Consider the following 54857-nt stretch of genomic DNA (forward strand, 5'->3'; position numbering starts at 1 on the left):
TCATGGCTTCACAGGTGAATTCTACCGGATAATTAGAGTGTAAATATTCTATTTAAGTAGAATAGAATATTCTAGTCTTCTCAAACTATTCCAAATAATAGAAACGGAAAGAAAACTTCCAAACTCATTCTATAAGGTCAATATGACCATGGTTCCAAACCAGATTAAACCCCACTATAAATGAGACTTACAGGCCATTAGCCCTAATGAGCATGGATGCAACAATTCTCAAGAAAATACTTTCCAATCGAATCCAACAATAAATTAAAATATCACTTACCATGATAGGGTGGGATTTACTCCTTGGCTGTAAGGGTGGTTCAATATTCACAAATAAATCACTGTAATACATCACAGTAATAAGAGAAAGGATAACAACTAGATGACCCTCTCAATCGAGGCAAAAATAATAATAACTTTTGACCAAGTAAAACATCCTTTATTGATAAAAACCCTCAACAAGGGATAGAGGAAACATACCTTGACACCATACAGTCCATATATGAAAACCCCACAGCTAATATCCTCACTGGGAAAACAAATTTCCTCTAATATCACGAACACAAGAAGAATGCCCACTCTCATAATTCTACATAACATATTCCTGGAAGCTTTATCCACACAAACAGACAACAAAAAGAAACAAGGACATTCAAATTGGAAAGAAAGAAGTCAAACTTCCACTCTTCACAGATGACATGACACTCTACATAGAAAACCCAAGACTCCACCAAAACATTGCAAGAACTGATACACCAATTCAGCAAAGTCACAAGATAAAAATCAACATACAGAATTCTATTGCATTTCTATACAGCAATCATGAAGAAACAGAAAGACAAATAAAAAAAAAAAGAAATCCATCCTGTTTAATATTGTACGAAAAATAATAGGATACCTAAAGAGTTAAAAGATCTATACTCTGAAAACTATATAACATGATGAATGAAACTGAGGATGACAGAAAGAAATGGAAACACAATGTTAAAGATTGAAGGAGCAAATATTATTGATATGCCTATGCTACACAAAGAAACAGGAGACTTCGTGATTCAAGACTTCATGCTATATTACAAAGCTGTAGTCATCAAGACAGTATGCTATAAGCACAAAAGAGACACACAGGTCAATAGAACAGAAAGGTAAACCCAGATATGGACTGACAAATGTATGGTCACCTCATCTTGGCTGAAACAGGAAAGAGTATGTAATGGAAAAAAGACAATTTTGTCAAAAAATGGTGCTGGGCACACCAGACCAGAAGATGCAGAAGAATGAAACTGATTCACTTTCTTATCCCATACACAAAAATAAATTCAAAATGGGTGAAAGACCTAAATGTGAGACAAGAGACCATCAAAATCCTAGAGGAGAACTCAGGCAGCAAATTCTTTGACACTGGACATCGCCACTTCTTGCTAGACGCATCTCAGAAGGCAAAGGAAACAATAGCAAACATTAAAAACTGGGGCTCCATCAAAATAAAAAGCTTCTGCGCTAAAGAAACAAACAGCTATACTAAAAGGCAACCTACAAAATTGAAAAAGGTATTTGCAAATGACAAATCCCATAAAGGCTTACTATCCAAAATCTATAAATAATGTATCAAACTCAACACCAAAAATACAACTAATCCAGTGAAGAAATGGGCAGAAGACATGACTAGACACTTTTCCAAACAAAGCATCCAGATGGCTAACCGACACACAAAAAGATGCTCAACATCACTCATCATCAGGGAAATACAAATGAAAACTACAATGAGAAACAACCTCAAACTGTCAGAAAGTCTAAAACTAACAACTAGGAAACAAGACATATTGATGAGGCTGCAGAGAAAAGAAAACACTTTTATACTCTTGGTGAAAATGCATAGTGTGGCCATTCCAGAAAACAGTTCAAAATCTTAAAAATGAAACGACCTTACACTCCAGCAATTGATCTATGAGGTATTCACCCAAAGAATACAAAAATTCTGATTTGAGGAGGTACATGCGCCCCAATGTTTACAGCAGCATTACCAATGACAGCCAAAGTGAGGAAAGAGACCAAAAGTCCACCGAGTGATGAATGTGCTATATGTATAGACTAGAATATTACTCAGTCATAAATAAGAATGAAATCTTGCCATTTGCAAAGATGTTGATGTAGCTAGATGGTATCATGCTAAGTGAAGTAAGTCAGTCAAAGAAAGACAAACATCATATGATTTCCTCATATGGGGATTTTAAGAAACACAACAGAGGAACATAGGCGAAGGGGAAAAAGAGCAAGAAAAACATAAAAGACTCTAATGTTAGAGAACAAACTAAGGGTTGCTAGAGGCCAGGTGTGTGGGGGATGGGATAATGGGTGAGGGGGTTTAAGTAGGCCATGCGTTGTGATGGGTACTGGGTGTTAATGTAAGTGATGAATCAGTAAATTCTGCTAATGAAATTAATATCACCCAATATGTTAACTAACCAAAATTTAAACACAAATTTAATAATTAAAGTAGTAAAAAAAAAAAAAAGGAAGGGAGAAATGTTGTCACAAATTTTCATGAACATGGAATCTAAGGTAGTGAGTCTAACTCCCTGAATTTACCCATTTTATCTCTAACTGGTCGTGGACATTAATTAACATATGCATGAATTTTCACAGCAGTGCCAGGCAGGCTGGAACTCAAACCACAGCAACCCTTCCCAAATCCTATGTGCCCATATCTCATGGGCCGCTTGTCCAGACACCTGCACAAGAACCCAAGTTGGGCTTCAGCAGGGACCCACATCTGCCGAACTGGAAAGTCTGGAGAGATGACCCTTCCTGCTAGCCTGTAGGTTTCTTTCCCCAACCTTGTGTCTCAGCTCCCTTGTCTTCCTTTGCCTTCTCTTTTAAAAAGGACCATGTCCCCTGTTAGTGGTGTATGAAAGTGAGGGGCTATCTTTTCTATAAACATTCAATATGACAGATCACCTACATGGGAACCAAACAACAACAACAATAACAACAAAAAACCCAGCAATATGGTTCAGCCTGTCTTACACTCCTATCACCGAATGTGGCAGAGTACAAATCAACCTAAATATGCACTTAGTGAGACACTGTACAGCATGTTGGAAAAGCATTAGGGGATGAGAAGGCTGGAAGAATTCCACAAATGCAGATATGAGCTCCCCTTTGAAGGAGAAAGAAAAATTATACCCCCAAATATGCAAGAGTAAAATAATTTTAGGAAATAGTTTCAGGAAATGATATAACATTGCAGTGTGTTCTATTCATGAAGTGTCTGACAGTGACAATGCATAATATGAATTTTCAGGGTTTTACATAGAATTGTGAAGGGAAAATCCTGTGTCAAGAACTAGGTTGTGTGCACAGAGCTCAATGGCTCCTGAGACATAGAGAAAGCCCAACACCTGGAAAGGTAAACGCGTTTTTTGACCCCAGGAGCACATCTATCATATGTGATGAGCAATCTGTCCAAAGAGACACACACAGAATCTCTTATGAAATTTTAAGTTCAATTACAGCATGACAACAGAATTGACCATATATTTATAAAAAAAAAAAAACATGCCAAGAAACTCAGTTACTGGAGTCCATAAACTTAAACAACAAAACACTAAGTCACCAGAGACCAATTAGGGAACGATTCAACATTTAGAGAAACCAGAAAAAAAAGACTTTTATTTACATTGTAAATCAGGAAATAAGTCGGGTGCCTGGGTGATTCAGTCGCTGTAAGCATCTACTTCAGCTCAGGTCGTGATGTCACAGTTCAAGAGTTTGAGCATCCTGTCAGGCTCTCTGCTGACAGCTCAGAGCCTGGGGCCTGCTTCAGATTCTGTGTCTCCCCTCTCTATGCCTCTCCACCACTCACCTTCTGTCTCTCTCTCAAGTATAAACATTACAAAATAGATATTAGTCACAATTAATCATCATGAAAACCAAAATTAAAGCTCAGAACACAAGACCCATAAGAAGAAATGGTATAACTACATTTTGTGAAAATCAGATGGTTTTTTTCTGCCAATGAGGAAATAGCAGTAAGACAAGTTACATAGGAAGAGACAATATTCACAAATTGCATAACCACCAAGGACCTGCATCCTGAATATGCTAAGAACGCTCAAAAGTCAATAGGAAGAAAGGAAACAACACTCTATAAAACAAGCACAGCCTTGCGTAGTAAACATCCCATCCTAGAGGTTGTAGACACATTAGTAAGGACAGGAAAAGACTCTTCACACCATCGATTGGCAAGGAAATTCAAATCAAGAATGCAATAGATGCTTTATGCACACATCCTGAGGGCTCAGGTATGAAGGGAACACTGGCAACACCATCCAGGTGAGCATCCAGCACACTGGGGGCCTCAAACATTGCAGGTAGGAATTAAAAATGAACACCAGATCTGGAAAATCATTGGCTGTTACTCATGAAATTATACATGGATGACTTAACATGTAACCTGGAAATACCACTCCCGAGAATTTTCTCCAGAATGAAATCCCATGCTCTGAAAATAAATGGTGTGTAAATATGTATAGCATCTTTCTTAGCGTTAGAAGCTAAGAATAAGTCAAAAGTCTTTCTCAATATAAAGGAATAAACCAAGTATAAAACTTCCATCAGTGGGATCCTTTTCCACAGAAATGTGACACTATTGATGCAGACCTGAAACTAGGATAACCTCAAAGACATGATGTGAGGGAATGAAAGTAGTCTCAAAGACTACAGAGGTGGTGTGGCCTGAGACATTCACACAGCCAGCCTAGATGTGACAGCCTAGGTGACAGTGTTTGGTTAGACTTTATCACTTTCTGACCCACCCCCACATGATAAGTTCCTCTGCTGCATGTTAAATGTTGTCCTATGTTCAACAATGCTCTGATGTGTGGAGTCCCCACAGACTGAACCCCACAACCTCGGACTCCACTGAATGGAGAGTTGCTGAGAACAGAATCTGAAATGTGTTCTGACAGCAGCTGTTCCCTCCACTGTCCCTGGCTCTTGCTCTCTCCTGCTGGTGAGGAGGAGTAGGTTAGGAATCCTCCACTGAAGCCATTTACTCCTGCACCTGCCTCTCCCACAACATGAGGCCCAGACCTTCCTCACACTCAGCTGGAAATGAACTCAGTTTTACCAGAACAGATTTTCACCTTGGTTTAGTGGATTGCTCCAGGTACCCCCTGCCCTGAGCAAAACTCTGAAGCTGCAGGTGGGGAAAAAATGAGGGATCAGTTTAGGGGTGGGTGGCACCTTCATTTCCTTGTGGCTTGCTTGTCCTGGTGGCATGAGACTCCTGCCATATAAGTCAGGTCTGGGGCGACCAGGCTCCCAGCATCCCTAGTGGACTGTGCCCAGGGCAAAGCCTCCATCCTGGAAGTGGGGCTGCATACAATGAGTCCCACATCTCGGGGGCACCTGCAGGGGCTTGGCGTCAACAGCAAACAGCTTGGGGTCACTGCCATTCTGTCCCTCTGGAAAAGAGTCCTCTGAACAGGAGCTGGGCATCGGGAACCCTGTGTATTGGCTACAACAATCTGGCGTGGAGGTTGCAGCCAGACTCAGTGGCACACGCCTATAGTCCCAGGTACTTGCACTGGATTCTCCATTTGCTGAGGTGGGGTGGGGAAGGAAAGGAACATACCTTAGCTCAAAAGTCTAGCTGTTCCTTTTGTCAGTATATTTTTTGGAATAAATGATTCCTAGTGGGCTGTATGCCAACAAGGCCATTTGTAGACACTTAAAATACATTGATTTTTTTTTACTCAAATTCAAGTTAGTTAACATGCAATGCAATATTAGATTCATGTGTAACATATGGTGATTCAAAATTCCCATACAACACCCAGTGCTCATTATGAGTGCACCCCTTCATCCCCATCACCTACTTCCCCAAACCCTCCATTCACCTTCCCTCTGGTAACCATCAGTTTGTTCTCTATACTTAAGAATACAATTGGTGTGCTTACATGCTCCATGGGTTAAGGCCATGACTCTTGATTTGGGCACATGTCTTGAACTCATGGTTCCTGAGATCGAGCCACACATTGGTTCCTGTACTGACACCACAGAAAATGTTTGGGATTCTCCTTCCCTTTCCTCTGCCCCTCCTCCCATTTTCTCTCAGAAAAAAAAACATTGTTAAAATGTTTATACTACCCAAAGCAATCTAGACATTCAATGCAAGTAATTCAAAGCAAATATCCCTCTCAAACAATCCCAGAATTTTTCAAAGAGCTAGAACCAATAATTCTAAAATTATAATGGTTGAGGCCCCTGGGTGGCTCAGTTGGTTAGGTGTCTGACTTCGGCTCAGGTCATGATCTCACAGTCCTTGAGTTCGAGCTCCACATTGGGCTCTGTGCTGAAAGCTCAGAGCTTGAAGCCTGCTTCAAATTCTGTGTCTCCCTCTCTCTCTCTGCCTCTCCAATGCTCATGCACTCTCTCTCTTTCTCAAAAATAAATAAAAACATTTCAAAAATAAAATTATCATGGAACCACAAAAGACCCTGAATCCACAAAGCAATCCCAAAAAAGAAAAAAAAACTGGAGGCATCACAATTCTGGATTTCAAGCTATATTACAATGCTATAGTCAGCAAGACAGTATAATACCTGCATAAAAATACACACATAGATTAACGTAACAGATTGTAAAATCCAGAAACCGACCCATAACTATATGGTCAACTAATCTTCGACAAAGCAGGAAACAGTATCAAATGGAAAAATGAGAGTCCCTTCAACAAATGGTGTTGAGAAAACTGGACAGCAACATGGAACTGTAATGAAACTGGACCGCTTTGTACAATATACACAAAAATAAATTCAAAATGGATGAAAGACCTAAATGTGAGACAGGAAACCATAAAAATCCTAGAGGAGGACACAGGCACCAAAGTCTTTGACCTTGGCCAGAGCAACTTCTTACTAAACATTGTCCCCAGAGGCACGGGAAACAACAGCAAAAAGGAACTATTGGGATCTCATCAAGATAAACAGGGTCTACACAGCAAGGAAACAATCAACAAAACTAAAGGCAACTTACAAATGGGGGAAGATATTTGAAAATGACATATCAGATAAAGAGTTAGTATTCAAAATATATAAAGAACTATTCAAACTCAACACTCAAAAAAAATCCATCATGGATAAAGAAGATGTGGTATATAAATACAATGGAGTATGACTCAGCAATCAAAATGAATGAAATCGTGCCATTTGCAACTCTGTGGATGGAACGGGAGAGTATCATGCTAAGTGAAATGAGTCAGTCAGAGAAAGACAAAATCATATGACTTTACTCACATAAGGTCTTTAAGAGACAAAACAGATGTACATAAGGGAAGGAAAACAAAAATAATATAAAAACAGGGAGGGGGACAAATCAGAAGAGACTCATAAATATGGAGAACAAATTGAGGGTTGCTGGAGAGGTTGTGGGAGGAGGAATGGGCTAAATGGGTAAGGGGCACTAAGGAATCAACTCCTGAAATCATTGTTGCACTATTTGCTAACTAATTTGGATATAAATTTTAAAAAATAAAAAAACAAACATGTTAATGAAAAAAAAAAAAAAAGAAAATTACCTCCAGATGATCATGTCCACTATGAAAGCCGACATCTGACAGCATATTGAACAGAAAAATACGAAAACCATTCCTTCTACATCAAGATCAGACAATGATGATCACCCGCAACATAAGTATTCAACATGATAACGTGAAGAATAAACATGCTGCCTCTAACCATATCAACGTGTCACATTGCTGATTTGGATGAAAGTCACGTGAGAAACAGCCAGTCCAAGGACACTCAGACCATCCTTTGTCCCTTGACAGCACGAAACAAATCTCCCCTGGGAAAACTGTTTTCCCTGTTCCAGGAGGGAAGAACTACCCTTAGCACCAGAATAAGGAACACAGGGACAAGAAGGCTGTGAAAACAAACCTAGTTACTTGTTGACTAATTAAATACCCCCAAACCCACACCTTTGCCTTAACTCTTGCCAAATCGAATGTTTTGTTGTCTGAAAGTCACAAGTGCCACCTGCTTTGTACATTCTCTGGGTGTCATATCATTAGGAAGGCCATGCACTTGCAAAATGAAATTTATACTCCCCTTTAGATCAGTCTTATGTCAATTGAATCCTTCCACCAGGTGAAACCCCAGAAGAAGGGAAAAGCATTCTTCTCCTACAATTGGAAGAAGTACTCACAAACTTTGGCAATAAAAAGAAATAAAAGACATTTAAAACAGTGAGAAGGAAGAAAAATTACCTGTTTGCAGATGACAGATGTTATGATCTTAAACATAACAAAAGCCTAGAGATACCACAAAAAATATTAGAACCAGTTTTTAAAACCACTTTTCCCCCAGGAAAAGTGCAGGATACATAATGAACAAAAATAAATAAATAAATAAATAAATAAACAAACAAACAAACAATAAACCACCCGTGATTCTACACACCAGCGTGGAAATATATGCAAAACAAATAACAAAACTGTAGAAATGAAAATTTCACAGAAAAAAGTATTTGGGATTAATATCAAAAAGGATGTAAAATAATTGTAGAGCGAAAATGACCAATGTTGATGAAAGACATGTAAAACTGCACACATGCCTGCAAATATACCTGTGCTCACCAATTAAAATTATTCATATTTTCACAGCACCATCCACACAAACTAATGTAGAAATGCATCCCCAACCCTGTTGTTCACTTTTAAAGAATCAAATCTAAGTCTGAATCTTGATATATATGTCAGAGGACATGCAAATAGTGCCCTCTCTGTAGCCCTCTGTAGTGCCCTCTGCCGCCTGCAGCTGGGAGAGGAGCCCCAGCCCCAGGAGTCCCAGGTGTTCCCATTCTGTGATCAGCACAGAACACAGACACCTCACCATGGAGTTTGTGCTTGGCTGGATTTTCCTCATTGTTTTTTTGAAAGGTAATTCATGGTGAATTAGAGACACTGAGTATGTTAATGGGCATGAGTGAGAACCAGTGGATGTGTGACAGTTTCCTGACCAAGATGTCTTGTGTCTGCAGGTGTCCAGTGTGACGTGCAGCTGGCGGAGTCTGGAAGAGACCTGGTGAAGACTGGGGGGTCCCTGATACTCACCTGTGTAGCCTCTGGATTCACTTTCAGTAGCAACAGCAAGGACTGACTCTGCCAGGCTCCAGGGAAGGGGCTACAGTGGGTCGCTTATATTAGATATGATGGAAGGAGCACAAGCTACACAGACTCCGTGAAGGGCCGATTCACCATCTCCAGAGACAATGCCAAGGACACGCTATATCTGCAGATGAACAACCTGAGGGTCGAGGACACGGCCACATATTACTGTGCAAGAGACACAGAGAGGGGACCCCAATGGAAGCCCAGGCACAAACCTCCCTGAAGGAGGGGATCAGCACAACCAGGGGGGCACACACTATGCACAATTCTGGTTTGTGTTTCCAGAGGCAGGTGCAGATGGAGGTTACAGGCAGGTTTCCTGTCAGGGTCAGGGGCTTCCTCTCCACACAGCAGTTTCCCCAGGGAGGCTCTCTGGGCACAGGATTCTGTGCTTACCAATTAACTGTCTAAATTAGATACTTGTTGTCATAGGAAAACTACACTAACGTGCACAAAAGACACAGTTCTTTGTATTGCTTACTCCTGTCCCTCAATATGAGTGAATTACAGATATCCTGAGGCACAACAGCTGAACATTTACAGGAGTCCCAGATGCACTCCCAGTGCAGCCAGGACCACAGGATCCCACAGCTCCTCCTGATCCTCACCCAGCCATTGTCCCAATAAAACAACATGACACTTCCCTCCTGGCTGTTGCTACTCAGGACTTTAAATGAGCTACAGCTTTATTCAATTCCTCTAAAGAAGAGATAATTCATCTCCATGTATTAGGATTCTCCCGAGGCACAGGGCCCAAAGCACATTGGTTTACATGACTGAATACATTGATAAGCCCCACTTTCCACTCTCACATGCCGGAGACCCAGGAAAACCAGAGGTGTAATTCTCATCTAATTCTGGACTACTCTCTAGTCTCACAACGTGGAAAGCTGATGATGTAACTCTCAGAACAAGGGCCAGAGGAGACCACTGTTCCAGTTCAAACAAGCACATGGGAAGTAAAAATGAGGGAATTCTTCCTCCCTCTGCATCAGATTTTCTTCAGAACCTTAATAGAGTGGGTGATGCCGAGGCAGACAGAAACCATGGATGGAAATGCCAGTCTCTTCTGGAATAGTTAACAGACATCCACAGAAACAGTGGGGAAACTGGGCGCCCATGATGCAGTCAAGATGACACATAAAGGTAATCATGACAAGTCAACCTTCTGTAAACTCAGAGCTGAAAGACTGAAGGTTTAGAAGTCCATGCCATCACTGGGGTGGAACCTGGTGGGCATAGCAGTGCTCCTGGGGAGAAGCAGCCCCGTGGCCCATAGGGAGTGCTACAGTTTGAGGATCCCTGAGTCATATCGGGTGAGACAGTTACCTTCTTGGAGTGCATTTTCATGGGGCAGGAGAGCTGACAGGCACCGTTGCACTGCCCTGGTCATTAGCATAGGAGCCTCTGCTGAGAGCAGCTAAATGGACGCTGCTTCTTGTTGTTCTTCACCATGAACTCCAAGCCCTAGTGTTCATGCAACTGCCCTTCTGGGATAACCAGCTCCAACCACAGCATAGCGAGATGCTCTCCCAGAGGATCAGTGAGATCACTGTCATACTGAGTTCATACAATTTGGTGTATTCAAACCCAGCTAGAGCTCCTGAGATAAAACATAAGAGCCCTGAGATGCCAGGAGGGCCAATGGTTTCGACACAGACAGGATGAAGGCAGGGTTGTGAGGGAAGCCTGGGATCCACAAGCACAGATTGTTTTCTCTGTGTGAGGGCTTCCTGCGCAGGGTAGGCGTGAACTCCAACTCCAGGGACTAGAGAGGGAGCTGATGCCAATACGTCCTCCCACCAATCAGCATGGACAGAATTCAGTGAACAGCACAGCACCTCCCAGTAGAATCTAAGCCACTGACACCAAGCTATACCCCCCTTGCCTTCCTTAGGTGCTTCCTTACTAGGGAGAGAGTGCCTGGAACCCAGACCAGCATTGCGTCCCTCCTTCCAAACACCACCATATACCCGCACAGGCACCAAGCCTACTGACCATATAGTGAGGTATAGCTTCACCTATAGGGGAGATAGAATTAGCCTCTTTTAATAAACAGACCAAAATCACCTAGATAAAACTCATAACACTATGGACAAAGTTGAAAACCTCCCCACTGGAGGCAAGGAGAAACTCTGCAGACGACTGACCTGAGGGACAGAGCAGTCAATACACGACAGCACAGTGCACATGGCACATGTAAGAAATTCTTCCAGAAATATCAAGTTCTCAACAGTATGTAACACTTCTCAATAAAGACACTACTCTAGAAACAGAAAACATAAGATTTTCCTACAAACTTAAGAAAGCAGAGACATAGACATGCACATAGATGGAGGAATTCATTCTAAAAGAGAAAACGATAAAAGGACATTTCCAGGGATACAATTAAAACATATATAAATAATATGCCTCAAACAGAATTTAAAATCTATCATAAGGAAACAGAAATTTTAAAAACTATCATAAGGATACTAGCTGTGTTTGAGGAAAGCCTAGAAGACATGAGGATACCCTGACTGCAGATAGAAAAGACCTAAAACACAGTCAGGCTGAAATTCTTTTAATGCTGTAACTGAGATGTGAAACTGATTGGATATAATGAACTCAAGTCAGAGAGAATCAAATGATTGAGTAAGTGACTAGAAGATAAAATTATGTGAGTAATGAAGCAGGAAACAAGAGGAAAATTAACATATTGAATCACAAACATATACTTAAGGAACTCAGCAACTCCATAAAGTGTAATAAAATTGTTTTCAAAGAAGTCCCAGAAGAAAAGAGGGAGAAAAAAGGGGAGAAGTTTTATCTGAGTGCATTAGAGTGGAAAATTTCCACTAAATGGTGAAGGAATCAGACGTCTACATCTATGAGTCACAGAGAACTCCCATTAAAAAATGTCAGGCCAACTCTGAGACATAAGATAGTAAAATTCACAAATTACACAGATAAAAAAAATCCTATAAGCATGAAGACAGAAGAGTTCACTAAAGAATATGGGAAGATAAAAAAAGATTATGGCAGAACTGTCCACAGAAAACTGCAGGCAAGAAGGGAGTGGCATGATATCCTCAAATGCTCAAATGAAAATTAGGCAGTCACTGGGGGACAAGACAAGATGGCGGAACAGCATGGAAGATTTTGTGTCTTGCGTCCATGAAATACAGCCAGACCAACACTAAACCATCCTACACACCTAGAAAACTGATTGAGGATTAACACAACAATCTGCACAACCTGAACCACAGAATTCAGCAAATACGTGGCATGAAGAGGTGGCCTTGGGGAGCGAGAAGCCATGGCAAGGGAGGTGTTTTTGCGGGCGGAGAGAGGACAGAGACTGGGGAGTGGGGGAGAATACAGTAAAAGCACCCCTCCCCAAAAGCAGCTGGAGAGAAAGTGGAAAATTGGAAACAGCCACAGGGACTAAACTAAAAAGGGAGAAAGGAGAAAGGAGAAAGGAGAGGATTTAAATTCCATTAAGACTAAACAAGGGGAGCGCAAAGGCTGCAACTCCGCAGCTCGATACCTGGCGGTGCTCTGTTGGGAAAGGTGAATCCCCAGGAACAGAGTGGGGTCTGGGAGGTTCTTGGGCCACATGGGGAAAAGTGGTTCCACTGCTGATAGGACATTCTGTAGAGATTGTTGAAGCCACCTGGTCCCAGAAGACCCAAGAAAATGGCCACATTTGCTGGTGCTGGAACAAGGTCGTTTAGGGTGAAGCCTGCTGCCAGATGTGTATTGTGATTTTCCATAATTCCTGAAACGCTGCTGCTACACTCTCTCATGAACTTTTTTTGGGGCAGGCTGGCACCTGCCAACGGTCTCAGGGCACCGGCAACAGCAGGGTCCAGCAAGCGTTCCTGGGTGCAGCTGATATTCGGCCATTGCTCATTCAGCCATTGCTCAGTGAGACCCTCCCACAGAGGGGCAGGATGTAAAGGACTGGGGAAAACAGTCGCATCTGAGACAAAACTTGGGAGAGAGGTGCAGCCTGGGGCCTGGACACGGAGAGTGAAGGAGCGGGGAGTGGACAAGAGCTGAAGACAGAGGATGGATGCGTGATTGCTGATCTGGGAGAACAGACTGGGCAGTTTGGTGGCGCCATTTTCACCTCTCCTGCGCATGTGCATTAGCACCTACAAGCACTGCAAAAATCCAACCCATGAGGCTAGCACCGCCATCTACTGGATAGCAGAGCCATTACACTGAGCCCTGACCAACTGGGCCAACTTGGCTCTTCAGGAATACAAGTCTCACTGTGGGCTTAGTTCATGGACTCTAAAGAGCTACATAGACTGACATCTAGGGGATAATGAACTAATTTCAGTCCTACTTTAATCTGTTAGCAGGTTCATCTAGTCAAGTTTCTTTCTTTTTTTTCTTTTTCTCTTTTACACTTCTTTTTTTCTTCAATGAAGAAAAAGAAAAAATTCATTTTTATTATCAATTTTTATTAAAAACGTTTTTCTTTAATTTTTATTACTATATTTTTTTTACATTTGTGCATTTTTTCCAATTCTATTTTACTTCCATCATTTCATTTTAGTCTACTTCAGTGTATTCCCCTTTTCAAATTTCCAAAGTTTCCTTTTTATTTTTTTCTTTTTCTTTTCTTCTCTTCTTAGTTTCTGTTTTCTTGAATGCAGAAAGAGAAAAACTTCATTTTACTTTCAATTTCTATTAAAATATTTTTATTTAATAGTTTACTATATTGTTTGCTTTCATGTAAATTTCTTCCAATTCTATTTTACTTCCATCAATTTGTTTTAGTCTACTACAGTGTGTTCACTTTCTTGAAATTTCAAATGATTTCCTATTTTTTCTTTTTTTCTCTTTTTTCTCTTTTTTTGTTTTTTTCTATTTTCGTGAATACAGAAAATGAAAAAATATCACATTTATTTTAAATTTTTATTGAAAATATTTTTCTTTATTTTTTCTACTATATTCTTTAATTTTGTGTATATTTTTTCAAACTCAATTTTACCCCATCATCTCATTTCAGTCTACTTCAGTGAATTCATTTTTTCAAATTATCAAATGATGTCCTTTTTTTTCTCCCCCTCACCTTTTTTTCTCTAATTTGTCAAACCACTTTCAACACACAGACCGAAACACACCTAGAGTCTAGCATCATCTATTCGATTTGTGTGTGTGTGTGTGTGTGTGTGTTTAATTTTTAATTTTAATAGTTTTGTAATTTTATCTTTTTTCAATTTTGCGACCTCATTAATTCCTTTTCTCTCTTCAAAATGACAAAACAAAGGGATTCACCCCAAAAGAAAGACCACGAAGAAACGACAGCCAGGGATTTAACCAACACAGGTACAAGCAAGATGTCTGAACCAGAATTTAGAATCACGTTAATAAGAATACGGGCTGGAGTCAAAAATAGATTAAAATCCCTTTCTGCAGAGATAAAACAAAAATAAAAAATAGCCAGAATTAAATTAAAAATGGTATAACTGACCTGAAATCATGGATGGATGCAGCCACAGCAAAGGTGGATGAGGCAAAACAGAGAATCAGCAATATGGAGGACAAACTTATGGAGAATAATGAAGCAGAAAAAAAGAGGAGATTAAGGCAAAAGAGCATGATTTAAGAATTAGAGAAATCAGTGACTCATTAAAAAGGAACAACATGAGAATCATAGGGGGCCCAGAAGTGGAAGAGAGAAATAGGGGTAGAAGTGTTATGTGAGCAAATCATAGTGGAAAACTTTCCTAACCTGGGCAAAGACACAGACATAAAAATCCATGAAGCACAGAGGACCCCCATTAGATTAAACAAAAACAGATGATCAACAAGGAATATCATAATCAAATTGACAAAGTACTCAGGCAAGGAGAGAATCATAAAACCAACAGGGAAACAAAGTCCCTAACCTGCAAGAGAGACAGATCAGATTTGCAGAAGGCCCATCCACAGAAAGTTGGTAAGCCAGAAATGAGTGGCGGTGTATATTCACTGTGCTGAATCAGAAAAATATGCAGCCAAGAACTCTGTATCCAGCAAGGCTGTCATTCAAAATAGAAGGAGAGATAAAAAGATCCCCATACAAACAAAAATTAAAGGAGATTGTGAGCACTAAACCAGCCCTGCAAGAAATTTTAAGGGCGACTCTCTGAGAGGAGAAAAGATGTAAATATATCTATGTAAATAAATAAATACCAAAAGCAACAAAGATTAGAAAGACCAGAGAATACCACCAGAAACTCCAAGTCTACAAGCAGCATAATGGCAATAAACTCATATGTTTCAGTATTCACTCTAAGCGTCAATGGATTCAATGCTCCCATCAAAATACATAGGGTAATGGAATGGATAAGAAAACAAGATCCATCTATATGCTTTTCACAAGAGACCCACTTTAGACCTAGAGACACCTCCAGATTGAAAATAAGGAGATGGAGAACCATCTATCATGCTAATGGTTAACAAAAGAAAGCCAGAGTAGCCATAAATACCAGACAATCTAGATTTTAAAATAAAGACTATATCAAGAGATGCAGAAGGACATTATACCATTCATAATCAAGGGGCCTATCCACCAAGAAGACCTAACAATTGTAAACATTTATGCGCCAATTGTGAGAGCACCCAAATATAGAAATCAATCACAAACATAAATAAACTCATCGATAAGAATACCATAATAGTAGGAGACTTCAACACCCCACTCACAGCAATGGACAGATCATCTAATCAAAAAATCAACAAGAAAACAATAGCGTTGAATGATAACCTGTCCAGATGGACTTAACAGATATATTGAGAACATTTCATCCTAAAGCAACAGAATATGCATTCTTCTCCAGTGCACATGAAACGTTCTCCAGAATAGACCATATCCTGGGGCACAAATCAGCCTAAGTAAGTACAAAAATATAGAGATCATACCATGCATATTTTCAGACCACAATGCCATGAACTCAAAATCAACCACAAGAAAAAAATTGGAAAGGTAACAAAGACTTGGAGACTGAAGAACATCCTAGTAAAGAATGAATGGGCTAACCAAGCAGTTAAGAGGAAATTAAAAAATATATGGAAGTCAATGAAAAACATAACACCACAACACAAACCTCTAGGATGCAGCAAAAGTGGCCATAAGAAGAAAGTATGTAGCAATCCGGGCCTTCCTAAAGAAAGAAGAAAGATCTCAGATACACAACCTAACCTTACACCTTAAGGAGCTGGAAAAGAACAGCAAATAAAACCCAAAACCAGCAGAAGACAGGGTTTAAAAAGATTAGAGCAGAAATTAGTGCTATCGAAACCAAAAAACAGTAGAATAGATCAATGAAACTAAAAGCTGGTTCTTTGAAAGAATTAATAAAATTGATAAACCTCTATCCAGTTTGATCAAAAAGAAAATGGAAAGGAACCAAATAAATAAAATCAAGAATGACAGGGAGACATCACAACCAACACAACAGAAGTAAAACAGTAATAAGAGAATATTATGAGCAATTATATGCCAATAAAATGGGTAATCTGGAATAAATGGACACATTCCCAGAAACATATACACTATAAAAACTGAAACAGGAAGACATAGAAAATATGAACAGACACATAACCAGTAAGGAAATCGAATTAGTAATCAAAATTCTGCCAAAAGACAACAGTCCAGGACCAGATGGCTTTCCAGGGGGAATTCTACCAAACATTTAAGGAAGATTTAACACCTATTCTCTTGAAACTGTTCCAAAAAATAGAAATGGAAAGAAAACTACCAAACTCTTTCTATGAAGCCAGCATTACCTTCATTCCAAAAGCAGACAGAGACCACACTAAAAAGGAGAACCACAGACCAATTTCCCTTATGAATATGGATGCAAAAATCCTCAACAAGATATTAGCCAACCAGAAACAATAATACATTAAAAAAAATTATTCACCACGTCCAAGTGGGATTTATACCTGGGATGCAAGACTGTTTCAATATTTGGGAAACAACGTGATTCATCACATCAATAAAAGAAAGGACAGGAACCATATGATCCTCTCCATAGATGCAGAGAAACCACTTGACAAAATACAACATCCTTTCTTGATTAAGAAAAAAAAACTCAAGAAAGTAGGAATGCCTATGAGCATACCTCAAGATCATAAAGGCCATATATGAATGACCCAATGCTAATATCACCCTCAATGGGGAAAAACTGAGAGCTTTCCCCCTAATATCAGGAACAAGACAGAGATGTTCACTCTCACCACTGTTATTCAACATAGTATTGGAAGTCTGAGCCTCTGCAATCAGACAACACAAAGAAATAAAAGTTATCCAAAATGGCCAGGAGGTCAAACTTTCACTCTTCACAGATGACGTGATACTGTATATGGAAAACCCAAAAGACTCCACCAAAAAACTGCTAGAATTGATTCATGAATTCAGCAAAGTGGCAGGATATAAAATCAACGCAGAGAAATCAGTTACATTCCTACACACCAACAATGAAGCGACAGAAAAGAAAACAAGGAATCTATCCCATTTACAGTAGCACCAAAAACCATAAAATACCTAGGAATAAATCTAACCAAGAGAAGAAAACTCTATACACTGAAAATAATAGAAATCTTATGAAAGAAACTGAAGATGACAAAATATGGAAAAAGATTCCATGCTCCTGGATAGGAAGAACAAATATTGTTAAAATGCCTACAGTACCAAAAGCAATCTACATATTCAATGCAACCCCTATCAAAGTGACACCAGCATTCTTCACAGAGCTAGACAAATAATCCTAAAATTTGTATGGAACTGAAAAGACCCTGAATAGCCAAGGCGATCTTAAAAAACAAAACCAAAGTAGGAGGCGTCACAATCCCAGAACTCAAGCTATACTAAAAAGCTGTAATCATCAAGACAGTATGGTACTGGCACAATAACAGACACTCAGGGGCGTCTGGGTGATTCAGTCAGTTAAGTGTCTGACTTTGACTCAGTTCAGGAACTCGCGGCCCATGAGTTCAAGTCCCGCATCGGGCTATGTGCTGACAGCTCAGAGCCTGGAGCCTTCTTGGAATTCTGTGTTTCCCTCTCTCTCTGACCCTCCCCTATTCATGCTCTGTCTCTCAAAAGCAATAAATAAACTCCAAAAAAATTTAAAAACAAAAACAAGAACAGACACTCAGATCAATGGAACAGAATACAAAATCCAGAAAAGGACCCACAAACGTATGTCCAACTAATCTTTGACAAATCAGGAAAGAATATCCAATGGAATAAAAAAAGTTTCTTCAGCAAGTGTTGCTGGGAAAACTGGACAGCGACATGCAGAAGAATGAACCTGGACCACTTTATTACACCATTCACAAAATAAATTCAAAATGGATGAAAGACCTCAATTAAGTCAGGAAACCATCAAAATCCTCGAGGAGAAAACAGGCAAAAACATCTCTGATCTTGGCCGCAGCAACTTGCTACTCAACACGTCCCCAGAAGTAAGGGAAACAAAAGCAAAAATGAACTACTGGGACCTCATCAAAATAAAAAGCTTCTGCATAGTGAAGGCAACAATCAGCAAAACTAAAATTCAACTGACAGAATGGGAGAAGATATTTTCAAATGACATCTCAGATAAAGGGTTAGTATCCAAAATCTATAAAGAATTTATCAAACTCAACACCCAAAACACAAATTATCCAGTGAAGAAATGGGCAAAAGACATGAATAGACACTTCTCCAAAGAAGACATCCAGATGGCCAATGGACACATGAAAAAATGGTCCACATCATTCATCATCACGGAAATGCAAATCAAAACCCTAAGGAGATACCACCTGACACCTGTCAGAATGGCTACCATTAACAACTCAGGCCACAACAGATGTTGGCGAGGATGCGGAGACAGAGGATCTCTTTTGCTCTGCTGGTGGGAATGCAAGTTGGTGCAGCCACTCTGGAAAACTGTATGGAGATTCCTCAAAAAACTAAAAATAGAACTCCCCTACGACCGAGCACTTGCACTACTAGGCATTTATCCATGGGACACAGGTGTTCTGTTTTGAATGGACACATGCACCCCCATGTTTATAGCAGCACTATCAATAATAGCGAAAGTATGGAAAGAGGCCAAATGTCAATCGATGGATGAACGGATAATGAATATGTGGCATACACACACACACACACACACACACACACACACACACAATGGAGTCTTACTGGGCAATCAAAAAGAATGAAACCTTGCCATTTGCCACTATGTGGATGGAACTGGAGGGTATTATGCTAACTGAAATGAGTCAGTCAAAGAAACACAAAAATCATATGACTTCACTCATATGAGGACTTTAATAGAAAAAAACAGATGAACATAAGGGAAGGGAAACAAGAATAATATAAAAACATGGATGGGACAGAGCAAAAGAGACTCATATATGGAGAACAAACAGAGGGTTACTGGAGGGGTTGTGGGAGGGGGATGGGCTAAACTGGTAAGGGGAACTAAGGAATCTAATCCTGAAATCATTGTTGCACTATATGCTAATTTGGATGTAAATTTTTTTAAATAAAACTAAATAAATAAATAAATAAATAAATAATAAAAATAGTATATTTTAAAAAGAAAATAATAGGTGATCATGATGTTGAGGTAATTTTTTCTTAAAGATTATGCAGAAAGCTCCATTAATAAAGGTAAAACTCCAAAACTGAGGGAAAAAAAAGAATTCTTCATATTGTCACACCACCATCCACACAAACTAATGTAGAAGTCCGTCCCTAACCCTGTCGTTCACTTTTAAAAAATCAAATCTAAGTCTGGAGTTTGCTATATACGTCAGAGCACATGCAAATTGGGCCCTCTCTGTGCTGAAAAAACCAGCCCATCGCAGACCCTGCAGCTGGGAGAGGAACCCCAGCCCCGGGAGTCACAGGTGTTCCCATTCTGTGATCAGGACAGAACACAGACACCTCACCATGGAGTTTGTGCTGGGCTGGGTTTTCCTGGTTGCTCTTTTAAAAGGTAATTCATGGTGAACGAGAGGCACTGAGTATGTGAGTGGATATGAGTGAGAACCAGTGGATGTGTGACAGTTTCCTGACCAAGATGTCTTGTGTCTGCAGGTGTCCAGTGTGACGTGCAGCTGGTGGAGTCTGGGGGAGACCTGGTGAAGCCTGGGGGGTCCCTGATACTCACCTGTGTAGCCTCTGGATTCACCTTCAGTAGCAACAGCATGAACTGGGTCCACCAGACTCTAGGGAAGGGGCTTCAGTGGGTCGCATATATCAGATATGATGGAAGTAGCACATACTACACAGACTCCGTGAAGGGTCGATTCACCATATCCAGAGACAACGCCAAGAACACGCTATATCTGCAGATGAACAACCTGGGGGCCAAAGACATGGCCACATATTACCGTGCAAGAGACACAGAGAGGGGACCCCACTGGGAGTCCAGACACAAACCTCCCTGCAGGAGGGGATCAGCACCATCAGGGGGCACACACTATGCACAATTCTGCTTTGTGTTCCCAGGAGCAGGTGCAGATGGAGGTTACAGGCAGGTTTCCCGTCAGGGTTTGGGGCTTCCTCTCCACACAGCAATTTCCCCAGGGAGGCTCTCTGGACACAGGATTCTGTTCTTTCCTATTCATTCCTTGACTTAGAAACTTTGCTGTAATAGGAAAACTACACTAGCATGCACAAAGACACAGTTCTTTGCATTGCTTACTCCTGTCCCTCAATATGAGTGAATTACAGATATCCTGAGGTACAACAGCTGAACCTTGACCGGCGTCCCAGATGCACTCCCTGTACAGCCAGGACCACAGGATCCCACAGCTCCCGATATCTTCACCCAACGCTTATCCCAATCAAACAACGTGACACTTCCCTCCTGGCTCTTGCTACTCAGGACTTTAAACGAGCTACAGCTTTATTCAATTCCTCTAAAGAAGAGATAATTCATCTCCGTGTATTAGTCAGGATTCTCCCAAGACACAGAGCCCAAAGCACATTGCTTTACATAACTAAATACATTGATAAGCCCCACGTTCCACTCTCACATGCTGGAGACCCAGGAAAACCAGCGGTGTAATTCCCGTCTAATTCTGAACTACTGTCTAGTCTCAGAACGTGGAGAGCTGATGATGTAACTCTTACAACAATGCCAGAGGAAACCACTGTTCCAGTTCAAACAAGCACATGGGAAGTAAAAATGAGGGAATTCTTCCTCCCTCTGCATCAGATTCTATTCAGAACTTTAATGGAGTGGGTGATGCCCAGGCAGACATAAGCCATGGATGGAAATGCCAATCTCTTCTGGAACACATCACAGAGATCCACAGAGACAGTGGTGAATCTGGGCACCCATGATGCAGGCAAGATTACAAATAAGGTAATCATGACAAGTCAACCTCCTGTAAACGCGGAGCTCAAAGACTGAAGATTTAGAAGTCCATGCCATCACTAGGGTGGAGCCTGGTGGGCATAGCTGTGCTCCTGTGGAACAGGAGGTCAGAGGCCCATAGTTAGCACTGTGGTCTGAGGATCTCTTGGGTGACTTTGGGAGAGACAGTTCCCTTCTTGGGGTGCATCTGGTAAAGAGTGCATTGCCTTTTGTGGGACAGTAGAGCTGACAGACACCATGGTCTCATGCAGTGTCATGGTCTCAGCCTCTGCTGAGAGCAGCTAACTGGACACTGGTTTCTTGTTGTTCTTCACCATGAACTCCAAGCATCTACTGTTCATGAAACTGCCCTTCTGGGATAAACCGTTATAGCCACAGCACAGCGAGACCCTCTCCCAGAGGCTCAGTGGGGTCCCTGTATTATTGAGTTCATACAATGTGGGTTTTCAAACCCAGATAGAGCTCCTGAGATAAAACATAAGAGCTCTGTGCCACAAGGTGGGGGGATGGTTTGGACACAGGGTGAAAGCAGGGTTCTGATGGAAGCCTGGGACCCATGAGTGCAGATTGTTCTCTTTGTGAGGGCTTCCTGAATGGGGGGGGTGGTAATTCCAACTTCAGGGACTAGAGAGGGAGCTGATGCCAATATTTCCTCCCACCAATCAGCATGGACAGAATTCACTCAGCAGCACAGCATTCCCAGTGGAAGCTGAGCCACTAACACCAAGCTCCACCTACAACTGCCCCCATCAAGTGCTTGCTTACTAGGAAAGAGTGCCTGGAAACCAGACCACCACTGCTCCCCTCCCTCCAAAGGCCACCGTATACGCCCACAGTCACCAAGTCAATTGACCATATAGTGAGGCATATCCTCACCTCGAGTGGAGATAGGAATTAGCCTCTTTTAACAAGCTGACCAAAGTATCCTATTTAAAACTCACAACACTGGGGACAAAGTCCAACACTCCCCACTGGAGGCAAGGATAAACTCTGCAGAGGACTGTCCTGAGGGACAGAGCTGCCAAAACACTACAGCACAGTGCCATGGAACATAAAACAAATGCTTCCTAAAGTGTCAAGCCCTCAACAGCAATTGAACACTTCTCAATAAAGACACCACTCTAGAAGCAGAAAACATAACAGGATTTTCTAAAACACTTAAGAAAGCAGAAACATAGATATACAAAGTGATGGAGGAATTCATCCCAAAAGAAAAAAACGATAAAAGGTCATTGCCAGGGATATAATTAAAACACATATAACTAATATGTCCCAAACAGAATTTTTAAAAAATATCATAAGCAAACAGAATTTTCAAAAACTATCATAAGGATACTAGCTGTGCTTGAGGAAAGCATACAATACATGAGGATACTCTTACTGCAAATAGAAAAGACCTAAAACCCAGTAAGGCTGAAAATTTTTAAATGCTTTAACCAAGATGTGAAACTGATTGGATACAATGAACTCAAGGCGGAAAGAATCAGATGAATGAGTAAGTGACATAGAAGATAAAATTATGGGGGACATGAAGCAGAAAAGAAGAGGAAAATTAAAATATTGCATCACAAACGTATACTTAGGGAACTCAGCAACTCCATAATGTGTAATGACATTCTTTTCAAAGGAGTCCCAGAAGAAGAAGAGAGTCAGAAAAAAGGGGAGAAATTTTACCTGAGTGCATTGTAGTGGAAAATGTCGATAAACTGGGGAAGGAAACAGTCGTCCACATATTGGAGTCACGGATTACCCCCATTAAAATAAAAAAAAAAAAAAGGCAGGCCAACACGGAGACATAGCACAGTAAAATTAGCAATATATGCATACAAAGAAAACCACTAAAAGCACCAAGTCAAAAGAAGTCGCTAACTAACAAGGGAAGACATAAAATATTTTGGCATATGTGTCCACAGAAACCTGCAGGCAAGAAGAGAGTGGCATGATATCCTCAACATGCTCAATTCAAAAATATGCAGCCAAGAATACTTTACCCATCAAGGCTGTCATTCAGATACAACCCATCAAGGCTGTCATTCAGATACAAGGAGAGATAGGATTTCCCAAACAAAAACCATAGGAGTTCGTGGCCCTAAACCAGCCCTGTGAGAAATATTAAAGGGAACTCTTTGAGTGGGAAGGAAGAGTACAAGCAACCAAGACTACATATACACAGAGAAAATCTCCAGAAACAATGACTTTAGAGGTAACACAATGGCACTAAGTTTATATCTATCAATAATCACTGGGAATGTAAAGGGCAACATGCTCCAATCAAAAGACATAGGATATCAGAGTGGATAAAAAAATACAAGACCTTCTATACACTACATACCATAGACTCATTTTCAAGCTCATACACCTGCAGATTCAAAGTGAGGGGAGGGAGAACAATTTATCATGCTAAAGGACGTCAAAAGAAAGTTGTAGTACCATACTCATATGACACTAACTAGATTTTAACCAAAATCTGTTACAAGAGATGAGGAAGGCAGTATATCATCATAAACTGGTCTATCCAACGAGAATATATAAATCTTTAAATATTTATATGCTAAAATTGTAACCACTGATATACATAAATCAGTTAATAAGAAACATAAAGAAACTAATTGATAATAATACAATAATAATAATAATAATAATAATAGAGAACTTTAACGCCCGACTTACAACAATGGACACATCATCTAAGCTGAAAATCAATAAGGAAACAATGGCTTAGGAAGACACACTGGACCAAATGGACTTAACAGATATATTCAGAACATTCCATTCTAAACAGCAAAATACACATTCCTTTTGAGTGCACATAGAACATTCCCCAGAACAGATCACATACTATGTCACAAATCAGCCCTCTACAAGTACAAAAAGACTGAGATAATATCAAGCATATTTTCAGACCAGGACACTACTAAACTTGAAGTCAACCACAAGAAACCTTGGGCAACACCACTAATACATGAAGTTAAAGACATTGTAGTAAAGATTGTATGAGATTTTCGGGAAATTAAGGAAACTGTAAAAAATACATGGAAGCAAATAAAAATGAAAACATGCCAGTGCCAAACGATCTGGATGCAGCAAAATTGGTTAGAAGAGGGAAATATATAGCAATACAGGCCAAACTCAAGAAAGAAGAAAAATCTCAAACACACAACCATGTTACACCTAAATGAGCTAGGAAATGAACAGAAAATGAACCCTGAAGCCAGCAGGAGAAGGTAAGTAAAGAAGACTCGACCAGAAATAAATGATAAAGAAACAAACAAAAACAGTAGAACAGATCAATGAAACTATAAGCTGGTTTTTGGAAGCATAACTAAAAATGATAAACTGAGGCCATACTTAGCAAAAACAAAAGATAAAGGACTAAGTAAATATAATCACAAATTTGAGAGGAGAGATCACAACTAACACCAGAGAAATATAATTATAAAAAAATATTTTGGAGTTTATAGGCCAACAAATTGGTCAATCTGAAAGGCATGGATAAATTCCTAGAATGATATAAACTAACTAAACTGAAATGTGAAGATACAGAAAACCTGAACAGACTGAAAGGAGAAAAGACATTGAATCAGTAATCAAAAACCTACAGACACACAAAAGTCAAGGGCCACATGGCTTCACAGGTGAATTCTACCAGATATTTAAAGAAGAGGGTAAATATTCTATTTAAGTAGAATAGAATATTCTAGTCTTCTCAAACTGTTCCAAATAATAGAAATGGAAAGAAAACTTCCAAATTCATTCTATAAGGCCAGTATGACCATGGTTCCAAACCAGATTAAACACCACTAAAACGAGACTTACAGGCCACTAGCCCTAATGAGCATGGATGCAACATTTCTCAGGAAAATACTTTCCAATCGAATCCAACAATACATTAAAAGTATCATTTACCATGATCAGGTGTGATTTACTCCTTGGCTGTAAGGGTGGTTCAATATCTGTAAATAAATCATTGTCTCTGTCTCTCTTTTTCAACAATAAACAATAAACATTAAAAAAAAAGAGCAAGATGGTTCCAGAGCGGTCTTTTCTGGATGGCTTCTGTCACTGAGGATGTTTTCTGCATTCACCCATGTTGTGACGTGTATCAGTCCTTCATTTTTACATTCTGATTAAATGTACGTAACATAACACTTACCAAGTAAGTCACTTTAAGCATACAGTTGTCTGGTATTAACTGCATACACACTGTTGTACATCCATCTCCAGAATTCTGTCATGTTCCCCGAGGGAAACTCTGTAGCTATTAAGCCTTAACTCCCCAGTCCCTTCACCTCTTGGTCCCTACAGCCACATTCTATGGTGACCCTGAGTTTGACTTCTCTGGACACCTCACATAAGTGGAACCATATGGCATTTGTCCTTCTGTCACTGGCATAGTTCACTCAGCGTAATAATGGCAAGGTTCAATCCATCTTGTAGCGGGTGTCAGAATTCCTGTCCTTTTGAAGGCTGAGCCATATTCCATTGTGTATAGACCACATCTGTGGTCTCATTTACTCATCTGTCAATAATCACTTGGGATGCTTTCATCTTTTGGCTGTTGTGAAGACGCTGCTATGAGTACAGGAACATGAATATGTGCTCAAGGCCTTGCTTTCATTTTGAGGGTGTATATGTGCACAGGTGGAGTCTCTGTTCACTTTCTGAAGAACTACTTACTATTCTCTATAGCTGCACCATTTTACTTTATTCCTTTATATGACAGAATAATATTGCTTTTTTTGTTAATCCATTCACTCACTGAGAGCCATTTGCATCGTTTCTACCAATTGGCTGTTGTGAACAGTGCTGTTATGTATGTTTGTGCACATGCCGTTTTTTAACAACTATTTTTTTCAAGCCTTTAGGGGTATATATACATCTAGGAGTAGAATTTTTGACCCACATGTTAATTCTATGCTTTTATATTTTGGAGGAAATGCCAAACTATTTTACACAGAGTCTCCACCACTTTACATTTCCACAAGCAAGGTTGAAGGATTCCAATTTCTCAACAACTTAACCACCATTTGTTATTTTGTAGTTGTATTGTTTATGGCAACTTTAGTGCGTGTACAATTATATCTACCTGCGGTTTAAATCTTCATTTCCATAAGGGCAAATGATGTTTAACATCTTTTCTTGTGCTATTCACAATTTGTATGATCTCACTGGGGAAAGGTATATCCAAGTCCTTTGTCCGTATTAAAAATTGGGTTGTCTTTTTGTTGACGAGTTGTAGAAACTCTTTATATATTCTGTATAACAGACTCTTACTAGACAAATACTGTGCAAATATCTTCTTCCATTATATGCATTGACTTTTCACACTTGGTATAGCATCTTCTACGGTACAAGGGTTTCTAATGTTGCAAAACTCAATTTATCTATTTTTTTTCCTTGTTTGTGCTTTGGTGTCAACTCTAAGAGCATAGCCAACCCCAATGGTTATGAATATTTATCTCAATTTCTTTCTTCTAGAGTTTATAACTTTACTTCTTACATTTAAATTGTTGATTCACTTACACTTGATGTTTGTATGTGGTGTGAGGTATTGACCCAATTTCATTCTGCTGCACATAGATAGCCAGCTGTCTAGCACTCTTGGTTGAAAAGACCATTGTTTCCTCCATGTCACGTTGTCTGCCCTTGCCAGAATTCAGTTGTCCATAGAGGAAGGGGCTTATTTCTGGTTCTCGATTAAATCCCACTGATATGTATGTATATCTTTATTTTATAATGTTTATTTTTTTTGACAGAGAGAACCCTTGAGGACCTGAGAGAGAGGTGAGACAGGAAACTAATTGTTGTGCAGGACAGAACAACAGGACAACCTGTTGTGCAGGTCTATCCAGTGCTTTGGATAGACCTGAGAATGATGCATTTCTTTGACCTGTGGTTACTGAGTTGTCCTGTAACTTGATTATGTTCATCTAAACTCATAGAATCTTATAATACATATGGTCATTTCCCATATTTAAGTTACTTCTGTAAATATCTCATTACCTTGATTATCAGATAAAATTTTCTAAAATTATTTCTGTAAATACTTATGTCTTCACACTCTGTATTGTGTTCCTTCTTAGCCGGTGACCGTATAGAGTGGATAGATAGGATGGACCAGTTGTGTAGGGGGGACAGATTTAGTTCAGTTCATGAAAGTAACAGTTTCTAATGCAAGCCTGTGGGGTCAAGGGGCTGAGATGAGGTGCAAAACAATAACATTGTGGGAATGAACTCAAGGCTCTGGTGGAGAGAGTTTGTCATGTTTTATCTATGCAGTTCCTTTCCTCAATGTGAATTATTATGAGAAGACCTGCCAACAGCCTAGCAAAGTGTTGTTAAAACCACAGTAAATTAATGGAAGAGTCCAGAAGGAGGCTGGCAGGTGGTGGATACAGAGATGGAGCCTGGAGGGCAGAAAGGTCATTGAGCAAGGGCCTGGAAAGAGCTGTAAATGTTAGGCCAGAGGAACAATGGTCCAGATCCAGGACAGAGACCTTGTCTCTGCACATCCCAGAGCTCAGAACATCCTGGGAACAGAGATCCTGGGAAAAAATGGGCCCATACCCAAGCCCCAGAGGGAGGAGGAATCTACAAGGAGGCATGTGCTACCCTATGTGGAAACTGCAGTTATTCAGAAAATATTGAAGTCATAATTATTTACTTTATATATCTAATGTTGCTGTCAAAATATTCTTTTCCATATGAAATTATGGTTTTTTTTAAATATTGGCAATATTTTTGGGTAATTTCATTCAAATATTTCCATAATGATGTGAATCCTCTATAATGACTTTAATATAACATAAAATTATCTATTATCTATCTATCATCTCTCTACCCTCTATCATCCATCACCTATCCATTCATCATATATCTACTATCTAGCATTCCGATCTCTATTTGAAATCTATTCAGCTAACTCAGCATTTATCCTCTTGGCACATGCTTTCAGGACTATGAACACATTTTCTACAATTTCTTTAGGCTCTGGATGTTTAGATTCCAATGATGTCCAGTTCAGCCAATCCGTTTTCATTAATGTGGTTGTTTTAGTGCCATTAACTTCTTACCTCAGATACTAATGGTCTCTGTCCATATCAGTGAAGAGTCCCCCACTTTTCTGTGACATCTGTGCCTCCTCCCTGAGTCAACAGCCCCATGTGTTGGATGGGAATTTCTCAGGAAAAGGAGACACCAGCCATGCATGGGAATCATATCTGCAGGTGACAGAAAGGTGTCCATATCTTGGTGTCTGTGCACTTAAATATATAGGCACTGCTTCCAAGCTTGGCAGATGACTGAGCAACCAAACCCCATCAGCAGAGAACCATCAAGATCAGAAGTCTCCAGGTGTGCTCAAGCTCTGCAGGTAGTTGTCAGGTGAGGTTAATACATCAGTGTGGAAACTAAAAGAAATATGATCCTGAGAACCAGTGTCTTTACTCATTATATTTACACCAGACTGGACATCAATATAGATTTTTCCTATGCAGTTATGTGTGGAATGACTGTTAAAATTGAATGCATTTAAAGACTTGATTTGGAAAGTTTTCTGGAGAAAATGTGGATCCCTTTAAATATCTTTTGGAAAGATAGAGTATAATGAATTGTGTTCCACTCATTTGTTCACTATCTTATCAGAAAGGTGAGGCCATCTCTTGACCTGCCTCCAACACAATTCACAGACCAAGTGTTGTCTTGACCGAGGACCAACAAGCCTGCGGATCCACAAAGAGATGCCCACAGGTGGACCTGGAAGGACAAGGGGAGCCTGACTCAATTTTTGTCCACTTATCAGGACATGATCGCTCCCACACAGGCAAACTTCTCAAGATCTAGGGTAAACTCCACTCTCAAGGAGTAGGAGCCCACAGCTCTCTCCTCAGACAGGGCTGAAGTCCCTGAGGAAGGCAGAACTGTATTCGAGAAACAGAAGAGACTGTAGGGCCTTCCTTGTGCCTGGTGAGAGGTCCCAAAGGTGAGGGTTTCAGATGTCAGATGTGGGATGATGGGAATGGTTGTGACTGCTGGTGACTGGCCCAGGCTGAGTCTCCTTGTCCCCAGGGGTCCTGTCCCAGGTGCAGCTGCAGGGTTCGCGCCCAACTGGTGAGTGCCTTGCACACCCTGAACCTCGCTGGCAGCATCTTGGGATTCTCCATCTCAACCAGTAATTTCTGGTGGAATTGGATCCACCGACCCCAGCAGAGTAGATGCAGTGGATGGTTCACATACTATCATATATTCTATATCACATACTAGAGTCCAGACCACAAGAGCCACATGTCCATCAGTTAGGCAGTTTGTTAGGCAAGAGGGAAGAGGGATAAAGCAGGTGCTGTCACCCCCTTGGAGGTTCCTCCAGGATTAACAGCCACACAATCAGAACCGCCTCTAAGGGTGAACAGGACAGGATAGGCCTAGCCACAGAGCTGGCTCAAACACCACAAAGGACTTCTGAGAGCTGAGCATGGGCCAAAAAATTGCAACTTGCCCTTAGGTTACTAAAAGTCATGAGGAGGCATTCAGGACAGGAGGGGTAACTGAGATCTCCCGGGGTGCTCAGGGTAACAGGGGAGCAGAGGACACCAGGGTCGCTCAGTTCTGCATGGAGCACTCAGACCTCCAGGGGGATGTTCAGGTCTCCATGGGGCATTGAGGCCACTAGTTGCCACTCAGTTCACCTGGGGGCACTCAGGTCATCAGGAACACACAGGAGCCAAGTAGGTAACCTAGGGGTTCGCAGGTCTCCAGGGGGCACCCAAGTTCTCAGAATTCATATCCAGAACCAATCTTTCAGGGACAGGTTTCCTGTGAAGCATCTTTCTCATCATGCCCTGAAAACTTCATCCTGACCAGTAAACAGTACACACTGTTTCCTAAAACATTTACAAATGCAGATGTCTTTTCATATTTAGAGTGAACGGTCATATAGTAGTGCCGACCTTGACAGAGACCAAGCTTGGGGATAAATCAACTCATATACAGACCTGTGACTCACAAGTACATGGGCCACCATTTAAAATACATGTAAGTGATTTTCAAACTGAGGAGACTGACTCATTCAAATGATCTAAATTTAATATATTCGAGCAGCTCCTCTCTCCTTTTATTTTCCTTAAGGTTTTCCTTTGATGCCCATGAAGAGAGACCATGAGTAAAGACTCTTGTGGTTGTCAAAACCCCACAGCATCTTCATCAACTCCACGACTTTCTCTCAAGGATTCTCAGTATGTACACATTTTGTGAGAAAAAAAGAGTAGTTTCTACCCTTCACTCCTTCTGTTCTCCATCCAGTTCAGGAAGCCAGAGACAACCAATGGGGAGACACACTGAGTCAAGTCTTACAAAACGGTCAGCCAGGGGTTCATTCTACTGAAGTAGTTTAGGAATCTTCCACTGGATCCACCTGTATCCTCACCTGCCTCTCCCGACAACATGAGGCCCAGACCTTCCTTACACTCAGCTGGACATGAAGTCAACTGTATGGGAGAAGATTAGGAACTCAATTTAGTGGGTTATTTCACCGAAATTTTCCATAGGAGCTACACTATGTTGCACTCCCATCAAATGAATTATAGAATTGCCTGTTCTCCACATCCTCAGCAACACTTGAGATGTTCTCATTGTATTTGCCTTATTTTATAATAGCCTTGCTAACAGTTGTGAGGTGATATCTCAGTGGATCGGGGGTGGAATTCTCTGAGGATTAGTGATCACGAACACCAAGTCATATGCTGTATGGACATTTGTTCAACCTTAATAGAGAAATGGATATTAATATGTTTGACCCAAATTTTAATCAGGTGTTTTGTTTAATGTTATGATTATAATTGGGATTTTTGCTATTGATGTTAAGGAATCCCTCCTGTATTTTGGATATTAACACCTTTTCAATACTTTTAATGTAATGTCTCCCATTTCATAGACTGCCTTCTCACCCTGCTACTGTTTGATATACCCCCTTTCTAGTTTGATGCAGTCCCCCTTGTCTGCCATGGTTCTTTGTGATTTTGCTTTTGTATCATATAAATCATTGTCAAGCGAATGTCAGGATGTTTACCCTGTGTATTTTATTCGAAGGCATTTTTGGTCAGGTGTTCTGCTTAATCTTTAATCCATTTTGAGATTTTTTTGTGTTTACGTATATGTATGATGCAAGATTATGGTCAAATGTCATTATTTTGCATGTATATATCAACACCATTTTTTAATGTTTCTTTATTTTTGAGGGAGAGAGACAGATCATCACCAGGGGGCGCACAGAGATAGAGGCAGAAACAGAATCCAGGCTCTGAGCTGTCAGCACAGAGCCTGATGTGGGGCTCAAACCCACAAATCATGACATCAATACGTGACTAGAAGTTGGATGCTTAACCGACTGAGCCACCCAGGCGCCCCTAGTTAACACCATGCTTAAGAGACACTATCCTTTCCCCACTGCACATTGTTGGAAATCTCATGGAGGATTTTCTGACTGCGTCTGCACAATTCTACTTCTGGGCTCCGTAATGAGCTCCACTGGTCTATATGTCTCATTTGATGCCAGCAGCACACTGTTGTGGTTAATGTACCTCTGCAATATATTTAGAAGGAAGAAGTGTGATGTCTCCAGGTTCTCTCCTCTTCATGAGTATTTTGTTACTTCCATGTTTTGTGTGGTTTCATATGAATTAGTATATTTTTCACATTCCTTTAAAAAAAAGTCATTGGTATTTTCATTGAGATAAAAAGATAAACATAAAATTAACTTAAAAAGATAAATCATAGAAAATAAAAGACTATCACAAATACAGAAAAAAATCAAGTTCATTAAAATTTGAATTTGGAAAGATAAGTGAAATTAAAAAAAAAAAAAAACATAGGTAGCCTAGGGAAATAGGTAAGACTCAAACAATGCAATCGGAATTGAGAAAGGAGACATAACTTAACTAAAAACATGAAAATAATCAAAAATGAAAAACTTAGATAATTATAGGTCAACAATTAGATCATCAAGAACAAATTACACATTTTCTAGCATTATGTAATCCACCAAGACTTTTTCATGCAAAAATACAAAAGGAACAAACCAAAAATAAGTAAGAAGATATCCTTAATATAAAACTTTCACCCTCCAAAACAAACAAGGCGTTATTAAAATTCTACAATACTTAAAGAATAATTAATGCCAACACTTTTCAAACTATTACAAATCACTGATGAAGAAGACCACTCCCAAATGCACTTTATGAGGACAACTTTACTGTCACACCAAAGCCAGAGAAAGACACCTCAAGAAGGGAAACTACAGGCAAAGTCTCAGATAAACATACATGCAAAAGTCCTTGATGAAATCCGAGCCTACTGAATTCAACAGCACGCTGAAAGGATCATACATGATAATCCAGTGTGATTCATCCCTGAGATGCAAGTATCCTTCGACATACACAAATGCAAAAATCTGATGTCCTCCATTAACAGAAGGAATGATTGAATCAAACCTTCCTTAATTTATTCATAAAATCATTAGACACAGTTTTTTCATGAACAAAAAACACATGTTCATCATTTTTAAATAACTCAATTACAAAGGAGAAGGAAATTACCTCCACATGATCATGGCCTCTATGAGAGCCCACACCTGACAGCACATTGAACATAAAACATTAAAATCATTCCTGCCACATCAGGAGCCAGGCAATGATGGTCATCCCCAACATAAGTATTCTACATGATAACGTGAAGAATAACTACGCTGCCTCAAACCATATCATCATGTCACAGTCCTTATTTGGATGAAAGTCACGGGAGAAACAGCCAGTCCAAGGACACTCAGACCCTCCTTTGTCCCTTGACAGCAGGATATAAATCTCCCTTGGGAAACTCCCTTCCCTGTACCAGGAGGGGAGAACCATCCTTAGCACCAGAATAAGGAACACAGGGACAAGAAGGATGTGCAAAGAAACCTAGTTATTTGTTGACTAATTAAATACCCGAAAACCACACCTTTGCCTTGACTCTTGCTGAATCCAATATTTTGTTGTCTGAAAGTCACAAGTGACACCTGCTTTGTTCATTGTCTGGGTGCCATATTATTAGGAAGCCGAGGCACTTGCAAAATGAAATTTATTCCCCCATTTAGATCAGTCTTATGTAAATTGAATCTTTAGACAGGATGAAAGCCCAGAAGAAAAGAAGGGAAAGCATTCTTCTCCTACAACTGGAAGAAGTACCCACAAACTTTGGCAAAAAAAAAAAAAGAAATAAAATACATTTAAATCAGTAAAGAGGAAGGAAAATTACTTCTTTGCAGATGACGTGATCTTAAAGATAACAACCCCTAGAGATACCACAAAAAGTATTAGAACCAGTTTTTAAAAATGAGGAAAAGTGCAGGATGCAAAATGAACAAAAATAAAAAAATAAAAAATAAACCACCTGTGATTCTACACACCAGCATGGAAATACATGCAAAACAAATAACAAAATTATACAAGTGGAAATGGCACACAATAAAGTATTTGGGATTAAACATCAAAAAGGATGCAAAATAATGCATTCTGAAAATGACCTATGTTTATTAAAGACCTGTAAAAATGCACAAGGGCCTGCAAATATAACTGTGCTCACATATTAGAATTCTTCATATTGTCACAGCGTTATCCACACAAACTAATATAGAAGTGTGTCCCTAATGGTCTTTCACTTTTAAGAATCAAATCTAAGTGTGGAGTTTGATATATATGTCAGAGGACATACAAATAGGGCCCTCTCTGTGATGATAAAACCAGCCTAGCACCAACCCTGCAGCTGGGAGAGGAGCCCCAGCCCCAGGAGTCCCAGGTGTTCCCATTCTGTGACAGGACAGAACACAGAAACCTCACCATGGAGTTTGTGCTGGGCTGGGTTTTCCTGGTTGCTCTTTTAAAAGGCAATTCATGGTGAACGAGAGGCACTGAGTATGTGAGTGGATATGAGTGAGAACCAGTGGATGTGTGACAGTTTCCTGACCAAGGTGTCTTGTGTCTTCAGGTGTCCAGTGTGACGTGCAGCTGGCGGAGTCTGGGGGAGACCTGGTGAAGCCTGGGGGGGTCCCTGAGACTCACCTGTGTAGCCTCTGGATTCACCTTCAGTAGCTATGAAATGAACTGGGTCTGCCAGGCTCCAGGGAAGGGGCTTCAGTGGGTCGCATATATCAGATATGATGGAAGTAGCACATACTACACAGACTCCGTGAAGGGTCGATTCACCATCTCCAGAGACAGTGCAAAGAACACACTATATCTGCAGATGAACAGCCTGAGGGCCGAGGACACGGCCACATATTACTGTGCGAGAGACACAGAGAGGGGACCCCACTAGGAGCCCAGACACAAACCTCCCTGCAGGAGGGGATCAGCACCACCAGGGGGCACACACTATGCACAATTCTGCTTTGTGTTCCCAGGAGCAGGTGCAGATGGAGGTTACAGGCAGGTTTCCTCTCAGGGTCTGGGGCTTCCTCTCCACACAGCAGTTTCTCCAGGGAGCCTCTCTGGACACAGGATTCTGTTCTTTCCTGTTCATTCCTTGACTTAGAAACTTTGCTGTAATAGGAAAACTACACTAGCACGCACAAAGACACAGTTCTTTGCACTTGCTTACTCGTCCCTCAATATGAATGAATTACAGATTTCCTGAGGCACAACAGCTGAACCATTAGAGGAGTCCCAGATGCACTCCCTGTGCAGCCAGGACCACAGGATCCCATAGCTCCTCCTTATCCTCACCCAGCCCTTGTCCCAATCAAACAACGTGACACTTCCCTCCTGGCTCTTGCTTCTCAGCACTTTAAATGAGCTACAGTTTTATTCAATTCCTCTAAAGAAGAGATAATTCATCTCCGTGTATTAGGATTCTCCTGAGGCACAGAGCCCAAAGCACATTGGTTTACATGACTAAATACATTGATAAGCCCCACATTCCACTCTCACATGCTGGAGACATAGATAAACCAGCGATGTAATTCTGAACTACAGTCTAGTCTCAGAACGTGGAGAGCTGATGATGTAACTCTCAGAACAAGGGTCAGAGGAGACCACTGTTCCAGTTTAAACAAGCACATGGGAAGTAAAAATAAGGGAAGTAAGGGGCCGAGGAATTCTTCCTCCCTCTGCATCGGGTTCTACTCAGAACCTTAATGGAATGGGTGATTCCCAGGCAGACAGAAACCATGGATAGAAATTCCAGTCTCTTCTGGAACACATCACAGACATCCACAGAAACAGTGGGGAGACTGGGCACCCATGACGCAGTCAAGATGACACATAAAGGTAATCATGACAAATCAAACTCCTGTAAATGCTGAAATCAAAGACTGAAGATTTAGAAGTCCATGCCATCACTGGGGTGGGGTCTGGTGGGCATAGTAGTGCTCCTGCGGAAAAGCAGCCCTGAGGCCCATAGGGAGTGCTGCAGTTTGAGGATCCCTGGGTTACATCGGCGGAGACAGTTACCTTCTTGGAGTGCATTTGGGAGACGGGGAATTGCCTCTCATGGGGCAGGAGAGCTGACAGGCACCATTGCACTGCCCTGGTTATTAGCATAGGAACCTCTGCTGAGAGAAGCTAAATGGACGCTGCCTTCTTGTTCTTCACCATGAACTCCAAGCGCTAGTGTTCATGAAACTGCCCTTCTAGGACAACCAGCTCCAGCCACAGCATAGTGAGACTCTCTCCCAGAGGATCAGTGAGGTCCCTGTCATATTGAGTTCATAAAAATTGGTGTATTCAAACCCAGTTAGACCTCCTGAGATAAACCATAAGAGGCCTGAGCTTCCAGGTGGGGCAATGCTTTGGATACAGACAAGGTGAAGGCAGAGTTGTGAAGGAAGCCTGGGACCCACAAGTACAGATTGTTCTCTTTGTGTGAAGGCTTCCTGAACAGGGGAGGCTGGGAACTCCAACTCCAGGAACTAGAGAGGGAACTAATGCCAATATTTCCTCCCACCAATCAGCATGGACAGAATTCAGTGAGCAGCACAGCACCTCCCAGTAGATACTGAGCCACTGACACCAAGCTCTACCCCCCTTGCCTTCCTTAGGTGCTTCCTTATTAGGGAAAGAGTGCCTGGAACCCAGACCAGCATTGCACCCCTCCTTCCAAACACCACCACATACCCGCACAGGCACCAAGTCTACTGACCATATAGTGAGACATAGCTTCACCTATAGGGGAGATAGGAATTAGCCTCTTTTATTAAGCACAACAAACTCACCTAGTTAAAACTCAACGCTATGGGCAAAGTTGAAAAACTCGTCACTGGAGGCAAGGAGAAACTCTACAGACGACTGACCTGAGGGACAGAGCAGACAATACATGACAGCAAAGTGCACATGGCACATGCAAGAAATGCTTCCAGAAATGTCAGGCCCACAACAGTATGTAACACTTCTCAATTAAGGCACTACTCTAGAAGCAGAAAACATAACAGGATTTTCCTAAAACACTTAAGAAAGCAGAGTCATAAACATACACCATGATGGAGGAATTCATTCTAAAAGAGAAAACGATAAAAGGACATTTCCAGGGATAAAATTAAAACACATATAAATAATATGCCTCAAACAGAATTTAAAACCTATCATAAGGAAACAGAACTTTTAAAAACTGTCATAAGGATACTAGCTGTACTTGCGGAAAGCCTAAAAGACATGAGGATACCCTGACTGCAGATAGAAAAGACCTAAAACACAGTCAGGCTGAAATTTTTAAAACGCTGTAACTGAGCTGTGAAAATGATTGGATATAATGAACTCAAGGTAGAAAGAATCAGATGAATGAGTAAGTGACATAGAAGATAAAATTATGTGAGAAATGAAGCAGGAAAGACAAGGAAAATTAACATATTGCATCACAAACGTATACTTAGGGAATGCAGCAACTCCATAAAGTGTAATAAAATTGTTTTCAATGGAGTCCCAGAAGAAAAGAGGGAGAAAAAAAGGGGGAAGTTTTATCTGAATGCATTATAATGGAAAATTTCTACTAAATGGTGAAGGAATCAGACGTCCACATCTATGAGTCACAGAGAACTCCCATTAAAATAAAAAAAAAAATCAGGCCAACTCTGAGACATAAGATAGTAAAGTTCACAAAATACACAAATAAAAAAAGTCCTGTAAGCATGAAGACAGAAGAGTTCGCTAAAGAATATGGGAAGATAAAAAAAGATTATGGCAGAACTGTCCACAGAAAACAGCAGGCAAGAAGGGAGTGGCATGATATCTTCAAATGCTCAAATGAAAATTAGGCAGTCACTGGGGGACGAGACAAGATGGCGGAACAGCATGGAAGATTTTGTGTGTCTCGTGTCCATGAAATACAGCCAGACCAACACTAAACCATCCTACACACCTAGAAAACTGATTGAGGATTAACACAACAATCTGCACAACCTGAACCACAGAATTCAGCAAATACGTGGCATGAAGAGGTGGCCTTGGGGAGCGAGAAGCCACAGCAAGGGAGGTGCTTTTGCGGGCAGAGAGAGGACGGAGACTGGGGAGTGGGGGAGAATACGGGAAAAGCACCCCTCCCCAAAAGCATCTGGAGAGAAAGTGGAAAATTGGAAACAGCCACAGGGACTAAACTAAAAAGGGAGAAAGGAGAAAGGAGAGGATTTAAATTCCATTAAGACTGTAAACAAGGGGAGCGCAAAGGCTGCAACTCTGCAGCTCCATACTTGGCGGTGCTCTGTTGGGAAAGGTGAATTCCCAGGAACAGAGTGGGGTTCACGAGGTTCTTAGCCACATGGGGAAAAGTGGTTCCACTGCTGGTAGGACATTCTGTAGAGACTGTGGAAGCCACCTGGTCCCAGAAGACCCAAGAAAATGGCCACATTTGCTGGTGCTGGAACAAGGTCAGTTAGGGTGAAGCCTGCTGCCAGACGTGTGTTGTGATTTTCCATATTCCCTGAAATGCTGCTGCTACACTCTCTGGAGAACTTTTTCTTGGGCAGGCTGGCACCTGGCCAAAGTCTCAGGGCACTGGCAGCAGCAGGGTTCAGCAAACATTCCTGCGTGCAGCCGATATTTGGACATTGCTCATTTGGCCATTGCTCCATGAGACCCTCCCACAGAGGGGCAGAACAGGTCAATCCACAGTCCTTTGGAAGTAAGGGGCCGGGGAAACCGCCACATCTGAGACAAAACTTGGGAGAGAGTTGGGAGAGAGGTGCGGCCTGGGACCTGGACACGGAATGTGTAGGAGCGGGGAGTGGAAGAGAGCTGAAGACAGAGGACAGGTGTGCGATTGCTGATCCAGGAGAACAGAGTGGGTAGCTGGATGGCGCCATTTTCACCTCTCCCGTGCAAGCGCATATGCACCTACAAGCACCACAACAATCCACCCCAGGGGGCTAAAAGCACCATCTAGTGGAGAGTGGAGCCATTACACTGAGCCCCTCCCAACTGGGCCACCTGGGCTCTTCAGGAACACAAGCCTCACTGCCAGCTTAGTTTATGGACTATAAAGCGCTACGTCTAGGGTATAACAAAGTAATTTCAGTCCTACTCCAATCTGTTAGCAGGTTCATCTAGTCAATATTCTTTCTTTATGTTTCTTTTTCTTTAATGCAGAAAGAGAAAAAAAATCATTTTTATTAACAATTTTTATTTAAAATATTTTTCTCTTATTTTATTACTATATATTTTACATTTGTGTAATTTTTTTTCAAATTTTATTTTACTTCCATGATTTTATTTTAGTCTACTTCAGTGTATTCCCCTTTTCAAATTTCAAAACAGTTTTCTTTTTCTTTTTTTCTTTTTTTTCTTTTTTTCCCTTCTTTGTTTGTGTGGTTTTTCTTGAATGCAGGAAGAGAAAAACTTCATTTTACTTCAATTTCTATTAAAAATATTTTTATTCAAATTCCTACTATATTGTATGCTTTTTGTAAATTTTTTCAAGTTCTATTTTACTACCATCATTTTGTTTTAGTCTACTACAATGTATTCACTTTCTTGAATTTTCAAATGATTTCCTTTTTCTCCTTTTTTATCTTTTTTTCTCTTTTTCATTTCATTTTTTTTCTTGAATACAGAAAAAGAAAAAAATCACATTCATTTTTAATTTTTATTAAAAATATTTTTCTTTCCTTTTTTGTACTATATTTTTTAATTTTGTGTAAATTTTTTCAAACTTTATTTTACTCCCATCATCTCATTTTAGTCTACTTCAGTGTATTCATTGTTTCCAATTATCAAATGATGTCCTTTTTTTTTCTCCCCTCCCTTTTTTTCTCATATCTGTCAAAACACTTTCAACACCCAAACCAAAAAACACCTAGGATCTAGGAATCTAGCATCATCTATTCGATTTGTGTGTGTGTGTGTGTGTGTGTGTGCGTGTGTGTGTGTGTGTGTTTAATTTTCAATTTTAATATTTTTGTAATTTTATCTTTTTTTCAATTTTGCGACCTCAATAATTCCTTTTCTCCCTTCAAAATGACAAAACGAAGGAATTCACCCCAAAAGAAAGATCACAAACAAACGACGGCCAGGGATTTAACCAACACAGATACAAGCAAGATGTCAGAACCATAATTTAGAATCAAAATAATAAGAATACTAGCTGGAGTAAAAAATAGATTAGAATCACTTTCTACAGATATACAAGAAGTAAAAAATAGCGAGAATGAAATTTAAAATGCTATAACTGAGCTGCAATCACAGACGGATGCAGCGGTGGCAGAGATGGATGAGGCAGAATAGACAATCAGCGATATAGAGGACAAAATTATAGAGAATAATGAAGCAGAAAAAAAGAGGGAGATTAAAGCAAAAGAGCACGATTTAAGAATTAGAGAAATCAGTGACTCCTTAAAAAGGAAAAACATGAGAATCATAAGGGTCCCAGAAGTGGAATAGAGAAATACGGGTGGAAGGGTTAGGTGAGCAAATCATAGCAGAAAAATTTCCTAACTTGGGCAAAGACACAGACATCAAAATCCAGGAAGCACAGAGGACTCCCATTAGATTCAACAAAAACTGACCATCAACAAGGTACATCATAGTCAAACTGACAAAGTACTCAGGCAAAGAGAATCATAAAACCAACAGGGAAACAAAGTCCCTAACCGGCAAGGGAAGACAGATCAGGTTTGCAGCAGACCTATCCACAGAAAGTTGGCAGGCCAGAAAGGACTGGCGGGATATATTCAATGTGCTGAATCAGAAAAATATGCAGCCAAGGATTCTGTATCCAGCAAGGCTGTCATTCAAAATAGAAGGAGAGATAAAAAGATCCCCATACAAACAAAAATTAAAGAAGATTGTGAGCACTAAACCAGCTCTTCAGGAAATGTTAAGGGCACTCTCTCAGAGGAGAAAAGATGAAAATATATCTATATAAATGAATAAATACCAAAAGTAACAAAGATTAGAAAGACCAGAGAACACCACCAGAAACTCCAACTCTACAAGCATCATAATGGCAATAGACTCATATCTTTCAGTATTCACTCTAAGTGTCATTGGACTCAATTCTCCAATCAAAATACATAGGGTAATGGAATGGATAAGAAAACAAGATCCATCTATATGCTTTTCATAAGAGATGCATTTTAGACCTAAAGACACCTCCAGATTTAAATAAGGGGATGGAGAACCAACTACCATGCTAATGGTCAACAAAAGAAAGCCGGAGTAGCCATACTGATATCAGACAATCTAGACTTTAAAATAAAGAATGTATCAAAAAATGCAGAAGGGCATTATATCATTCATAATCAAGGGGTCTATCCACCAAGAAGACCTAACAATTGTAAACATTTATGAGCCAAATGGGAGAGCACCCAAATATATAACTCAATTAATCACAAACATAAAGAAACTCATTGATAAGAATACCATAATAGTAGGAGACTTCAACACCACACTCACAGCAATGGACAGATGATCTAATAAAAAAATCAACAAGAAAACAATAACATTGAATGACACACTCGACCAGATGGACTTAACAGATATATTGAGAACATTTCATCCTAAAGCAACAGAATATGCATTCTTCTCCAGTGCACATGGAACGTTCTCCAGAATAGACTATATACTGGGGCACAAATCAGCCCTAAGTAAGCACGAAAAGATTGAGATCATACCATGCATAATTTCAGACTACAATTGTCATGAACTCGAAATCAACCACAAGAAAAAAATTGGAAAGGTAACAAAGACTTGGAGACTGAAGAACATCCTAGTAAAGAATGAAAGGGCTAACCAAGCAGTTAAAGAGGAAATTGAAAAGTATATGGAAGTCAATGAAAAACATAACACCACAACGCAAATCTCTAGGATGCAGCAAAGGCGGCCATAAGAAGAAAGTATATAGCACTCCGGGCCTTCCTAAAGAAAGAAGAAAGATCTCAGATACACAACCTAACCTTACGCCTTAAGAAGCTGGAAAAGAACAGCAAATAAAACCCAAAACCAGCAGAAGACAGGGAATAATAAAGATTAGAGCAGAAATTAATGTTATCGAAACCAAAGAAAAAAACAGTACAACAGATCAATGAAACTAAAAGCTGGTTCTTTGAAAGAATTAACAAAATTGATAAACCACTATCCAGATTGATCAGAAAGAAAAAGGAAAGGAACCAAATAAATAAAATCAAGAATGACAGAAGAGACATCACAACGACACAACAGAAATAAAAGCAGTAATAAGAGAATATTATGAACACTTATATGCCAATAAAATGGGCAATCTGGAAGAAAGGGACAAATTCCTAGAAACATATACACTACCAAAACTGAAACAGGAAGAAATAGAAAATTTGAACCGACCCATAACCAGTAAGGAAATCGAATTAGTAACCAAAAATCTGCCAAAAGACAACAGTCCAGGACCAGATGGCTTTCCAGGGGAATTCTACCAAACATTTAAGGAAGAGTTAACACCTATTCTCTTGAAACTGTTCCAAAAAATAGAAATGGAAAGAAAACTACCAAACTCTTTCTATGAAGCCAGCATTACCTTCATTCCAAAACCAGACAGAGACCACACTTAAAAGGAGAACTATAGACCAATTTCCCTGATGAACATGGATGCAAAAATCCTCAACAAGATATTAGCCAACCAGATACAATAATACATTTAAAAAATTAATCACCACGACCAAGTGGGATTTGTACCTGGGATGCAGGGCTGGCTCAATATCTGTAAAACAATTAAGGTGATTCATCACATCGATAAAAGAAAGAACAGGAAATATATGATCCTCTCCACAGATTCAGAGAAAGCATTTGACAAAATACAACATCCTTGCTTGATAAAAACCCTCAAGAAAGTAGGGATAGAAGGACCACACCTCGAGATCATAAAAGCCATATATGAAAGACCCAATGCTAATATCATCCTCAATGGGGAAAAACTGAGAGCTGTCTCCCTAAGGTCAGGAACAAGACAGGGATGTCCACTCTTGCCACTGTTATTCAACAGATTAATGGAAGTCTTAGCCTCTGCAATCAGACAACACAAAGAAACAAAAGGCATACAAATCAGCCAGGAAGGGGTCAAACTTTCACTCTTCACAGATGACATGATACTCTATATGGAAAACCCAAAAGACTCCACCAAAAAACTGCTAGAATTGATTCATGAAATCAGCAAAGTGGCAGGATACAAAATCAACGCAGAGAAATCAGTTGAATTCCTATATACCCACAATGAAGCGACAGAAAAGAAAACAAGGAATCTATCCCATTTACAGTAGCACCAAAAACCATAAAATACCTAGGAATAAATCTAACCAAAAGACGAAACTCTATACACTAAAAATGATAGAAATCTTATGAAAGAAATTGAAGATGACAAAATATGGAAAAAGATTCCATGCTCCTGGATAGGAAGAACAAATATTGTTAAAACGCCGATAGTACCCAAAACAATCTACATAATCAATGCAATCCCGATCAAAGTGATACCAGCATTCTTCACAGAGCTAGACAAATAATCCTAAAATTTGTATGGAACAGAAAAGACCCCGAATAGCCAAAGTAATCTTGAAAAACAAAATCAAAGCAGGAGAAATCATAATCACAGAGTCCAAGCTATACTACAAAGCTGTAATGATCAAGAAAGTATGGTACTGGCACAAGAACAGACACTCAGGGGCGTCTGGGTGGATCAGTCAGTTAAGCGTCTGACTTTGACTCAGGTCACGATCTTGTGGCCCATGAGTTCGAGTCCCGCAACGGGTTATGTGCTGACAGCTCAGAGCCTGGAGCCTACTTGGAATTCTCTGCCTCCCTCTCTCTCTCCCCTCCCCCGTTCATGCTCTGTCTTTGTCTCTCAAAAGTAATAAATAAACACCAAAAAATTTAAAAACAAAAACAAGAACAGACACTCAGATCAATGGAACAGATTAAAAAACCCAGAAATGGACCCACAAACGTATGGCCAAGTAATCTTTGACAAAGCAAGAAAGAATACCATTGGAATAAAGAAAGTTTCTTCAGCAAGTGTTGCTGGAAAAACTGGACAGCGACATGCAGAAGAATGAACCTGAACCACTTTCCGACACCATTCACAAAATACACTCAAAATGGATGAAAGACCTCAATTAAGTCAGGAAACCATCAAAATCCTTGAGGAGAAAACAGGCAAAAACATCTTTGATATTGGCCACAGCAACTTACTACTCAACACGTCCCCAGAAGCAAGGGAAACAAAAGCAAAAATGAACTGCTGGGACCTCATCAAAATAAAAAGCTTCTGCACAGTGAAGGCAAACAATCAGCAAAATTAAAATTCAACTGACAGAATGGGAGAAGATATTTTCAAATTACATCTCAGATAACAGGTTAGCATCCAAAATCTATAAAATCCAAAGGGTTAGTATCCAACACCCAAAACACAAATAATCCAGTGAAGAAACGGGCAAAAGACATGAATAGACACTTCTCCAAAGAAGACATCCAGATGGCCAACCGTCACATGAAAAAATGTTCCACATCACTCATCATCACGGAAATGCAAATCAAAACCCTAATGAGATACCACCTGACACCTGTCAGAATGGCTAACATTAACAACCCAGGCAACAACAGATGTTGGCAAGGATGCAGAGAGAGGATCTCTTTTGCATTGTTGGTGGGAATGCAAGCTGGTGCAGCCACTCTGGAAAGCTGTATGGAGGTTTGTCAAAAAACTAAAATGTAACTACCTTATGACCCAGCAATTGCACTACTAGGCACTTATACACGGGACACAGGTGATCTGTTTCGAAGGGACACATGCACCCCCATGTTTATAGCAGCACTATCAACAATAGCCAAAATATGAAAAGAGCCCAAATGTCCATCGACGGATGAATGGATAAAGATCTGGTATATATATGTATATACATACAATGGTGTCTTACTGGGCAATCAAAAAGAATGAAATCTTTCCATTTGCAACTACGTGGATGGAACTAGAGGGTATTATGCTAAGTGAAATTAGTCAGTCAGAGAAAGACAAAAATCATATTACATCACTCATATGAGGACTTTAAGAGACAAAACAGATAAACATAATGGATGGGAAACAAAAATAATATAAAAGCATGGAGGGGACAGAGCATAAGAGACTCATATATGGAGAACAAACAGAGGGTTGCTGGAAGGATTTTGGGAGGGGGATGGGCTAAGCTGGTAAGGGGAACTAAGGAATCTAATCCTGAAATCATTGTTGCACTATATGCTAATTTGGATATAAATTTTAATTAATAAAACTAACTAAATAAATAATAAAAATAATATATATATATAAAAAGAAAATAATGAGTGATCATGATGTTGAGGTAAAAATTTCTTAAACATTATGGTGAAAACTCCATTAATAAAGGTAAAACTCCAAAACTGAAAAAAAAGAAAAATAATTCTTTATATTTTCACACCACCATTCACACAAACTAATGTAGAAGTGGGTCCTTAACCCTGTCGTTCACTTTTAAAGAATCAAATCTAAGTGTGGAGTTTGATATATATGTCAGAGGACATGCAAATAGGGCCCTCTCTGTGATGATAAACCCAGACCAGCCCCAACCCTGCAGCTGGGAGAGGAGCCCCAGTCCCGGGAGTCCCAGGTGTTCCCATTCTGTGATCAGCACAGAACACAGGTACCTCACCATGGAGTTTGTGCTGGGCTGGGTTTTCCTGGTTGCTCTTTTAAAAGGTAATTTATGGTGAATGGGAGTCACTGAGTATGTGAGTGGATATGAGTGAGAACCAGTGGATTTGTGACAGGTTCCTGACGAAGATGTCTTGTGTCTGCAGGTGTCCAGTGTGACGTGCAGCTGGTGGAGTCTGGGGGAGACCTGGTGAAGCCTGGGGTGTCCCTGAGACTCACCTGTATAGACTCTGGATTCACCTTCAGTAGCTATTGGATGAGCTGGTTCCGCCAGGCTCCAGGGAAGGGGCTGCAGTGGGTCGCAGAAATTAGTGGTAGTGGAGGTAGCACAAACTATGCAGACTCCATGAAGGGCTGATTCACCATCTCCAGAGACAACTCCAAGAACACGCTATATCTGCAGATGAACAATCTGAAGACCGAGGACATGGCCACATATTACTGTGCGATCGACACGGTGAGGGGACCTCACTAGGAGCCAGAACACAAACCTCTCTGCAGGAGGGGATCAGCACCACCAGGGGGATGCACACTATGCACAATTCTGCTTTGAGTGCCCAAGAGCAGGTGCAGATGGAGGTTACAGGCAGGTTTCCTGTCAGGGTCTGGGGCTTCCTCTCCACACAGCAGTTTCCCCAGTAAGCCTCCCTGGTTTTATGATTCTGTGTTTACCTATTAACTGTCTGAATTAGCAACTGTGTTGTCATAGGAAAACTACACTAGCATGCACAAAGACACAGTTGTTTGCCTTTGCTTACTCTGGTCCAACAACATGAGTGAATTACACTTTTCCTGAGGCACAACAGCTGAACTGTTACAGGAGTCCCAGATGCACTCCCTGTGCAGCCAGAACCACAGGATCCCACAGCTCCTCCTTATCATCACCCAGCACTGGACCCAGTCAAACAATGTGACACTTTCCTCCTGGCACTTGCAACTCAGGACTTTAAATGAGCTACAGCTTTATTCAATTCCTCTAAACTAGAGATAAATCATATCCATGTATTAGTCAGGATTCCCTTGAGCAAAAGAACCCAAAGCACATTAGTTTCCATGACAAAAGAGGTTGGGAAGTCCCATGATCTACTGTCACAAGCTGAAGACCCAGGAAATCCAGTGATGTAATTCTTGTCTGATTCTGAACTAGTGTCTAATCTCAGAACGTGGAAAGCTGATGATGTAACTCTCAGAAAAAGGGCCAGAGGAGACCAATATTCCAGTTCAAACAAGCACATGGGAAGTAAAAATGAGGGAATTCGTCCTCCATCTGCATCAGATTCTATTCGCAACCTTAATGGAATGGGTGGTGCCCAGGCAGACAGAAACCTTGGATGGAAATCCCAATCTCTTCTGGAACACAAAACAGACATCCACAGAAACAGTGGTGAATCTGTGCACCCATGACGCAGTCAAGATAACCTATAAAGTTAATCATGAAAAGTCAACCTCCTGTAAACGTGGAGCTCAAAGACTGAAGATTTAAGTCGATTCCATCATTGGGGTGGAGCCTGGTGGGCATAGCAGTGCTCCTGTGAAGGAGGGGAGAGGCCCATAAGGGGAACTGTACTCTGAGTATCCCCTGGGTCGCATCGGGAGAGACAATTCCCTTCTTGGAGTGCGTTTGGGAGATGGGGCATTGCCTCTCATAGGACAGGAGAGCTGACAGGCACCATTAAAATTCCCTGATCATTAGCATAGGAGCCTCTTCTGAGAGCAGCTAACTGGACATTGCCTTCTTGTTGTTCTTCACCATGAACTCCAAGCCCCTAGTGTTCATGCAACTGATCTTCTGGGGTAAACCAGCTCTGGAGTAAACCAGGCAGAGAACATCAAGACCCTCTCCCAGAGGATCAGTGGTGTCCCTGACATATTGAGTTCACATAATTTGGAGTTTTCAAACCCAGCTAGAGCTCCTGAGATAAAACGTAAGAGCCCTGTGCCACCAGATGGGCCAATGGCTTGGACGCAGACAGGGTGAAAGCAACTCTGACGGAAGCCTGGGAACCACAAGTGTTCTCTCTGTGTGAGGGCTTCCTGAACAGGGGAGACTGGGAACTCCAACTTCAGGGACTAGAGAGGGAGCTGACGCCAATATTTCCTCCCACCAATCAACATTGACAGATTTCACTCAGCAGCACAGCATCCCCAGTGGAAGCTGAGTTACTAACACCAAGCTCCACCTACTCCTGCTCCCATCAAGTGCTTGCTTACTAGGAAAGAGTGTCTGGCAACCAGACCACCACTGCACCCCTCCCTCCAAAGACCACCGTATACACCCACAGGCACCAAGTCAACTGACCATATAGTGAGGCATAGCTTCACCTCTAGGGGAGATAGGAATTAGCCTCTTTTAACAAGTAGACCAAACTCACCTAGTTAAAACTCACAACACTGGGGACAAGGTCCAACACTCCCCACCGGAGGCAAGGAGAAACTCTGCAGAGGACTGTCCTGAGGGACAGAGCAGCCAAAACATGACAGCACAGTGGCACGGAACATAAAACAAATGCTTCATGAAGTGTCAGGCCCTGGACAGTATGTGAACACTTCTCAATAAAGATACTACTCTAGAAGCAGAAAAGATAACAGGATTTTCTAAAACATTTAAGAAGGCAGAGACATAGACAACAACATGATGGAGGAACTCATCCTAAAAGAAAAAATGATAAAAGGTCATTGTGAGGGATATAATTAAAACACATATAAATAATATGTTTCAAACAGAATTTCTAAAAACTCTCATAATGAAACAGGATTTTAAAAAGTATCATAAGGATACTAGCTGTGCTTGAGGAAAATATATGAGACATGAGGGATACCCTTACTGCAAACAGAAAAGACCTAAAACCTAGTCAGGATGAAATTTTAAATGTTGTAACCGAGATGTGAAACTGATTGGATATAATGACCTCAAGGCTGAAAGAAGCAGATGAATGAGTAAGTGACATGGAAGATAAAATTATGGGGGAAATGAAGCTGGAAGGAAGAGGAAAATTAAAATATTGCATCACAAACTTAGGGAAATCAGCAACTCCATAAACTGTAATAACATTCTTTTGAACGGAGTCCCAAAAGAAGTGGAGAAAAAGAGGGATACGTTTTACCTGAGTAAATTATAGCGAAAATTTCCACAAGCTGGGAAAGGAAACAGACGTCCACATCTAGGAGGCAGAGAGAACACCCATTAAAATAAAAAAAAAAAAAAAAGCAGGCCAACTCTGAGACATATCATATGAAGAATGGCAAAACATGCAGATAAAGAAAAACCCTAAAAGCAGTAACACAAAAGAAGTCGCTAACTAACAAGGGAAGATTAAAAAAACAATGGCAGTTGTCTCCACAGACACCTTCATGCAAGTAGGTAATGACATCATATCCTCAACATGTGCAATTGAAAATTACGCAGCCAAGAATAGTTTCTCCAGTAAGGCAGTCATTCAGATACAAGGAGTGATAGAATTTCCCAGACAAACAAAAACCGCAGAAGTTCATGGCCTCTAAATCAGCCCTGCGAGAAATTAAAGGGGACTCTTTGAGTGGGAAGGAAAACTAAAAGTAACAAAGACTAGGAATAAACAGAGAAAATCTCCGGAAACAATCACTTTAGAGGTAATACAATGGCACTAAGTTTATATATATCAGTAATCACTGTGAATGTAAAGGGCAACATGCTCCAATCAAAAGACATAGGATATCAGAATGGATAAAAACAAATAAAAGATCCTTCTATACACTGCACACGATTGACTCATTTTCAACCTAAAATAACTATAGATTGAAAGTGAGGGGAGGTAGAACAATTTATCATGATAATGGACGTCGAAAGAAAGTTCCAGTACCATACTCATATCACACTACCTAGATTTCAAACCAAAGTTCATTACAAGAGATCAGGAAGGCAGTATATCATCATAAAGGGGTCTACCCAACAAGAAGATGTAAAGCTTTAAATATTTATACCCCAAAAATGTAAGCACTGAAATATATAAATCAGTTAATAAGAAACATAAACTCATTGATAATAGACAATAGTAATAATAGAGAACGTTAACACTCCACTTACAGCAATGGACAGACAATCTAAGCTGAAAATCAATAAGGAAACAATGGCTTTCAAAGACACACAGACTGAATGGACTTAACAGATATATTCACAACATTCCATCCTAAAGCACCAGAATACAGATTCTTTTGAGTGTGCATGGAACATTCTCCAGAACAGATCACATACTATGTCACAAATCAGCCCTCTACAAGTACAAAAAGACTGAGATCATTCCATGCATATTTTCAAACCACAACACTATGAAACTTGAAGTTAACCACAAGAAAAATTTGGGCAACACCACCAATACATTAGGTTAAAGAACATTGTGTAAAAGCTGAATGAGATGTTCAGGAAATTACAGAAGCAATAAAAAATACATGGAAGCAAATGAAAATGAAAACATGCCAGTTCCAAACCATCTGGATGCAGCAAACTTGGTGGAAGGGTGAAATGTGTAGCAGTACAGGCCAAGCTCAAGAAAGAAGAAAAGTTCAAACACACAACCCCTTTACAACTAAAGGAGCTAGAAAAAGGCCAGCCAATGAACCCTAAAGCCAGCAGGAGCAGCTAAACAAAAAGATTAGAGCAGAAATAAATGATATAGAAACAAAGAAAAACAGTAGAACAGATGAATGAAACCATAAGTTGTTTTTTGTAAGAATAAATAAAAATGATAAACCCAAGAGCAGACTTAGCAAAAACAAAAGAGAAAGGACAAAATAAATATAATTAGAATTTGAGAGGAGACATCGTGACTAACACCACAGAAATACAACTATGAGAAAATAGTTTGGAAATTTATATGCCAACAAATTGGGCAATCTGGAAGAAAAGGATAAATTCCCAGAATAATGTAAACTACCTAATCTGAAATAGGAAGAAATTGAAAACGTGAACAGACTGATAATGAGTAAAGAAATTGAATCATTAATCAAAAATCTACTGACACACAAAATTCCAGGACCACATAAGTTCACAGGTGAATTCTACCAGATATTTAAGAAGAGTGTAAAATATTCTATTTAAGTAGAATAGAATATTCCCGTCTTCACAAACTGTTCCAAATAATAGACATGGAAAGAAGACTTCCAAATTCATTCTATAAGATCAGTATGACCATGGTTCCAAACCAGATTAAACCCCACTAAAAATGAGACTTACAGGCCACTAGCCCTACTGAGCATGGATGCAACAATTGTCAAGAAAATACTTGCAAATGAATCCAACAATACATTAAAAGGATCCTTTAACGTGACCAGGTGGGATTTATTCCTTGGCTGGAAGGGTGGTTCAATAGTCAGAAATAAGTCAATGTAATACATACTATCAATCAGAGAAAGAATATGAACGATATGACCCTCTCAATAGATGCAAAAAAAAATTTTGACAAAGTACAGCATCCTTTCTTGATAAAACCCTCAACAAGGGATACAGAAAACACACCTCGACATCATAAAGTCCATACATGAAAACCCCACAGCTAATATCCTCAATGGGTAAAAAAAAAAAAAAAAAAAAAAATTTCCGGTACTTTCAGGAACATAAGAGGGATATCTACTCCCATTAGTCTACTTAACATAGCACTGGAAATCTTATCCTCAAAAACAGACAACAAAAAATATAGGTATTCAAGTTGGAAAGGAAGAAGTCAAACTTGCCCTCTTCACAGGTGACATAACACTCTATATAGAAAACTCAAGACTCCACCAAAATATTGCAAGAACTCATACACAAATTCAGCAAAGTCACAAGATACAATATCAACATAGTGAAATCTACTGCATTTCTACACAGCAATAATGAAGAAACAGAAAGACAAATCAAAAAACAACCCATCCCGTTTACAACTGTACCAAAAATAATAGGATACCTAAGGAGTTAAAAAATATATATACTCTGAAAACTATAAAAACAGTGAAAGAAACTGAGGATGACACAAAGAGATGGAAACACCTTCAATGTTCATGGATTTAAGGAGCAAGTAGTGTTGAAATGTCTATGCTACACAAAAAACGGGAGACTTCATGATTATGGATTTCATGCTATATTACAAAGCTGTACTTATCAAGACAGTAAGCTACAAGCACAAAAGAGACACATAGATCAAAAGAACAGAATAGTAAACCCAGATATGGACTCACAAATGTATGGCCACCTCATCTTGGATGAAGTAGGAAAGACTATGTAATGGGAAAAAAAGACAGTCTTGTCAACAAAGGGTGTTGGGAAAACTGGACCAGAACATGCAAAAGAATGAAACCGAACCACTTTCTTACTCTATACACAAAAATAAATCTAAATGGGTGAAAGACCTAAATGTGAGACAGGAGACCATAAAATCCTAGAGGAGAACACAGGCAGCAACCTCCTGGACATCAGACATAGCAACTTCTTACTAGACGTGTCTCGAGTGGCAAGGGAAACAACAGCAAACTTGAACTACTGGGACCTCATCAAAATAAAAAGCTTCTGGACAGCTAAAGAAACAATTAATCTAAAAGGCATTCTACAGAATTTAAAATGGTAATTGCAAACCACATATCTGATAAATGCTTACTATCCAAACTCTATAAAAAAAAAACAACAACAAAACTTCTCATACTCAACACCCAAAATAAAAAAAATCCAGTGAAGAAATGGTCAGAAGACATGAGGAGACACATTTCCAAACAAAGCATTCAGATGGCTAACCGACACACGAACATATGCTCAACATCTACTCATCATCAGGGAATTACAAATCAAAACTACAATGAGAGACGACCGCACACCTGTCAGAAAGGCTACAATTAACAACTCAGGAAACAACAGGTATTGATGAGGAAGAGGAGAAACGGGAACCCTTTCATACCTTTGGTGGGAACGCAAAGTGCCCGGATCATTCCAGAAACAGTTTAAAAACTAAAAATGAAACTACCTTCCACTCCAGCAATTGCTCTACTAGGAATTCACCCAAAGGATACAAAAATTCTGATTTGAGGACACATGTGCACCCCAATGTTTACAGCAGCATTAACTATGACAGCCAAACTCAGGAAAGAGACCAAAAGTCCCCCAAGTGATGAATCTGCTATATGTATAGAATGGAATATTACACAGTCAGAAAAAAATGAAATCTTGCCATTTGCAATGATGTTGATGCAGCTGGAGGGTATCATGCTAAGTGAAGTAAGTCAGTCAAATAAATACAAACACCATATGATTTCCTCATATGGGGAATTTAAGAAACACAACAGATGATCATAGGGGAAGGGAAAAAAGAGCAAGAAATCATAAAAAACTCTAAGGTTAGAGAACAAACAGGGTTGCTGAAGGGCAGGTGAGTGGGGGATTGGATAATGGGTGATGGGGATCAACTAGGCCATACATTGTGATGAGTACTGGGTGTCAATGTAAGTGATGAATCAATAAATTCTACTACTGAAATTAATATCACACAACATTTTAACTAACAAAAATTTAAACACAAACTTAAAAATTAAAAATGTGGGAAAAAAAGAAGGGGGAATTATTGTCACAAGTTCTCATGAACATGGAATTTAAGGTAGTGAGTCTAACGTCTTGCATTTACCCATTTTATCCCTAAGGTAGTGGACATTAATTAATGTATGCATGAATTTTCACAGCGGTGCCAGGTGGGCTGGAATTCCAACCACATCTGACCTTCTCAACTCCACTGTGCTCACACATCATGGGCAGCTTGTCCAGACACCTGCACAAGAACCCAGGTTGGGCCTCAGCAGGGACCCACATCTGCAGAACTGGAAAGAGTGGAGACTTAACAATTCCTGAGAAGCTGTGGGTTTCCTCCCCTGACTTGCTATCTCAGCTCCCTTGTCTTCCTTTCCTGTCTCTTTTCAAAGAACCATGTACCCTGTTAGTGGTGCATGAAAGTGAGGGGCTACATGTTCTATAAACATTCAATATGATAGATCATATACAAGGGGACAAAATAAAGCCCATATGGTGCAGCCTGTCTTGCAGCTCCTATCACCCAATGTGGCAGAGTACAAGTAAACCTAAGTATTCGTTTGGTAACAAACTGCACAGCACGTTGGAAAGGCATTAAGAGATGAGAAGCCTGGAAGAATTCCACAAATGCAGATATGAGCTCCCGTTGGAAGGAAGAAGAAAAATTATAGTCCCAAACATGCAAGAATAAAATAAATTTAGGAAATGATACAAGAGTTTCAATGCATTCTATTGATGAAGTGTCTGAAAAGTGTCTGAAAGTGACAATGCAAAAAATGGATTTTCAGGGTTTCACATAGAATTTCAAAGGAAAAATCCTGTGTCAAGGACTCGGTTGTTTGCACAGATCTCAATGGCTCCTGAGACATAGAGAAAGCCCACCACCTGGAAAGGTAAACGTGTTTTTTGACCCAGGAGCACATCTATCAAATCTGAGAAAGAACGAAATATGGCCCTTTGTAGCAATGTGGATGGAACTGGAGAGTGTGATGCTAAGTGAAATAAGCCATACAGAGAAAGACAGACACCATATGTTTTCACTCTTATGTGGATCCTGAGAAACTTAACAGAAACCCATGGGGGAGGGGAAGGAAAAAAAAGAGGTTAGAGTGGGAGAGAGCAAAGCAGAAGAGACTCTTAAAAACTGAGAACAAACTGAGGGTTGATGGGGAGTGGGAGGGAGGGGAGGGTGGGTGATGGGTATTGAGGAGGGCAACTTTTGGGATGAGCACTGGGTTTTGTATGGAAACCAATTTGACAATAAATTTCATATATTGAAAAAAAATCTGATGAGAAGTCTGGACAAAGAGACACAGCATAGCAATTCTTGTGAAATTTGAACTTCAATTTCAGCATGAGAACATAATTTCCATATATTATGAAAAAAAACATGCCATGAAAATGAGTTGCTAGAGTGTATAAATTGAAAAACAACAGAACACTAAGTCACCAGAGACCAATTAGGGAACAAGTCAACATTGAGAGAAACCAGAAAAAAAACACTTTTAGTTACATTCTTTTTTTTTTTAATTTTTTTTAACGTTTTATTCATTTTTGAGACAGAGAGAGACAGAGCATGAATGGGGGAAGGTCAGAGAGAGAGGGAGACACAGAACCTGAAACAAGCTCCAGGCTCTGAGCTGTCAGCACAGAGCCCGACGCG

At 40.2% G+C, this 54857-nt stretch overlaps 1 pseudogene and 1 gene segment (V, D, J or C); both read left to right on the forward strand.

Annotated features, from left to right (window-relative positions):
• Positions 1-20023: 20023 nt before the first annotated feature.
• LOC125916856 (immunoglobulin heavy variable 3-30-3-like) lies at positions 20024-34658 on the forward strand. The segment is given in 3 exon segments: positions 20024-20151; positions 20253-20672; positions 34555-34658. Coding segments are annotated over 3 exon segments (570 nt in total).
• LOC125916857 (immunoglobulin heavy variable 3-23-like) lies at positions 34292-46150 on the forward strand (annotated as a pseudogene).
• The last annotated feature ends 8707 nt before the right edge of the window (positions 46151-54857 follow it).

Source organism: Panthera uncia, unplaced genomic scaffold (assembly GCF_023721935.1).
Source record: "Panthera uncia isolate 11264 unplaced genomic scaffold, Puncia_PCG_1.0 HiC_scaffold_1268, whole genome shotgun sequence".
In the NCBI taxonomy this organism is placed as follows: domain Eukaryota; kingdom Metazoa; phylum Chordata; class Mammalia; order Carnivora; family Felidae; genus Panthera; species Panthera uncia.